General features: G+C 52.4%; 2 protein-coding genes and 1 long non-coding RNA gene across 6 annotated transcripts; 2 read left to right on the top strand and 1 right to left on the bottom strand.

Annotated features, from left to right (window-relative positions):
• The first annotated feature begins 8,668 nt into the window (after positions 1 to 8,668).
• Positions 8,669 to 19,432, top strand: NME4 (NME/NM23 nucleoside diphosphate kinase 4). Of its 2 annotated transcripts, XM_044981049.1 has the most exons (5): positions 8,669 to 8,885; positions 15,660 to 15,790; positions 16,726 to 16,827; positions 18,476 to 18,588; positions 18,999 to 19,432. In XM_044981049.1, the coding sequence occupies exons 1-5, from the start codon at positions 8,732 to 8,734 to the stop codon at positions 19,117 to 19,119; spliced, it is 621 nt and encodes a 206-aa protein (XP_044836984.1). In that variant the 5' UTR covers positions 8,669 to 8,731; the 3' UTR covers positions 19,120 to 19,432. The 2 variants fall into 2 exon arrangements, with proteins under 2 accessions (XP_044836984.1, XP_044836985.1); XM_044981050.1 differs by lacking the exon at positions 16,726 to 16,827 and having other exon boundaries at positions 8,673 to 8,885.
• Positions 9,683 to 36,771, bottom strand: LOC123344627. The gene is made up of 3 exons (XR_006572607.1): positions 36,646 to 36,771; positions 22,985 to 23,071; positions 9,683 to 9,936 (listed from the first exon to the last, which is right to left on the bottom strand). It is a non-coding gene; the product is annotated as an uncharacterized LOC123344627 (long non-coding RNA).
• On the top strand, positions 36,036 to 56,068 carry DECR2 (2,4-dienoyl-CoA reductase 2). 3 transcript variants are annotated; one of them, XM_044981045.1, is made up of 10 exons: positions 36,040 to 36,226; positions 36,559 to 36,668; positions 38,094 to 38,162; positions 39,446 to 39,497; positions 48,306 to 48,441; positions 49,509 to 49,633; positions 51,120 to 51,213; positions 52,306 to 52,410; positions 53,247 to 53,435; positions 55,546 to 56,068. In XM_044981045.1, exons 2-10 carry the CDS (start codon positions 36,571 to 36,573, stop codon positions 55,578 to 55,580), a joined length of 903 nt encoding a protein of 300 aa, XP_044836980.1. In that variant the 5' UTR covers positions 36,040 to 36,226; positions 36,559 to 36,570; the 3' UTR covers positions 55,581 to 56,068. The 3 variants fall into 3 exon arrangements, with proteins under 3 accessions (XP_044836982.1, XP_044836980.1, XP_044836981.1); XM_044981046.1 differs by having other exon boundaries at positions 36,046 to 36,226; positions 53,247 to 53,464; XM_044981047.1 differs by lacking the exon at positions 38,094 to 38,162 and having other exon boundaries at positions 36,036 to 36,226.
• Positions 56,069 to 56,884: the final 816 nt, after the last annotated feature.

The raw sequence follows: 56,884 nt of genomic DNA, 5'->3' as shown, positions 1-56,884 counted from the left end.
TGTATACCCCTGCCGACCCAACGGCCCCTCAGTTCCCCCCTTACTGCCCGTGTTGGTCGTTGGAACAGTGGAGCGCGGCTTAGCTGACCTCCACTTCCCTAGCTACTCATAGTTCTCTCGTTAATTCTTGTATATATAGTTCAGATTTATATAGTTGTAGTTAACTTTATTCGTTTATAGTATAGTTAGTGTATATAATTCAGAGGGGTTCGGGGATTATCCCCTTCCCCACACCTGGTGCCAGGGCCTATGCCCGGTTCACCGGGTTTCAAACCGTGCTTGGCCTGCCACAAGCCGATGCCGACAGGAGATCCCCACGACTCCTGTCTTAAGTGCCTCGGGGAATCTCACCTAACAGATAAGTGCCGCATTTGTAAGGCCTTTAAGCCGAGAACTAAAAAGGAGCGGGACTTTTGTCTCAAGCAGCTCCTGATGGAGGCAACTCTTACTCCTCCGCCCTTGGCACCGAGTGCTGGACAGTCTTCAAGAAGCGCTCCCTCGGCACCGGATCACGTCGGTACTGCCAAGGCCTCACGGCACCAACGTCCGCTCGGCACCGATCCCTCTCCCCGAGGGCGAAGAGGCACAAGACTCCTGCTGCATCCGCGCCGCCTGCTCCACAGCCCGAGCGCTCTACTAAGTCAGACCACCCGGCACCGATACCTGCCGTGGCACCGACAACATTGGCACCGTCGATTCCGGCCACGCAAGAGCCGTCAAGTCCAGTGCCTGAAAGCTCCCCGGTGTGAGCCGTGGTTGAGCTCACTATTCCCTCCACGCTGGAGACATTTTCCATGGCGAGGGAGTTGATTGCAATGACGGAGTCTGCACTGCCTCAACCGCCGGCACCGCCGGTGCGGGTTATACAGTGGATCGGCAAGCCTGCCTTGACCAGACCACCCTCCATTGGCACCGCAGAGCGGCACCGTTCACGATCGCGGTCCCACAGATGTTCTCGGTCCCGTCGCTGATCCAGGTCCTGACGCCGTTCGCAGTCCCGGCACCGTTCTCCATTTCGGTACCAGTCGTACTCACGGCACCGGTCAGCATCCCGTTCGCCGGCCCGGTACACTCGGCACCAATCCAGCTCCCGGCACCGCTCCAGGCACCGTGACTCTCGTAGCCACTCCCGACGTCAAGCCTCGAGATCTCGGTCGACCTCCCAGCACCACTCCGGTCGCAGGTCCCGATCTCACTCCCGGTACCAGTATGCCTCCCGGTACCGATCCCCGGTGCCGCGTCGAGCGACGTCAGCTAGAGAGGGAGACTCTGCCCAGGGCTTTTCAGCTCCTCCATGGCCATCCAGACATGCATCAGTGTCGTCCCACGCAGGCAGTTCATACGCGCAGGACCGTGATTCGGATGTGCCCACCAGAGTCTTCCAGGAGCCCCAGGCCCAGGACCCTGGCCCCCATCAGTGGTCATTCTGGACACCTTGGGCGTACCACCAGGCCCAAGGCGTACCTGTGATCCCATCTCGCTCTGTTCCGTCAGAGCACCGGGTGCCAGAGGCGACAGTTAGCCGTCCCCCTCCGACCGGTACGGAGAAAGCCCAGGTTCAGCCACCGGACTCCCAGATCCCACTGGAACAGGAGGTCGTCCAGGAGCACGAGCCCACGCAGGACCCACTTGTCCCTGGCCTTTCTTCTTCCTCCTCCCAAGATGAGGCGGTGGCAGGAACATCCTCCTCGGGCCCTCCTCCAATCGACTTGAGGGCCCATCAGGACCTCCTGAGACGGGTGGCACTCAATATGAACCTCCAAGTGGAGGAAGTCTCAGAGATAGAGGATCCGGTCATAGACATTCTGTCGGCTGACGCCTCCACTAGAGTGGCCCTACCGTTCATTCGGACTCTCCAAGCCAATGCGGATACCATCTGGCAGTCTCCAGCCTCTATCCCGCCCGCGGCCAGGGGAGTCGAACGCAAGTACATGGTACCCTCCAGGGGGTACGAGTACCTATATGTACATCCTCCCCCTTGCTCCCTTGTCGTCCAGTCCGTCAATGAGAGGGAACGCTATGGCCAGCAGGCACCAGCCCCTAAATTGAAGGAGGCTAGGCGAATGGACTTACTGGCCCGTAAGGTGTACTCAGCAGGGGCCCTGCAACTCCGCGTAGCAAACAAGCAAGCCCTGCTTAGCCGCTACAATTACAACACCTGGGCGGTGGTGGGCAAATTTACGGAGTTGCTTCCTCAGGACTCCCATCAAGAGTTTGCTGCCCTCCTGGAAGAAGGGAAGAAAGTGGTGAGAACTTCCCTCCAGGCCTCGTTGGATGCAGCTGACTCCGCTGCCAGGACTCTGGCCTCGGGTGTTGCCATGAGGCGCATTTCATGGCTCCAGGTGTCGGGCCTTCCCCCGGAGCTGCAACATACTATACAGGACTTGCCCTTCGATGGCAAAGGCCTGTTCTCTGAAAAAACTGACCTTAGGCTGCAAAGCCTAAAGGACAGCAGGGTCACTATGCGCTCTCTCGGCATGCACCCGCCAGTGACTCAGCGCCGGCCTTTCCGTCCCCAGCCTCATCGCCCTTACCCTGCGCCTAGACAAAGACAGGACTTTGGCAGAAGGCGTGGCTGAGGCGGTTGTAGGCGTCAGTCAGGGCCCCAAGGGGGCCAAAATCAGGGTCCCTCTAAACCACCAGCGGGGCCAAAGCCAAACTTTTGAAGGCACGCCCGAGGATGGTGTACCAGTTATGACCCAGGATCCGTTCCCTCCCTTTAACAACCGCCTCTCCTTTTTCCTCCCTGCGTGGTCCCATCTAACCTCAGATCGTTGGGTCCTACGCACGGTGGAACTTGGGTACCGCCTCCAGTTTATTTCGCCCCCACCTCCCACCCTCCATCCTCGTCCCTCTTCAGGGACCACTCTCACGAGCAATTCCTCCTGCAAGAGGTGCGGACGCTCCTCGCCATTGGAGCTATAGAGGAGGTACCAAAGGACAAAAGGGGCAAGGGGTTCTACTCCCGCTATTTCCTAATCCCCAAGGTGAAGGGAGGTCTCAGACCTATCCTAGACCTGTGGGACCATCATCCCATCCTTGGATCCCGGAGACTGGTATGCCGCCCTCGATATGAAGGACGCGTATTTTCACATCGCCATTTATCCTCCACACAGAAGGTACCTCCAGTTTGTGGCCAACCATCAACATTTCCAGTTTACGGTCCCTCCGTTTGGCCTCTCTACAGCCCCAAGAGTATTCACAAAGTGCATGGCTGTAGTCGCCGCCTCCCTCCGCCACCGTCGGATACACGTTTTTCCATATCTAGACGATTGGCTCATTCGAGAGACCTCTGAGACCCAAGTTACCCATCATGTGGGCATCGTCAAGGACCTATTCCTGTGTCTAGGCCCGCTGATCAATATAGAGAAATCCACTCTGATTCCCACACAGAGAATAGAATTCATTGGGGCCATCCTGGACTCCAATCTCGCCAGAGCCTGCTTACCTCAGCCTCGGTTTCAGTCGATGGTAACAATTATACAAGGTCTACGGAACTTCCCGACAACTTCAGCTCGCACTTGTCTCGGTCTCCTGGGTCACATGGCTGCCTGCACGTTCATAACCAAACATGCCAGGCTTCGCCTCCGTCCACTCCAATCGTGGCTCACCTCGGTGTACCACCTGGGCAGAGACAGCATAGACATGATCGTCATGATCCCCCCCCCCGAGCATCCTAGGCTCCCTCGACTGATGGTCGACGCCCTCCCTGGTGTGTGCAGGGATGCCGTTCCATCCACCTCACCCCTCGGTGTCCCTGACGACAGATGCCTCATCTCTCGGCTGGGGTGCTCACCTTGGTCAGTTTCGCAATCAGGGCCTTTGGTCAGCTCAAGAGCTGGCCTTGCACTTCAATGTCCGAGAGCTGAGAGCAGTCCGCCTTGCGTGCCAGGCGTTTCAGCAGCACCTACAAGGTCGTTGTGTCTCAGTGTTCACAGACAACACAACGGCCATGTATTACATAAACAAGCAGGGAGGAGCACGGTCCTCCCCTCTTTGCCAGGAAGCCATCCAGCTCTGGGACTTCTGCATAGCCCAATCGATAGACCTGGTAGCGTCCTTTCTCCCAGGCATCCGGAACACTCTGGCGGATCGCCTCAGCAGATCCTTCCTGTCTCACGAGTGGTCGATTCATCCGGACGTTATCCATTCCGTTTTCCGGAAGTGGGGCTTTCCCCGCATAGACATCTTCGCTTCTCGCGAGGACAGGAATTGCCAGATGTTCTGCTCATTCCAAGGCCTCTCCCCGGGCTCGATCTCGGACACTTTTCTGATGCCGTGGACGAGCCATCTGCTGTACGCTTTTCCACCGTTCCCGCTGGTTCACAGGCTCCTGCTAAAACTCTGCAGGGCCAGAGCACACCTGATCATGATTGCTCCAGCGTGGCCCAGGCAGCACTGGTACACCATGTTGCTAGACCTGTCGATAGCCAACCCGATTCCCCTGCCTCTTCACCCAGACCTCATAATGCAGGATCATGGCAGACTTCACCACCCAGACCTGCAATACCTGCACCTCACAGCATGGCTGCTGCGTGGTTAAACCAATCCGAGTTACGTTGCTCTGCCTCGGTACAACAGGTACTCCTGGGTAGTAGGAAACCTTCCACTCGGTTAACATATCTGGCCAAGTGGAAGCGTTTCTCCTGCTGGTGCAAAACGCACAATGTTATTCCCACCGAGGTCCAGATCCATTCCATCTTGGACTACCTCTGTTCTCTCGAACAGCAGGGCCTGGCGGTGTCATCATTGAGGGTACACTTGGCAGCCATCTCTACCTTCCACCCAGAGGAGAGTGGCCGCTCCGTATTCTCGCACCCTATGGTTTCTAGGTTCGTCAAGGGCTTGGAGCACTTATTCCCCCAAGTTCGCCGCCCCGCCCCAACCTGGGACCTCAACCTGGTTCTAACCAGACTTATGACTGCCCCATTCGAGCCACTGGCAACTTGCTCGCTGCTATACCTGTCCTGGAAGACAGTTTTCCTCGTAGCCATTACATCGGCCAGATGAGTCTCTGAGCTTCGGGCTCTCACGGTGGAGCCACCGTATACTGTGTTTCACAAGGACAAGGTGCAGTTGCGACCACATCTGGCCTTCCTCCCTAAGGTGGTGTCGGCCTTTCATATCAACCAGGATATCTTCCTTCCGGTCTTCTTTCCGAAGCCACACTCATCGCGAAGGGAGCAACAATTGCACTCCCTAGTCGTCCGTAGGGCGCTCGCATTTTATATCGAGTGGACAAAGCCCTTTCGTAAAACACCCCAACTCTTCATCGCAGTGGCAGACTGAATGAAGGGCCTACCTGTCTCCTCCCAGAGGATTTCATCTTGGGTGACGTTGTGCATCCGCACCTGCTATGACTTGGCCCATGTTCCATCGAGCCACCTCAATGCACATTCTACCAGGGCTCAGGCTTCTTCTGCTGCCTTCCTGGCCCACGTACCCATCCAGGAGATCTGTCATGCAGCTACCTGGTCCTCGGTCCCATCTTTGCTTCACATTATGCACTGGTCCAACAGTCCATAGATGATGCAGCCATTGGCTCAGCAGTTTTGCATTCTGCAACATCTCACTCCGACCCCACTGCCTAGGTAAGGCTTGGGAATCACCTAATTGGAATCGATATGAGCAAGCACTCGAAGAAGAAAAGATGTAACTGTTTGTAACCTTTGTAACTGTTCTTCGAGATGTATTGCTCATATCCATTCCAAACCCGCCCTCCTTCCCCTCTGTCGGAGTAGCCGGCAAGAAGGAACTGAGGGGCCGTTGGGTCGGCAGGGTTATATATTCAGCGCTATAGCGGCGCCACTCCAGGGGGTGACCCAGCCGACCCACCGAGTGTTGCTAGGGTAAAAATCTTCTGACGAACGTGCACGCGGCACGCACACACCTAATTGGAATGGATATGAGCAACACATCTCGAAGAACAACAGTTACAAAGGTGAGTAACCATCTTTTCCTGCCCCAATGACAGAGAAACTGGGGATCCCACAGCAGCCAAAGTGACCATTTGGGCTCATGATAGGCGGGGTGGGTGTGCCTATGCAAACAAGATCAGCCCCTAAAGTTCTTTTCCACAACTCACCACAATTCACTACCAGATATCAGAGTAGAGCTCATCCTGCCTCTGCTTACAGATCCATGAGACACTTTTGTGGTGACTGCAGCTTACAGATCCATGAGACACTTTTGTGGTGATATGCTATAGAATATCAATTTTGTGGTGACCACTAGCTGCCATCCAATGCCTGTTGGTGGACTGCGAAATGGGTTGGGTGGCAGGAGGACCTAACTTCTGTTCCCAGCTGTGCCCTGACTTTGTGTAACCCTAGGCAAGTTGCTTTAGCTTCTGTGTCTCTGTTTCCCTGTTTGTAACAGGGAGATGATGCAAAGTGCTAAGTGTCCTCCATTCCCTGTTCTCCTTCAGATTCACCTGCTTAGACTAAACTCTGAACGTTATTTGAAACATTCTTTGGAACATCAGTTTTTAAATGCGTTACCCCACTCCCCCCTTTTCATATTCTAATGCAAACTTTTAGTTTTGCTGCCTTTCTCCTCATTAGTGAGACTTCCCAGGAGTGTGAACCTGTCCCTGACATTGTTACAGAGAGAGCTATTTTCCAGATTCTTGTTCAATTAAATATTTCTATTAATTGGGAAAGGCCTCCAACTGGGCTTCTAGCTAGCTTGGGTCTCTTTCTTTTGTTCCCCCAGGGATGAAGGAATCACACTGATATCTGTATTTCCAGCAGCATGCATGGGAAGTTGATACTCCCACAGGATGTCTGCTCACATCCCTGAATCCCCACACACCTTGGCACAGTTGGCACTCTGTAGGGGGAGGCTGGCAGAGAAACACCAGGTCAGGCCTGAGCTGCAGCACTAACACTGTGTTCTCGTCTATTCATATGCTGTGCTCATCACTGGAGTACGAGTGCCTTCCAACAGCGAGTTCAGTGACGTGACTAATAGCTGTCACGTGTGTGAATGGGGTGCATGGGCACTGCCGGGAGAGAGGAGCTTGCACTGCAGCTGCCTAAAATTTAAAATCTCTTTCCAAACATGCACAACAACGGTTAGATCCAGACCAAGAGTCAAAGTAACCCAATCCAGCCTATGTGGGGTGATGCAAATTCTGACTCAAAGGGGGGTCAGATAATGGAAAATATCTTCCCAGAGTTAGGTGGGAAGGCTGCTCCAGATGCCAGAGGAAGCTGCAATGAAGGCTCTCCTATCACCGGGGGCAGGACAGTGTGGCAGGACAGACATACCTCAAGTGGTGAGTAAGCAGGGACAGCAGGAGTCTCGTGGAACAATCCAGGGAGGGTTTTAAAACCAGCAGAGGTACTTCTGCTTTGAGGGGTGGGGGATGTGGCTGCACTTCCTTGTCCACAGGACCAAATCATAGAATATCAGAGTTGGAAGGGACCTCAGGAGGTCATCTAGTCCCACCCCTGCTCAAAGCAGGACCAATCCCCAACTAAATCATCCTAGCCAGGGCTTTGTCAAGCCTGACCTTAAAAACCTCTAAGGAGATTCCACCACCTCTCTAGGTAACCCATTCCAGTGCTTCACCACCCTCCTAGTGAAAAAGTTGTTCCTAATATCCAACCTAAACCTCCCTCACTGCAACTTGAGACTACTACTCCTTGTTCTGTCAGATGCACAGCTGCTATTGTAAGTGGGCTCCAGGGAGGGAGGGGCCACACTCCCAGAGGTGTGACTGGGAAAGTCAGAGGTGACAGGGTGTATGTGTGCATGTGCATGCAGGCAAGAATTTTAGTCAAGGCCCCTGCCTTTGCAGGCATCATGGTGGATAGTCCCCACCTCTCCTCTGGCTCGGCCCACAAAACCAAATAACTTACCTGCTGTCCCTCCTGGCAGTGTTTCCTAGGTGCTGTGCTGTGCTGTATCAACTCCCTCCTGGAAGCACAGCTCACACCTTGCTGCTCTAGCTACATGCCCAGGCAGCCTGAGCCACCTACTGCCCCAGCCCCACTTTGGCTTGTAAATTGCGGGGAGGTCATAGCTTCTGGCCCAGGGGAGAGCCTAGGAGGGAGGTTGGGCTGGGTGGATGAGCCATAAATGGCACAGGGTCTACCAGGGGGTTTGCAAGGTCTGAGGATTTTAGGGCTCTCTAACCTTACGGTAACCTGCATGCAGACTGGATTTGCTGTGCTGGGCCTCCACATGCGTTTGCGAAGGGGAAGTGAGGCTCAGTGGGATCCTAAACCCTTCATGGAGATTCCGGGGCTGTGCCTATCACCTTGGTCTCTGGCTGCAGGGGTCAGCGGGAGGACAGGCCCCTGGCAGCTGGGGGGGACCAGGCTGAGCAGGATTCCAGGGGAGGGAGCCCCCGGGGGGTGATTGCGTGGAGAGGGGCGGGCTCTGCTCTGGACTTGCTGCACTCCAAGGGCAGGAGCTGTGCGCCCTGGGGCGGCTGGTATCCTCCATGCAATGGGCGGGGGGGGGGAGCGGCTTGGTCCCCCCCTGAGGCCGGTGCAGGAGGGGCGGGGGGAGGGAGCAGCCAGCGCAGCGGCCTGTGGGGCTGGCGTCCGTTGTAAGGGGTGGGACGGAAACCTGACACGTCCCTTGTTCCTCGCCGGGGGCGGGGGCCTTCCCCGGCCCCGAACCAGCCTGGGCCGGGCTATAAAGTCCGGCCTGAGGAAGCCGAGCCCAGCGGCCGGGCTGTGCCCTGCTGTCCCGGTCCGCTGGGCGGGGGCCGAGCACCATGGGCTTCTTCCAGCGCTGCGTGGCCAGGAGCCTCCTGCAGGGCCAGCGGAGTCTGTGCGGCCCCGCGCCGGGCTCGGAGCGCCTCAAGCCGGAGGCGGTGGCGCCAGCAACCCGCTCCCTGGGGCCTGGCTCCAGGCGCCCCTACAGCGCCGGTGAGTCCGAGCTGTGCGGAGCTGGGGGCCACCCCCCCCCCCCCGCAGCGCCGGGGGCTTCCCGGCCTCCCTTCCCCCCATGCAGCGCCGGGGGCTCCCCTAGTCCCCCATCCCCGGCTCCCATCTCCCCCCGCCCCCCGCCGGGTGTTTCTCCGCTCGGGGTTACTCGGCAAGGCACAAATCGCAGCCCCCGCCCCGCTCCGCTCCCCATCCCAGCGCCGAGCAGCATCAAAGCTCGGCGGAGACCTGGTGTGTGAATGGGACCAGCTGCTCCGAGCCCGGCCGCCCGGCGGGACTTGCCCTCTGCACCCGATGGGCCCTGAGGAATGTGCGGGGATGTCCGCTGCTCTGATCGCTGCCGGCCGGGGCCGGGGGGAGCCCCCTCCTAGCCTTTGTCTCGTAAGCACAATATCTCCACGTGCATGGGGAACCCCTCCCCCCTTTCCAGTTTGTTTGTTGTGGTTTCCAGGCCCTCCGTGGATGTGCCTCCTCTGCTGCTTCCCAGCTGGGTCATCAGCTGGCTGGGTCTGTGATCTCAGTGCCTGCAATTGCTCCCTCCCCGCTAGCCCCTTGCCCAGAGCTGCAAGCCTCCAGGCATCTGCTGGCCTAGAGCCCGTTCGGGGGGAGGGGGCTGGCTAAAGTTCCAGGGACTGAGGCTGCCAGATCGTGCTGCTGCTTTGCACTGGGGGACCCTCTTCCACAACCAGTTCTCGGGGCGGGCCTCCTTGCTTATAAATAGGGTATGAAATCCTCTAGAATGAAAAATGCACACACCATCCTGGTGAAATTCTTCTCCCATGCTGCTTTATTGGGGGGTTAAACTGTAACCTGAAACAAAGAAGGCAGGTTGGTTTACTTCTATTCTGTTCCTCAGAATGGTGCTTCGGGGTGGGGGGGTTCGATGCTGAGCGCTGGTCCCTTTGTCACTGCGGAGAAAGTTGTTGGGTCTCCCTCTGTTGCCTGGGCCAAGAACACTCAGATGCCTCCCCTCCAGCGAGCATGATCCCCGTTTGCCATGTTCTGGGCAGAGTCCAGAATGTTTTCCAAGTTTCTGGGAGGAAAGAGGAAGTATTTAAGACAGTGGCGCTCAAATGCAATCAGCCCTTCCCAAGTTGATGAGGGGGGCGGTGCTGGCCAAAAGATGAAAGCTACCCCCCCATCCTTGGACTCCCCTCTGCATTTGGCACGTGTCCAGCAGTGCCTGCTCTAGAAAATTCACATCCTTTCTTTCAGCAGCGCAAGTGCTAGGATAGACTGGGTCCAGCATCTTCAGCAGTGTCACAGCCCCCTAAGTGCTGCCTGCACTGGCGCCTGCACCATGGCTAGGGATGCATCTGACACTGGAGCCTTTTCCATGGCTGAGGGGCAACTGTGGGTGACAGGCTCTGTGGGTCCTACATCCCCCACTCTCTTCCTACTCTTCTTTTCCCTGTATTCTCTCCTCCTGCTGCAAAGGCCCCTGCTTGAGAGAAGTGAGAACTTTAGTTCCTTCCAGTTAAACTGGGATTTAAAGCTTTTGGGTCTTTCAGAAATCCCCTGTAATTTAGCAAAAGAGGGATAGATTCAAGCTGGCCAGGTATTTCATTTGGAAGCGGGTTCTCCTTTCTGGTCCGTCTTTCTGGTCTAAGTCCACTGCCCTGGGGCTGAGCATAGGCCAGGCCTGGGTTACTGAAAGCATGCTGTGCTGCACTAGGCTGGAACCTCTGCTTACAGCAGGGGTCGGCAGCCTTTCAGAAGTGGTGTGCCGAGTCTTCATTTATTCACTCTAATTTAAGATTTCGCATGCCAGTAATACATTTTAACATTTTTAGAAGGTCTCTTTCTATAAGTCTGTAATATATATAGCCAAACTATTGTTGTATGTAAAGTAAATAAGGTTTTTAAAATGTTTAAGAAGCTTCATTTAAAATTAAATTAAAATGCAGAGCCCCCTGGCCAGGACCTGGGTAGTGTGAGTGCCACTGAAAATCAGCTTGCGTACCGCCTTCGGCACACATGCCATAGGTTGCCTACCCCTGGCTTACAGTCACCAGCTGGCTGCAGTTCAAGCCTGGCTCCAAGCGGTTTCAGTCCAACACCCAGCAATGGCTGCAGCTCGGAAAAAAATTGGGCATCAAATAATGCACAAGTGCGAGGCCCCAAGTCAAGGTGCAGCTATGACGTGGGCCTTGCTGCACCATAGAACTGACCGTGTGTTAGCCCTGATTACTGGGACTCATTTGTCCTGTGTGCATGGATGGGATCCAGCTGAGACTCAGAGACTAACGCCAGAAGGGACCATGTAGTCTGACCCAACCCTGTGGCACTGGAGTCCCTGAGGACTGTCCACACCATGAATCTGACAGGGTTTAAGCCTGCACTCAAGTTTAGCTCTGCCTGTGTGGGTTATAGCCACATGTGGGGCAAACAAAGGGGGCTGAGGGGGAGATATGTCCAAGTCTCCTGGGGCCCCGTTCCATGATCAAACCACAGAACCATACTGCTGCCTCCATCAATTCTCCCTCTACTTTCCAGTGGCTTGGTCTGCCTTTAAAAGTGATATTGACATAGGTATAACGGTCAGAGATGTGAATAAACCATGTTGCTATGCTGACCTACCACCAGTGTAGATGCAGCTGTGTCGAGGGCAGAGTGTCCATTGCCAGAGCTAACTTCCTCTGGGGAGGGGGTGTTCCTACACCCATGGAAAAACCCCTTCCAGGGGTGCAGGTTGTGTCTGCACGATGGGATTGTGCTGGCAGAGCTATGCGGCTATGTCCATGTGGGGTCTTCCTGTCCTGGACCATTGTTTAGCGTTGCCGGTTCAGAGGAGCGGCTGCAGCCTGCCCCGGTGTGGCTAACCTGATCCTTTGTTGGCATACAACCTGTGAAGTGTGTTGGGACCCCACACCTTAATGCAAATCACGTACGTTTTGTGTAGCCCCTCGCACGTGGCTGGAGAGAACACCCAGCCGAGTCCAAGCCCACCCAAAAGGCTCCTGAGTCCTGTCTCCCCCTGCTAAGGCCGGGGGCTGCTCATCCTTCAGCATCTAGGAAGAGATTGCAGGCTGGAGCGAGATCTAAAGAGCTGTGTCCCTTCGCCATGGAGCTGGCTGAGCCCAGGCCTGGCCTGTGGGAGTCGCTGGTTAACACCAAGGGGCTGAGCTTGGAAACAGATGAGTCCCCTGAGGCCTCCAGCTTGGTTCTTTCCAATTAGCAGATAGCTAAGCCTCAGCTGTGGGAAAGGGGACAGATGGGATCCCCTTTGCTTGCTAATTGGGGGGCGGGAATCCTGCAGGAAAATGTCTTCCCATATCCTGGGGAATGGCTAGTGCGGCCCGTGTGCTCCCTGCGGTACAATACACACAAATCCAGCCAGGCCCTGTCCCAACACTCGGGGCCAGGAGGTCTCAGGCAGCTGGGATGGAAATCACTCATACACTCCCCTCCCCCTGACCATGGTAGGATTTAAGGAAGAGAGGGAAGGTTCTGCCTTGGTGAGCTGGGGTGGTCAGGTCACCCCATGCAGCAGTGGCAGCAGGGAGTGAAAGGCTCCCCCTATGAGACAGGAGTGGGAGAAGGAAATAATTGGGCTGCCCAGACTGGCAGAGTCGGGGCAAGGCAATGGGCCAGATGGCAGAGCTGAAAGTGAAGAATTCAGACTGGAGGGTGGGGGGCGGGCTATGGGCAGGCAGTGGAGGGCAGCGATCTGAGTGGGAAGGAGACTGGAGTGCAGGGCCGGCTCCAGGCACCAGCTTATCAAGCAGGTGCTTGGGGCGGCAACTCGGGAGTGGGACGGCACTTTCAGGGATTCGGCGGCAATTCGGCGGAGGGTCCCTCACTCCCGCTCGGAGCGAAGGACCTCCCGCTGAATTGCCGCAGATTGCGATCGCGGCTTTTTTTTTTTTTTTTTTGGTTGCTTGGGGTGGCAAAATCCCTGGAGCCGGCCCTGCTGGAGTGGTGTCTGCAGCTGTGTGTTGGAGGCTGGCACCGTGGCTCCTGCTTAGTAGCTCTTCCCACAGAGATGCGGCAGGCTGCGATGCTTCGTGCTCCTCTCCACTCGGGAGCACTTAGCACAGTGGCTTGTTTCTCCCTGCGGCCTTGACACGGCTCCAGCCCCAAGCCCAGCCCACTGCTAGTTCAGCCAAAGCAGCTAAGAGCTGCCATCCTCTCCAGCAGCAGCCCTGCGGGGTAGGGGCTGAGCTGAGATGGGAAGGGGGGGCACAGACACCATTCCTCAGGCTGAAGACCCTGCAAACTCCTGGTAGGCCCAGGGGCTTCCTGCACATGTTGTCTCTCCCCACCTGGCTCTTGCATGGGGAGCTCCAATTGTAAGCTCCTATTGGATCCAGAAATCTTCCCTCCTGCCTGGTCTGTGCTCCCTCACTGCAGAGAGTCACCAGCAAAGGGGAACTGAGCACCAGCTGCCTCCCCCTCACCACCACCCCCCGTGTCCCCTGGCTGAGCCAGGCCCTTCCAGCTGGTCCAGTGGCTGCAGGATACAAGGCACCGCAGCCTTCAATAGTTCCAGCGGGTGACTAGAGATTTGGCTTAGGGATATGTTGTAATTCCAAAAGGTGAGGTGTGTGAATAGGTGAAGATGATCCAGCTGGGGTGGTGTCCCTCGCTGCTAGCAGAGAGCAAGAGGGACACTCTTCTCTGCACGTCCCATGCCCCTAGGGCTTGCTCTGCAGGAGCCTGGGGCTGGCACTTAGCAGAAGTGTGGGCTGAGGAAGGGAGGCTGCTAGTGCTGCTGCTGCTGCCTGTGCCTCTGGCTGCAGGCTCCAGCCTGAGCAGTCCAGCCCCAATTGCACCTTGTGTAGTCACAGGCTTGTGACTACTCTGGGAGGGGAATGTTGCATTTAAGGCAGTGTGGCCTAGTGGGTGGAGCACTGGACAGGGACTCAGGAGACCTGGTTCTATTCTTGGCTGTGTGGTTGGGTGATCTTGGGCAAGTTACTTCTCCTCCCTGTGCCTTTCCCCCTCTCTAAAATGGTGGTGAGGATACTGCCCTGCTTTGAGAGCTGAGGCTCCTGAGACCACAGTAATTGTCTCTGCCCACGTTCAACCACCATAAGCCTCCCTGCTTTCTGGACAGGCATACCCTTGGGCAGACCAGCAAAGGGCACAAGGGGGTACCTCTTGGCCAGGCAGTGCCCTCCCCTGGCACCTACCATCCAAGGACCTAAAAGCCCTTTGCAGACACTAACGAAGTCAGTCTCTCAGCCTGGTGGGTTAGTGTCATTCTCCTTATTGTGCTGATGAGGAAACTGAGACACAGAGCAGTGATATAGAATCATAGAATATTAGGGTTGGAAGGGACCTCAGGAGGTCATCTAGTCCAACCCCCTGCTCAAAGCAGGAACAATCCCCAGATTTTTACCCCAGTTCCCCAAATGGCCCCTTCAAGGATTGAACTCACAACCCTGGGTTTAGCTGGCCAATGCTCAAACCACTGAGCTATCCCTCCCCCCAAAACTTCCTATACAAGGGCAATCTTGAAGCAGGGAATTAGTAAGGACCAGGAAACCACTAGTGAAATACGACTTCCTGCAGGTCAGTGACAGAGCTGGGCATAGGGCCCAGGGATTCTGACTCCCAGGTCTGTGCTCTATCTGCTGTACATCACTTCTGCAGGTCAGCCCCAAAGCACTGCCTGCCTTTCCTATCAACCAGCACCCAAGGCTCTGACCCCTGTGCCTTTGCACTGACTGTGGGAGAGTCCCGCCCTCTGGCTCTTGGGGGACTGAGCCCAGCTCCCAGGGCTGTGACTCCTCACTGAGCAGGAACGATGTTTGCATCCTGTGCTCTGGTTGGGCTGCTGCGATTGGCTTGTCCTGGCAGGGTATTGACTGCAGAGCAATGCCGGCAAGTCTCCACGCTGGCAGGGCCCCCAGGGAGAGGGCATTCCTGATCTGCTGATGCCCATGGGCAATGTGCACCGTGCTGCCCTTATCCCAGAGGATTTTCCATCCTGCATCTACCCATTGGTCCCGCTGGTCCGGCATCCTGCCAGTAGCTGCAGCTAGTGCCCAGTTCCTTCAGAAGGAGGTGGGAACCTTGCAATGCACTTGAACAATTGGACGGTTACAGACAGGTGGGGAGTGGGGTTAATTCCCTTGAGCCTGCTGCTTGGCTTGGTCAGTCCTTTCATTAACACCCATGAGATCCATGCTGGCGATTACTGAGTGCACTGTCCCCAACACCGTGTCTGCCTTGAGAGAGGGTTTGCTGGGCGGCTCTAGGAACAGGTATTGATCTTCCAGATCCTGTATTCTGAGCCCTTGCTCCAGGAGTTTCTGATCTTTGGCCCCGCACACCCACTCTCTTCATGCGCCAGCGGGGTACTGATGTGCCCATCACCATGGTATCTGAGCGCCTGGGCTTGTCCATCTGCTGCTGCCCCAGGGGGATTTTTGAAGGGCTCAGATTCCTTAAATTGTTCCCAATCCTCAGTCGTGAGAGATGCCAAGCACCCACAGCCCCCATTGCAGGACCAGTGGGTGCTCAGCACCTTGTGGGAGCCAACCCTGTGAGAGAAACCTACCCACCCTGCAGTGCCCAGGTGGGGCCAGGCAGCAAAACCCAGGCAGTGCTGGAATCCTCCCCCAACTTCTGGCTCCTCCTGCCGACACCATGGGTCTGAGCAGCATAACCAGCTGCAGAGTGAAACCAGTAACTCCTGTTCCCTGCTCAGGTCGGGTCCTTGCAGGGCTCCCTGCCCAGTCTTGCTGTGTTTATGGACGGGTGACCTGGGCTGTAACCTGCCCTTCTCCCTTTCTTGCTGCCCGTTAGGGATCCCTGGGATCCAGGAGCGGACGCTGGTGGCGGTGAAGCCGGATGGAGTGCAGAGAAGGCTGGTCGGTGACGTGATCAAGCGCTTTGAGAGGCGCGGATTCAAGCTAGTTGGCATGAAGCTGCTCCAGGTACCTGCCTGCCACATCCCAGAGGACAGCCTGGTTTTCTGTTCCGGGGCCAGGTGACTAGAGACCTGGACAGACCAGCTAGATGGCGGGGGGACATTTAAACATGACCTGGATTTCTGTGCTGATGGAAGTGAGGCACTATCAATGCTGGCCTGAGCCAGGCCATGATGGCAGGAGCTGTCTAACCTTCCCCAAGAGTCACAGCTTGAACATGGCCCTCAGCACCCCCTGCTGGTCCAGTCCAGAGCGTAAGTGTGTCTCCCAATGCATCCTGCAGCTCTGGCCCTCCCTTCCCTGCCGGCTCTGGCCTTCTACACTCCACTATTGCAGGCTTGAGCCTCGCCCCCACATCTCCCGCAACCTCTCCCACTGCATCCATTATTGCAATCCTGCAAGCTCCAACTCTGTCCTTGCCCCTAAATCCTGGCCAGCTGCCCCCTGCTATTCCAATTTCAGGCTTTCTGAGCCAGAGGCAATTGCCACTAGTGTGCTGTTTCATGGTATGAATACAGGCCCGCTAGGGATTAGACAGAGTTCTCCAGGCTCAGCTCCTTGGTGATTTAAACCAGAATCTGCTGGGGTGTGAGTCCAGTCCATTAACCCTTTGTCCACTGACCTCTAGGTCCCCACTCCACCCCCTGGGATCCACAAATTGTGGCCAGGGGCAATGTAAATGGGGAGACACCCCCTTCGTTGGTGCCATGGGACAAGCAAGAACTGAATTTGTTTGATCAGCGGCTCCTGCCTCTGCAGCTCCCTCAGAAATCTGGGTAGAGCCACGCTCTGCACAGGGAAGGTGCAGAGGAGACACTGAGTACTGGGAGTTGCTGGATGAACTCTCTCTTCTGGCCATAGGGAGGGGGTATTGATTTCCCATTGGGTCCTGTCCTGGGCTCAGGACTTGCTTCTCACTTTGGGGTCCCCCCTTCTTCCAGGCCAATGAGGGGCTCTTGGCAGAACATTACCATGAGCTGCGGAGGAAGCCCTTCTACCCAGCACTGATCCATTACATGACCTCAGGCCCAGTGGTTGCCATGGTAAGGCTGCGAGCCCAGTTGACATGTGTGTGCGTGTGTTTAGGGGCAAAGGGTGTGGGGGAAGGGCACAGGGGAAGGGTGGGGTTGGTTAACGGTGATGGGTAGGAGTGGGGATGTAGATGTAGGACATTATTTTAGTTTCATTGTTGATTTCTCTCAATGAAAGGGAATCTTCCCACACGTTCTGTCCTGGAATCCACATTCTCTGGGGCTTTGGTTTCTAAAGTCGGTTTGTTCTGCCCCAGATCCAGTGCTTAATTTGTGCCAGGGCTGAGCCCCGGCACCTCTGGGGCTGGCTGTTCAGAGCCCCAGCACCTCTGGGCATAGGCACCGACTCCGTGGGTGCTCCAGGGCTGGAGCACCCACGGAAAAAAATTGGTGGGTGCTCAGCACCCACTGGCAGCTCCCTCTGGTACCACCGCGCCCTCCTTGCTCTAGCTCACCTCCGCCTCCTCCGTGAGCGCGCCGCCACGTCCTGCTTCTCCCCCCTCCCACCCAGCGCTTGTGCTGTGAAACAGCTGATTTGCAGGGTAGGGAGGGAGGGGGGAGGAGGGGGAACTCAGCACACTGGGGGAAGAGGCGGGACCGGGGCAGGGATTTGGGGAAGGGATCCAATAGGGGCAGGGAGGGGGCGGAGTTAGGGCGGGGACTTTGGGGATGGGGTAGGAATGGGGGCAGGGGCAGGGAATGGGGTGGAGTTGGGGGAGGGGCAGGGGCACTCACTGGTGCCAGAGAAAGTTGGCGCCTGTGCCTCTGGGCCTGGCAGTTCAGAGCCCCGGCACCTGTGGGCTTTCTGTGTCACTTATGGATATAAAACAATTGCTTGAGCCCCAGGTCCTCTTTCATTACAAATTAAGCTCTGCCCAGGTCCAAGTGGAGAATGTTCCCTGTCCAGTGCAATACAGGGGACCATATACTGGGTGGAACTGGGACCTTCCCTTGCTGTGCTGGGAACCAGCACCTGTCCCCCGTGAGCACGGGTATTGGAAAGTGAGGACGACCAGCCTCGTGTGCCTGCCCCAGCCAGGTGAAGCTTCAGTGTAAACACCATGAAAGCCCCTTGCTCCAGTGACCTGCGGAGGGGCTTAGGATCATGATGGGTGGGGAAGCCTGTGGTGACATCAGTCCCAGGTGCAGCCCCTCCCCCAGGCCCAGATCTTGCTGCTTTGACACTCGCTCAGCCCTTTTGGCTTTGGCCTTGGTTTCCGTTCGTTTTTCCTCCCCGCACCTCACACCACTGTCTCTGTCCTCTGCTCCGCTCCCCACCCCCACAGAATCAGCACTCACAGTGCCAATGCTGCCAGTGTAGGCCCAGGACTCTGCGCTGTGGCTCAGCTTGGCATGGCCCTCCCCTGCCTTGTGCCTGGCTGGCTGCCCCACTCTGCTTCTTTCACACTGGGTAGGAGGAGTCTGATGGGCCTGAGGAGCTCAACATGATCCCAGGCACCCCGGCCTTCCCCAGTACTCACCCCTCTTCTGCAGGGCCCAGACACCCTGCATACACCGGTTCATGGCCCTGAGATCGGCCCTGAAGGGGGCACCCAGTTTGGTTGCTGGAGCAGAGTTCTGTCTCCCCAGGGTGGTTGTGCAATGGGAATTCCTGTGCAGCTTGCCCTTTCTCAGCTCACACAGCCTGTGTGTATTGCAGGTATGGGAAGGTTACAACGTGGTCAGGACTTCCAGGGCCATGGTAGGAGATACCGACTCCGCTGAAGCCAAGCCTGGGACGATCCGAGGAGATTTCAGCATCCACGTGAGCAGGTACAAACCGCACCAAGCCAGCCAGCCAACTAACTCCGGCATGCTGGGCAGTCCCACAGACCTGAACCTCCTTGGCAGCGCCCTGGCATCTGAGACAATCTGTGTCTTGAGCCTCCTGTAGACCCATTTGTAGACAGCATTACTGTAGAGGGCCAGTTGCCTCATCCCAGTGGCATGGAGTGAGGGGAGCGTACTCACAGCAGGGTAGCTAATGAAACTGGGGAGATGCTGGGGAGGAATGAAGTAACACTTAAGTGACCAAGGCTATGATATGAGCATATCGTCCATCTGTGGTGGCCAGAGGCAAGGGGAAGGGTCTCGGCTGCAGGACCATGTCCCCAGCGACACCCAGGTTCTGCCCTTGAGGCTGCATGTCTGCCATCCTTATCGCGGGTTTCTCTTGGCTGCAGGAACGTCGTTCACGCCAGTGACTCAGTGGAGACGGCCCAGAGGGAGATCAGTTTGTGGTTTCACAGCAACGAGTTGGTGGAATGGGACTGCTGTGACTACAGTAACACTTATCAGCTCTGAAGGCCTCTCCTGTCCACGTTGCCTGGCCCAGGATCTACTACCTCTGACAGCGTTGCCTTTCCGTAGCTCCTCAGGGCCCAGCGAGCATGCCACAGGTCCTGACACTGCAGAGTGGAGGCCACGCTTCCTTTGCGTTGACTCTACTAGAGGTCCGTACCTCCCTTCACCCTGCTAGCTACCAGATGTGGCAGACTTGCTTCTCTTGTCACCCTAGTGCCAATAAGCCCTTGGGGATCTGATGTGCATGAAGGAAGAACAATGAGGTTAAGTTCTTGAAGGATTCATATTAAAACCTAATTTGTTACAAATGTGACTCTGGTTTCCCTTCCTCTTTTGTTTTCTTGCCCTTCTTGTGGGGTGAGGATGGGAGTGTCTTGTGGGGCCAGCAACCACCTCTGTTGTAACATGCCACATAAATGGAGTAGACAAGAGGCAACCCAGTCCAAACCCCTGATTTTTCCCAGATCCATTATTGTGGAACAATCTGAGGTAGCTGGTTGGATGGCACTGTCCCCCATATCTAGCAGCATATTGGCAGCTGATTTGAGCTTGGCAATGCGCCCTAGTGGTTGGACAGAGACGCAGAGCAGGAGAGTGGATAGGGCTGAGCCTGGTGGGATTCTGCAGGTGGGCTGTGGAAGAGGAGGAGCAGCTGCCTGTCCTGACACTCTGGGAATCTGTCTGGCAGTGAGCAGAACCTTTGGGGGACAGCTCCATCAACTGGATCCAATAGAGTCCACCTGGGTAACGCGTCCTGCTCCAGAGCTATGAGACCACCCGTGTGTGCATCTGTGCCACACCCAAATGGATACTGGCCAAAGTTAGATGCTACTGGTGGTAGTTTGCCACAACCTTCTCAGTGACCTAGTCCAGCAAGCAAAGCTAGCTAAAGAGATGGTTTGGGGTCTGTGGATCTTCTCATTCTGAGTGTTGGCTGGACTGACACATGCTCTAGGCCCCCTGGGCAGTTGCTTTCCTTGAGTGATACACTGACCACACCAGTGCAGAATGGGCCCAGGTGTTTGTCACTTGATTTTGCAATCCACAAGGGGCACAGACATCCCATAGTACTTCCAGGGCCTCTACCACTCTGAGTCAGGAAATGCTAACGGGGGGTGGCATGGCGCTTGTCTGTCCTGTTGTGGTTTCTGCTGCTTGTGCGCTCAGAGACCTTTGCTGATTTTTCCCCCCAAGTTCACTATGATAGCAAATCTTTGCATTGGGTGATGCTGAGCTCAGAGGTGTAGCAGTGTGGCCTGGTGGTTTTACTGTTGGTACAGTTCGGCTACTCAGGATTTTGCTGTGGCTGTGGTCAAGTGATAATAAGCTGTCTTGTCTTCTCATGAACTCCTTGTGTCATAGAGGATCTGATGCTGATGGAGATTTCTGCCATCCACATATAGGCTGGACACCCCTTTGTCTTGCCCACAGTACCCTATGTTCACATTTACTATGGGCCACAGGCCCACATTTTGAAGAGTGCAGCAGCCACCCACTCCATAGTAAGCGAAGATTTGATCATCCATTTGTCCCACCATCCCACTGTGACTACAAAAACTACAGTATCTCATATCGCAGGAGCTCGAAAGCTGCCAGCAGCCTGGGACCTTCCTGCTGGAGAAGTCCCCTTTCCCCCTGAATCATGCTGCCATGACTGAGATGATCAGGGGAGCTCTTGATGTAACCTACTTGCTGATATTGTTTAAATTGATGATAGTGCCCAGAGACTCCACCTGAAATCAAAGCCCCTTTGTGCTGGGCACTGCCCAGACCCATAGCGTGGGACAGTTCCTGTCACTGAGTGCTCACAATCTAAAGTGTACAACACAGAGGCAGCAGCTGGCAAGCACGCTCTGTGTTGTTTCCTTTTCCTTCAGACAGAAAGGAGTCATCCCCCAACCAACGTCCAGAACAGCCTAAACGCGGTGACCCTCCAGACCTGTTGAGGGGGCAGTGCAGGGGAGCTGAGTCTGTCCAGGTGGGAGGGGAGTTCTGATCCATGCTGCTGATTAGAACAAGATGTACCTGGGGTGGGGAAGGGAAAATGCTGCTGATTTCACGGGCTGTGGTTTGTAACACCTCTTATAAATCTATGGCACAGGCACTGCCTGGAAGGGCCTTCTTTGGGGTGGAGGGTTTCAATCCAAATAAATAAAATATCTTATCTGTTGTATGCAGTCCTGACGCCCTCCTTCATCCACCATCCCACGATGGGCTGGAGAGCCAAACTTCCTCCTCCTTGCATGGCCTGGAAACCCCACTGTATGTCCCGCTTTCACTCTCCCTCGAGCAACTGTGACTTCCCACCACACACGCTCCAGAGAACTCCTCCATGCCACAAATACTGGCCACAGACCCATGAGACAGCAGGCTGTGTAGAAGTCTTGCTACCTTCTGAGTCCACAGCCAGCATCTGTCACTGCCAGAGTGCAGGCCCATTCAGGTCAATCAACAAGTCATGTGATATAGCCTGAAGAGGTTGGATGCACCCAGTGTGTCTCTTATTCCGCTATCTAGTCCCTCTGGTCCTGTGTATTGCTCCAGCAATCAGTTGTGTTCTGCCAGCTTGCAATTACATTCTGTTTCCCAGTAGAGGTTGGAAGGGTGGGAGCCTGGTCTACGCAGTGATTATCAAGCTTTTGTACTGGTGACCCCTTTCACATCGCAAGCCTCTGTGTGCAACCCCCTTATAAATTAAAAACACTTTTTATATATTTAACACCATTATAAATGCTGGAGGCAAAGTGGGCTTTGGGGTGGAGGCTGACCGCTCGTGACCCCCCACATCATAACCTCACGACCCCCTGAGGGGCCCCAACCTCCAGTTTGAGAACCCCTGGTCTACAGCTAAATACTATACTAATGGAGATCATACACCTAGCAGAACAGAGGGATGGCTTTCTCTGGGGATCAGTGTGGGGCTCCAGCCCACAGGTGAGAGAGGGAAGGAGGTGGGTGCAGAGGCAGGGCTCATGCTGGAACTGCAAATTTCCCATCTTCAACCATTTAGGCTTTTACTTGAACATCTATTAGAGGGTCTCAACTGTAACTTTCTCACCTGGGGATTGAGCTGCGTCCCCAATCCTATAAAACACTCCAAATCCTTAGGAATCAGATTGCAGTGTTCCTTGCCGTTTGCTGCAACTCAGACTTCAGTAGCATCAGCAAATACTCTTTTCAAAACCCATCCACCACCTTTTGAAAGTCTAAGTATTCTCCAGCCTCTGAATATCCCTTATTCACCCTGGCAGCATTACGTTCCCAGAACTGCAGCAGTTAGTTAAGCATGACCTCCTATGACATTACCCAGGGTACAATCTGGACTGATGGACAGCTGTGTCACCTCAATTCTCCAGTCTGGGGTGCTTTTTACACTGCTTTGCTGTGAGAGCAACCACTCCTGGCCTGCTCTCTCACACCCTCCAGCATTCAAAATCATTCCCAGCTGAATTATAAGAGTGCTTCTAGCCAGCCATTCCTAAATTATATTGCAGAATGACAGCAGCGAACTCCCAGTCCCAGACTTGTGCCCAGAAATATGCATTGTGTAGTGCCCAGCTCTCTCCTTCTGGACAATACAAGCTCATAGAAAGTCCATCATTTCATTAACAGATAATGATATGCACAAACCCTTTCAAGGATAGGTCATTTCAAGTGGAGGTTCCCCAACACTTCAATCCAAACACATTGGTTTAGACAAAACAATAAAATAAAGTTTATTAACTCTCAATAGATAGATTTTAATGAGACAGAAAAGTAACAAGACATAAAAGTCAGAATTGGTTACAAAGAAAATAAAAAATAAAACGCAAACTAATATCTAACTTAAAAAGCTAAATGAGTTAAAAGGAAAGGTTTTTCTCACCACCTGCTTTTTGCAGTCTTTAGTGGAGGGAAGCTTCCCTGCCAGGATCCCTCCCCCAGTTCAGTGTTCTTTCAGGTGCTGTTGATGCTGTGAGCGGAAAGAAAGGGAGGAGAGATGTCATTTGTGTTGTGTGTTGTCTATTCTTATATCTTTCTCTCCTCTTTGAGGATCCTCTCTTACTGGGCTTCAGGCGACAGTTGGTCTGGGGGACGGAACCCCCCAGCTGTTTCTTTGCCAATATGTACATTTCTCACCCACACCCGTCTTCCTGCCAAATAATGGCTATCTGACTAGGTGATAGTCCATTTGATTATGTTGACACCTGGCTGAGGTGGTGGCTAGCCTTTTTTCTCTGGGGAAATGGTCTGAAGCTGTTTTTCTAAACTTGGAACATATTCAGCAATGTCATACAGCAGAATCTTAAAACTTTACATACAATGTTGACACACATTTTACCAGGACAATAATGTTCAGCAGATTGAGTTTTCAAACGATACCTTACAAGGCATATGTTACGCAAAATGTATCATAGTCTTGGGAAAAAGGTGAAAATAAGAGTATAGCCTGCCACACCTACCATGCCTGAATCCACACTGACTACCCTCTAGCAAAATACTTTTCCAGGGGTTCTCCCTCCAGCCCTTGCCACAGGCTTCCAAGCTTTCCCCAGTACTACACAGTAAACTCACTGCTCTGTAGTTTCTTATTTTGACTCTTGCCTTTGGAGTTATCGGTCTGCTCCCTCCAAGACCCCTCTAATGCGGTTTTACTAGTGTCTGTTGCTGTGAAGGTTTGCTGGTTTCCCCTCTTGGCTCCTTTACAGCTCATGTGGCATGCAACCCAGAACTGCTGCTTTAAGAACAGCTAAACTTTGTACAACCCATTCTCTTATCAGTACCTTGCCTGACTCCCCTCTGAGAACCTGATCCCTGGCTTTGTTATATTTCTTCCCATCTCCTCAGAAAAGACAAAAGCAAAGTAACTGTTTAACAACGTTCTTTCTTTATCCCCACCATACGGTATCCATTTTCATTTGTAACTGGCTTAATGGTTCCTTTTATTCTTTGAAGAAAGATCCTTCTGGGCTTATTTGTGTGTGTTCTGTTGTTTGCTTTTCATTATTTCTTTTTCTACTCTAATTTTCATCCCTTCCTCTCTTACTCTCGTTTCTACAGTGGCTGCTAAGCAAGGGGCCAGGCTAGTACCAGTTGGTTGTGTCTTTGTGGTGGGAATACCTGTCCCCCGTGAACTAGACCTAGGCCCTCCACTTACCCTGCACACACTTCCTAACAGCCATCAGATGGTAAATAACCTTCCGGCACTGCTAGGCTGGGCTGGATTAGAACCAACACCCGCAGGTGAGGGAGAGTAGCTCTTATCTAATAGTTAGAGCACAGGAGGTTCATAGAGTTTAATGCCAGAAGCAATCATTAGTCCAGGGGTTCTCAAACTACATTGCACCGCGGCCCCCTTCTGACAACAAAAATTACTACATGACCCCAGGCATTGGCTTCGGCCCTGGGCTCCAGCAAGTCTAACAGCAGCCCTGGCAATCCCATTAAAACTGGGTCCTGACCCACTTCGGGGTCCTGACCTAAGTTCCCTGTAAACTGCGAGGCCACGCAGCAGCCTACTTAGTGCCGCACAGGCGTTCAAAGAACCCGCCCAGGGACCTGCTGGGGAAGGGGCGCTCCTCTCCTTGTCCCCACCTAGCCTGACCCCCAACGTGCTGTGGCCAGGACATGGGGTGCCACTCCCCCTGCACCAACTCTGCTGTGATGCAGGCCAGGCCGGCCTCAGGCACAGCCAGAGCAGCCTGGACCCAGTTGTGGACGGGTTGCCCGGACCTGCTGGGGTGGTGCGGCTGGATCAGGCCCAGCCATGGTTGGGGAGGGGTGGCCCAGCCCCAGCTGCAGCCAGGGCAGCGCAGCCCAGGAGTGGCCCAGACCTGCTGGGGCGGCATGGCTGGAGCGACCCAGCCCCAGTTGGAGCGGCCCGGATCCAGGCATGCCTGGGGTGGCCCTCCCCCAACCCAGACCTGCTGGGGCCTGGGGTAGGGCACCTATCCTGCAGCCTCAACCCCAGAGCTGCTGCAGCAGGGAGAGGTGCCTCTCCCTCCCAGCCCAGGTGCTGCTGCTGCGGGGAGAGAGAGCTGGGGGGAGTCCTCTCTCCACACATAGCCCCTGAGCACTCTTCTGAACCCCAAACCGCTCATTCCCAGCCCCACCTGAGAGCCCTCACCCCCAGCTGGAGCCCTCACATCTCTGCACCCCAAACCTCTGCCCCAGCCCTGAGCCCCCGCCCATACTTTCAACCCCTCGGCCCCACTCCCACCACATGAATTTTGTTATGTGCATCAGTATGAAGGTGATATGTCACACATCACCTCCATATTGGTGCACATAACAAAATTCATTCCGCACATGGGTGGGAAAAATTAGAGGGAACCCTGGTCCTGACCCACAGTTTGAGAACTACTGATCTAGTCTGAAATTCAGCACCACACACGCCAGAGAACCTTATCTAGTAATTCCTCCATTGAGCCCATAATGTTATGTACTACTCATATCTCTTGGGCGCTAGAGCAGAAAGGCCCCCATCCTGTGCTGTAGGATGGACAACTTACAGTGCATAGCTCAACACAACTAAGCTCCACAAAGCCTTCTTTAGTGCTATCTTTACAACCTCAAAGAAATGAGCTTAGGTTAAGAGCTGCTTAAATGTACTGTAAGTCATAAAAACATTTATCACCCTTTTGCCAAGAGCGGCATAGTTAGTTTTTATTAGGAACTGTGGACTCCCTCCGGCATTGTCTTTGCATCTGTGCGTAGCTAGTCATTTCAGACCTGATCTGGGGCCTAGTTTTGCGATCAATTCGCTGTGTAACTTTGGCAAGCCACATCACTTCCCAGTGCCTCAATTTCCCTGAGAGGGATATGATATAGTCTTCCTTTTGTAAAGCCCACCAGTAAACCTTAAACACATTTCCTCATTTGATTTAAAATTCTCTCTTTGACTTTATAGGTTTTTTTTAAACTTTAAAGCTCAAAGCATCTAAGGTTAATAAGACAGTAAAAGTGACAAAGGCTGGAATGGATCAGTTCTGAAGCAATACAGCCTATGCAATTTCAATGGCAAACATGCAGATTATTTCAAAATTTTCAACAATAAAAGCTCAGTTTAGTGCAGTTAGATGCATCCTAAAGAAAATAGAACTGGGTGAAAATGCTTAAGCCACTCAAATGGTACCTTATTCAAGCACCGTGTGGTTTCCTTTGGGAATTAGCATGTAAACTGGAGGGAGGAACCGAGGGGACATGTGAAGAGAGAAGACAGATATATTAGAATAAATGTTTGATTTGGGCCAGAGTAGAAACATCCAAATCCAAATCCATATCTTCCCTAAATTTTAAGCTGTTTGGATCTGGGGTTCTCATCTGGCTACTGCCAGAGAAGAGACAGTTGTGAAGGTGAAATTACTTCCCTGAATCCTGGAATTGTTTAGATCTGGGCCCTTCTTTGGATTACGAATCAGTTTTGTTCAGTGTCATACTAGAACAGGGGTGGGCAAACTACAGCCTGCGGGCCACATCCGCCACACCAGCCGATTTAATCCAGCCCTCGAGTTCCCGCTGGGGAGTGGGGTCTGGGGCTTGCCCCGCTCCCGTGCTCCAGCTGGGGAGCGGGGTTGGGGGCCGCTCTGCATGCCACTGCTCCTGGAAGCAGCAGCATGTCCCCTCTCTGGCTCCTACATTTAGGGGCAGCCAGGGGGCACCGCATGTTGCCCCATCCACAGGTGCCACTCCCACAGCTCCCATTGGCTAGGAACTGTGGCCAATGGGAGCTGCAGGGGTGGCACCTGCAGATGGGGCAGTGTGCAGAGCTGCCTGGCCATGTCTCCGTGTAAGAGCCGGAGAGTGAACATGCCGCTGCTTCTGGGAGCTGCTTGAGGTAAGCACCACCCAGAGCCTGCACCCCTGACCCCCTCCCGTGCTCCCACCCCCTACACCAGCCCTGATCCCCCTCCGTCTGAACCCCTCAGTCCCAGCCCCAGCCCGGAGCACCCTCCTGCACCCCAAACCCCTCATTCCCAGCCCCACCCCAGAACCTACGCCCCCCAGCCGAAGCCTTCCCCCATCCCCCCACATCCCAACCCCCTGCTCCAGCCTGGAGCCCCCTCCCACACTCAGAACTTCTCATTTCTGGCCCCACTCCAGAGCCTGCACCCCCAACCATAGCCCTCAGCCCACACACACCCCATGCCTCTGCCCCAGCCCTGATCCCACTCCTACCCTCCGAACCCCTCAGTCCCAGCCTGGGACTACACCCCAAATCCATCATCCCCACCCCAGAGCCTGCACCTCCAGTCAGAGCCCTCACACCCCCCTGCACTCTAACTCTCTGCCCCAGCCCAGAGCCCCCTCCTGCACCCTGAACTCCTCTTTTCTGGCTCCACCCCAGAGCCCTCACCGCCAGCCAGAGCCCTCACCCCCTCCTGAACCCCAACCCCAATTCTGTGAGCATTCATGGCTCACCATACAATTTCCATACCCAGATGTGGCCCTCAGGCCAAAAAGTTTGCCCACCCCTGTACTAGACTGTATTGTACAGTCATAGGCGGCAGGTTTGTATAATTTTTGGTGGGGCCCAAAATGGTGGTGCCCCCCCGCTCCTGCCCTGTAAGCCGATATAAAATGAAGCTACAACGCGTCAAGATTACCACAAGATTACAAGGGTCAATTAAAAGTGGAAAGTCAGAAGCAGCACTTGCCTACTTCAATATACAGTATTATATTTTGTTGCACCTGTTGTGATGAAGTGGGAATGTTCTTAATATTTTCTCTGAATACTGTGTGGGTGCCTCAGTTTCCCCTGCAAGATGCCAACTGAAGGTGTTGGGGACAAAGAGATCAGGTGGCCTCCTTGTCCGGAAGAGACACAGAGGCCAGAGGAGGGAGTGTCAGTTTGGAGCTGGCTGGGGAAATGGGGAGAGACCCAGAACTTGGTTCTGGGCTCCCCACCCTCCAAGATGGACCTGACAGAGGGGTTCTGTTTTCTGTACCAACAAGCTCTGTTTAAACTGTGTTCCCGTCATCTAATAAACCTTCTGTTTTACTGTCTGGCTGAGAGTCACATCTGACTGCAGAGTTGGGGTGCAGGGACCTCTGGCTGCCCCAGGACCTGCCTGGGCACACTTGCTGCGGAAAGTGCATGATGTGGAAGGGCATGCTGAATGTGCCGAGGTCAGACCCAGGAAGGTGTAAGCTTCTTGCCCTGGAGACAGTATGCTCCGAGAGAGGAGGCTCCCCCAGAGTCCTGACTGGCTTTGTATAGAGTTGTTCCAAAGCATCACAGCATCCCCTTCCACACCATGCACTTCCCAGAAGTCCGCACAGGCACTGACACTCCCTCCTCTGGCCTTTCTCTCTTTTCCGGGCATTAGGAGGCCACCCGATCTCTCTGTTCTCCAACACCTTCAGTTGGCACCTTGCAGGAGAGTGGCCCAGGTCATCAGTTACCAGGAGACAGGGTTTCAGCCATTCTCTGTGCAGACAGCTCACACTGTCCCTCTAGGGTTCTACAACAGTCACACCCCCTTATCCCACCATCTAGTTCCTTGAGAAATGCAGAGAGGAAACTGAGGCACCCACACAGTATTCAGAGAAAACATTAAGAACATTCCCACTTTGTAACACCTGTATATGACTAGTTATATACTTTAAAGGGGTGTAAAATAGTCAAGTATCGTGCTAAACAAAATGATACTCCAAACTGACCACCAAATTTAAGTTGCACGTTTTTCCCCTCAGGTGAGGGCTCTGGGGTTGGGCTGGGGATGAGGGGTTCACAGTGCAGGAGGGTGCTCAGGGCTGGGGTGCTGGGGGCGCAGGGACTGGGGTGGGGCAGGGCTGGGGATAAGGAACTTGGGGTGCAGACAGGCTGCCCCAGGGCTATGGCCAGAGAGGACTCCCCCACCCCATTACCGGCAGCCGCAAGCTCCGGGGAGGGACCCCTCCTCCCCCTGCCCCCCGCAGCACACTCACTCTGCACCACAGTCACTGCACATGCTCCTAGGGACTCTCTCAGGTCCAGAAAGCCCACTCGCCTCCCCTATGGTGGGTACCAGGTGTCTCGGAGTCCCTGGGCGCTGCTCTGGAACTGCTCCTCACAAAGCCAGTCAGGACTTTGGGGAGCCTCCTCTCCCTTGGAGCAGACTTTTTCAGGGCAAGAAGCTCACACGGCTTCACCTCCTGGGTCTCTCCTTGGAGCATTCAGCATCCTCTGCCCCTCCGTGCCCTTCCCACAGTGAGCCCGCCCCGGCGGGGTCCTGGGGAAGCCACAGGGTCCTGCCCCCCCCCCACTTTGCAGTCAGACGTGACTCTCAACCAGCCAGTAACGCAGAGGTTTATTCGATGACAGGAACAGGGTCTAAAACAGAGCTTGTAGGTACAGAGAACTGGACCCCTCGGCCGGGTCCATTCTGGGGGCAGTGAGCCAGACCCCCACGTCTGCACTTTACGCCTGGTCCCCAGCCAGCTCCAGACTCCCAACCCCCCTCCAGCCCCCACTCCTCTCTGCTCAGTTCCTTTCCCGGGCCAGGAGGTCACCTGATCTCTTTGTCTCCAACACCTTCAGCTGGCACCTTTGCAGGGGAGGGGCCCAGGCCATCAGTTGCCTGGAGACAGGGTTTCAGCCATTCTCTGTGCAGACAGCATCACACTGGCCCTCTAGGGCTTTACAACAATCACACCCCCTTATCCCACCATCTAGAGCCTTGAGAAATGCATTGGGGAAACTGAGGCACACAGACAGTATTCAGAGAAAACATTAAGCACATTCCCACTTCGTAACACCTGTATACAACCAGTTACACACTTTGAAGGATGTAAAATAATCAAATATTGTGCTAAATACAATGAAACTCCAAACTGACCACCAAATTTAAGTTGCATGTTTTTCCCCTCAGGTGAGGGTTCTGGGGTGGGGCTGGGGATGAGGGGTTCACAGTGCAGGAGTGTGCTCGGTGCTGGGGGTGCAGGCTTTGGGGTGGGGCAGGGCTGAGGATGAGGAACTTGGGGTGCAGACAGGCTGCCCCAGGGCTAGGGCCAGAGAGGACTCCCCCCACCGCGTTACCGGCAGCCGCAAGCTCCAGGGGAGGGACCCCTCCAGTCCTCTCCCCCCCTGCCCCCCACAGCACACTCACTCTGCACCACAGTCACTGCACATGCTCCTAGGGCCCCTCTCAGGTCCAGAAAGCTCACTCACCTCCCCTATGATGGGTACTGGGTTGGGGGGGGTTGCCATCACAGGTGGCCTTCCATGTTGCTGCCCCTCACCATAACTTCACTGTGGATGCGGGATGGGGCTGCCCCTTGACCAGCATGGGGCAGGAGTGGGGGCTGGGGCTGGGGCAGGGGGGGAATCATAGGGTCAAACACTCACAGAAGCCCCAGCAGCTGCTAAGGTGAGTGATGTCCGTCTCCTGGCCGGAAGTCCCCTTCGCGTCTCCTCCAGGTAGAGGGGAGGGGAGGGCTGCCAAGCATGGCACGGCCCCCTCCACTCCCCTCCCCCTCCTGAGGTGCTACAGCACCAGCAGCTTGCACTGCTGTTATGCTGTAGCCCTTAGGCGGCGGCAGCAGCAGCAGCAAGGGAGAGAGACGCGCGCTGCGCGCTCTTTACGTTCAGGCAGGGAAGCTCCAGGGCAGGGAAGCGGGGAAAGCTCCAGCTCTGGCGGCGGCGGCGGCGGGGGGGGTGCTCCAAGCAGGGGAGAAACCTAGCTCCAAATATTGGTGGAGCAGAGCCCCAACTGTGAATATTCCTGGGGCTTTAGCCCCAGGAGCCCATATAAGTTGGCGCCCATGTGTACAGTCTCTCCCCTAGCACAAGCGAAAGGGGAAAAAGAAAACCATTGTTGAGAGTTACATCCCATGATCCCTACACATGGAGATGGGGACCACGTGAAGATCAGCAATGCGGATGTTCCCACTGGAAACGAAGCAAAGGGATATTTGAATGACAGCTACTAACCTTAAATCAACAAGTATCAGGAGGTAGCTGTGTTAGTCTGTTTCCACAAAAACAATAAGGAATCTGGTGGTGTTATATCCTTGAGGGCAGCCGGTGTAGGAAGAAATCACTGGAGGCCAGAGAACAGACAGCTAACAAAGCTACCATTTATTTACAGACCTGGAGCTCACCTGACCGGCCGAAGCTGGCTGGGCTATCCCCTAATAATCTAATTCAGTTGCCATAGGAACAAAAACCATGACAACCAATACATAACATATTCCTCTCCCCCTAATAAGAACATCCCCTAACTAAAACACACACTAGACTAGAGAAGAAGGGTAGACTGCCTCCATTCCCGGCTAAACCCTGGGGATTATTTTGCCCCATAACCGTGGGTTCGCCCTAGCTAAAGATCCAGCCGATGAGGAGGCCTTCTGTCTCTAGGTGGATTAAGGCGAACTTCTGGTGTTGTTGCACCCGAAAGTACCACGGGCTCAGGGTCCGCAGCACGAACGGGTGAGGAGGTGGTATCAGCTAGTGCTGGGCAAAGGGGTATTTCAGCCGCCGGCAGTAATGGAGGAGAACAGTCAGGAACAGGTGATTCGGGATTCGGTGTCTCACCAGAAGAGGTGAAGTCAGACCACTCAACTGCAGATGTGTCCTGAGGACTGGCGTGACCTGGCAACAGCTGATCTACATGTCGCCGCCAGGTAAGATTCTCTGCAGTCCGGACTGTGTAGGAAACAGGTCCTGTTTGAGTGATGATTGTGGCAGGGACCCATTTAGCTCCGGAAGTATAATTCCGAGCCAAATCTGGCTGTCCCGAGCTAAAGGTTCGGTCTTTTGCTCTGGGTGCCCGTCTGATGACTTGATATTGCTGCTGACATTGCACAATTTGTCGGGGTTCAGAAGGTTTCAGCAGATCAAAGCAAGTGCGCAGCTGTCGTCCCATCATTAGAAAGGCCGGGGATGCCTTGGTCGTAGCATGAGGTGTGTTTCTGTAGGAAAGTAAGAAGGTATCCAGACGCTTTTGAATGGAGTGTTGTCCCCTTGCTGATTTCAAAGCGTGTTTCATTGTCTGCACAAATCTTTCAGCTAATCCATTGGTGGATGGATGATATGGTGCTGAAGTGATGTGGTGTATCCCATTTGCCTTCATAAAATTTTGAAACTCCTGAGAGACAAACTGCGGTCCGTTGTCGCTCACAAGTTGTTCTGGCAGACTGAAACGACTAAAGAGTCCCCGTAGTTTTTGGATAGTACTCTCTGCAGTAGTGGACTGCATTATAGAGACTTCTGGCCATTTAGAATGGGCATCTACTGCCACCAAGAACATGCTTCCTTCAAGGGGGCCAGCGAAGTCAACGTGAATACGTTGCCACGGGTTTTCAGGCCAGTCCCATGGATGTAGGGGTGCCCACTGGGGTGCATTCCTCACACCCTGACATGACATACAAGCTTTTGCCTTCTCTTCAATAGCATTGTCCAATCCAGGCCACCAAAAATAGCTTCGTGCAATTTCCTTCATGCGCACTATTCCACAGTGACCGGAATGTAGCTGTTCTAACATCTGTGATCTCAGTGGTGGTGGAATAATGACACGTCTCCCCCACAACAAACAACCAGATTGGACCGATAACGCCGTCCTCCTGGACATGAGGTAACAAGGTCGGGTGAGACCGGAGAGGTTTGTCGAGATTTTCCATGCATCACTAGGTCCATAACTTGGGACAATACTGGGTCAATGCGAGTTGCCGTCCTTATCTGAGTAGCAGTGATGGGTGTATTCTCTACCTGTTCAAAGTAGAAGATTTCCTTTTGGGCACTATCTTGATGTTTGACCGGCAAAGGCAACCTTGAGAGGCCATCTGCATTGCCGTGCAGAGTGGATTTCCGATATTTGATTTCATATGTGTGTGCTGAAAGTAACAATGCCCAATGTTGCATACGACTAGCAGCTAATGGGGGAATGCCTGTGTAGGGTCCAAAAATTGACGTCAGAGGTCGATGGTCTGTGAGAAGAGTAAACTTCCGCCCAAACAGGTACTGATGAAACTTCCGAATTCCAAAAACAATTCCTAATGCCTCACGTTCAATTTGGGCGTAGTTAGTTTCTGCTTTGCTTAGAGTGCGTGAAGCAAAAGCAATAGGTCTCTCTTCCCCCGAAGGCATAATGTGTGACACGACTGCTCCCACTCCATAAGGGGAGGCATCGCAGACCAATTGTAGGGGTAAGGATGGATCAAAGTGCGTTAGAACTTCATAATTTAGCAATGCATCCTTAGCTTTGTTAAATGCAACATCACAGGCTTCAGTCCGCTTCCAGGCCTTGTTCTGCCCAAGGAGCTCGTGAAGTGGTTTTAGTAGTGTGAGATGAACTTTCCATAATAGTTCAGTAGTCCTAGAAACGAGCACAGCTGGCTTACATTTCGAGGTTGGGGAGCCTCCACAATAGCCTTAACTTTTGCAGGGGCCTTATGAAGACCCGCAGCATCAATGATGTGTCCCAAATATTCAACAGAGGGCTGGAAGAATTCACAAGTGTCTTTGCGAACTCGTAGGCCATACTCTTCCAGTCTTTGTAGGGTAGCCATGATTTTTAGTTTCACTTTCACAGTCAGTGCAAACAAGCAGTTTTTGTTTGTTTATTTGTTCTTTACCTTGACTTCTACTTCCTTCTGTTGCTGGGGCAGCACCGGAATCCGATCCTCGTCGCCACTTGTTATATCCTTGGGGGCAGCCGGTTTAGGAAGAAATCACTGGAGGCCAGAGAACAGACAGCTAACAAAGCTACTATTTATTTACAGACATGGAGCTCACTTGACCCGCCGAAGCTGGCTGGGCTATCCCCTAATAATCTAACTCAGTTGCCATAGGAACAAAAACCATGACAACCAAATACACAACAGGTGGCACCTTAAACACTTCACAGATTTATTTGGGCATAAGCTTTTGTGGCTAAAAACCCACTTCATCAGATGCAAGACCTTAAATCGGACTCTCTGGTAGGACAACAAAGAATCCTGTGGCACCTTATAGACTAACAGACGTTTTGGAGCATGAGCTTTCGTGGGTGAATACCCACTTCGTTGGATGCAAGTAGTGGAAATTTTCAGGGGCAGGTATATATATGCAAGCAAGAAGCAAGCTAGAGATAACGAGGTTAGTTCAATCAGGGAGGATGAGGCCCTGTTCTAGCAGTTGAGGTGTGAAAACCAAGGGAGGAGAAACTGGTTCTGTAGTTGGCAAGCCATTCACAATCTTTGTTTAATCCTGAGCTGATGGTGTCAAATTTGCAGATGAACTGAAGCTCAGCAGTTTCCCTTTGAAGTCTGGTCCTGAAGTTTTTTTGCTGCAGGATGGCCACCTTAAGATCTGTTATTGTGTGGCCAGGGAGGTTGAAGTGTACTCCTACAGGTTTTTGTATATTGCCATTCCTAATATCTGATTTGTGTCCATTAATCCTTTTCCGTAGAGACTGTCCAGTTTGGACGATGTACATAGCAGAGGGGCATTGCTGGCATATATTACATTGGTGGACGCGCAGGTGAATGAACCGGTGATGGTGTGGCTGATCTGGATAGGTCCTGTGATGGTGTCGCTGGTGTAGATATGTGGGCAGAGTTGGCATCGAGGTTTGTTGCATGGATTGGTTCCTGAGCTAGAGTTACTATGGTGTGGTGTGAAGTTACTGGTGAGAATATGCTTCAGGTTGGCAGGTTGTCTGTGAGCGAGGACTGGCCTGCCACCCAAGGCCTGTGAAAGTGTGGGATCATTGTCCAGGATGGGTTGTAGATCCCTGATGATGCGTTGGAGGGGTTTTAGCTGGTGACTGTATGTGATGGCCAGTGGAGTCCTGTTGGTTTCTTTCTTGGGTTTGTCTTGCAGTAGGAGGCTTCTGGGTACACGTCTGGCTCTGTTGATCTGTTTCCTTATTTCCTCATGCGGGTACTGTAGTTTTGAGAATGCTTGGTGGAGATCTTGTAGGTGTTGGTCTCTGTCTGAGGGGTTAGAGCAGATGTGGTTGTACCTCAGTGCTTGGCTGTAGACAATGAATCTTGTGGTGTGCCCGGGATGGAAGCTGGAAGCATGAAGGTAGGCATAGCGGTCGGTAGGTTTTCGGTATAGGGTGGTGTTAATGTGACCATCACTTATTTGCACCGTGGTGTCTAGGAAGTGAACCTCTCGTGTAGATTGGTCCAGGCTGAGGTTGATGGTGGGGTGGAAGCTGTTGAAATCATGGACCCATGGGAAGGAGATTCTGGAAAAATTCCACTATGATAGGGTGGAAGGGATAGTTCAGTGGTTTGAGCATTGGCCTGCTCAATCCAGGGTTGTCAGTTCAATCCCTGAGGGAGCTATTTAGGAAACTGGGGTAAAAATCTGGGGATTGGTCCTGCTTTGAGCAGGGGGTTGGACTAGATGACCTCCTAAGGTCCCTTCCAACCCCAATATTCTATGATTCTAACACAGGATTCTTTGCTGCTTTTACAGATCCAGACTAACACGGCTACCCCTCTGATATCTGGTAGGACAGGGATTTTATCAATCTCTTTTCTGCATGGACTTTCTTAAATCAGCTCCTAGAGGTTCTTGTGTGGGAGAGAGAAGACCCAAGTGATCAACTCATCTCAAGTTGGACATGTTACTGAGTGTGAGAACTACATATAACGTTAGCTGGCGAGACAGTGTTGCCTAGTGATAGAGCAGGGGGGCTGTTCCTGGGTCTGCTGCAGGTTTCCTGCTGATGGCCCCGCCTTGGTGCCAGTTATTGCCAGTGATGGACTCAGAGCCGCGCCTCCGCCGCTGGGACGGGGCAGGCTCCCTGCTCCGCCTCCACTGGAGGGTGGGGGGGTGTCTGTGCCCCGCTGGGGGCGGGAGGGGACATCAGCCTGGCCTGGAAACCGGGCTGTGGGTGTGTTCGTGGCTAGCTCCTTCCGCCACGCTCTGAGCAGGCCCGGGGACGCTTCCCCGCACGACTCCCGCACACAACACAGCCGCCGCCACCCCACAGCAAGACGAGCAGCGCGCATGCGCCTCCAGAAAGAAACACACACACACACCCCCCCGCCCCGGGGAAGGAGGCCCGAGCGGTAATACAAGCCCCAGAACGCTCTGTATGGACTACAAATCCCGGCGTGCCCCGCGCGGAGCCAGCCGGTGCGCAGGCGCGGTGCACTTGAGGCGCGAGAGAGACCTGGCTCCAGCGAACCAGCTAACGGCGGGTGCGAGGTGTGTCCCGACCCGAGCAGGCTTCCCCCGTGCCCCAGGCCAGGGAGCCCCCCGGGTGGGGGTGCGCCGTGCGGCTCCCCGGCCCCTGCGAGAGCCCCTCGCCGTGTCGCTGGGCTGTACCCGCCGGGCGGGCGGGTGGCCGGCCAGAGTGGCGGGCTGGGGCAGGCTGGCGTGGGCCGTCCCGGGTGGGAGCGGGTCCCTGCGGGCGGCGCACGGGAGAGCAGCTTGGGCATGTAGGCGGGCAGCACTGGCTCGGGGCGCTCTCCCCGGGGGCTGCCCCTTGCCCCTGTCGAGCTCGTGGCTTGTGCCTGATCCTGTCTCGCTCCGTGCAGTGCAGGGAAGCCATGTCCCAGCCCGGCTCTGCTTGCCAGCCGCCGCCTGACGTTGACACAGATGACTGTCTCCAGGACTATTCCTACCTCTTCAGCCAGGATATCCTCAAGTGAGTGCAGGGAGAAGCGGCTATTTCTGGGCCCCAAACATTCTAGCTGTTAGCTGGCCCATGACCTGTTCTAGTCAATGGTTATCTGCACTTTGCTCCTGTCCTGTGTACCAGAACAACCCTGCCTCACGCCCTTCAGCCTGAAAAGTGGGGGAGGGCGTTTTCTGGGAGGGCCTCCCAGGAATTGTCTTTTTATTTAGGAATATAGGATTTGTTATATCACAGCTGGCCACTGGTCCATCAGATCCAGTATTGTGCTTCTGGCCATGGCCAGTATGATTCTCTTTATTTGCACAGCACATGAGTGTGTGTGGTCCTTCACATGTAATGATAAATTAATATATAGTTCTATTCATCAATATATCTCAAAGCTCTTTGCAAAGGTGATCAATATCATTATCCCCGATGGGGAGACGGAGGCACTGTAGGGTGAAGTGACTTTTGCAAAGTGACTCAGCTGGCTAGTGGCAAAGTCAGGATAGAATCCAGGTCTCCAGAGTCCCTGTCCAGTGCTCTATCCATTAGGCCATTATTTCTGCCCTATATACATAGGGTAGCTTATACTCTACAGGCAGGATTGCCCCTAGGGGGGTGCAGGGCCTGGGGTGGAAGTGATGGATTTGTCTCTTCCAGGACCGACCGCAACGGCCAGTTGCACTGGTTGGAACCCCCCCTTCAAAGCCTGGGGCCCGAAGCGGTCGCCCTGATTCGCTCTACCCAAGGGACAGCTCTTTCTATAGGTTTCTGCTGCAAAGATATTATGATCTAAATTTATGCTTCAGAGAAAGTTGACCCCTCCACTCATATAGCTAAAGACATCTAGCCTACTGTGCAGTGCTGCATATGTGGGAAGGGATGTTCCTTCCGCCACCTCTGGTGGTCAGCTCATATCTTGAAGCATGAGATTTAATTACTCTTCTCTTAGCACGTATAGATTCAGATTCCTAATGTTATTCAGACCCTTGGATTTGGATTAACCTTCCATTTATAGATTTAAAAGTACTGTGTCATCAGTGAAGGTGCTTGAGAACTGCCCTCTCTATGGAAGGGTTTCTGCAGACAGACAGATTGCTATAGCAAATGAACATCGCTGCCTCAGTAGATTCAACCTCAGGAGTCTCTCTAAACCGACCCCCTACATTCAGAGTCTGGGACTAAGTATCCTGAGCATGCTATTTAACATGGTGAGTTCTAGTATCTGATCTGCTTCCTAAAGCAGCCCCCATGCCAGCAGCCCAGTGTCTAACTCCAGGAGGTAGGGTATTTGTTGCTTCCGTGAGATTGCTGTGCATGCACTTCCTGTCACTGCTGTGTCTTTCGCTTTGATCAGAATTGTTGCCCTCCATGACCGAGGCAGGGAAACATCTAGATGAATTCCATGTGTGAGAGTTTGGCTTTGAATGGCTTTACTTCCTCTGCCAACAGGGGCAAAGTTGCGTTCATCACTGGAGGCGGCTCTGGGATTGGATTCCGTGTAGCGGAGGTTTTCATGAGGTATGGATCTCTGATCTTCCATGACAGTTTTGTTCCCAGGCCTCCCCATCTGCTTCCTCTTCTTTCATATTCCCCAGCTTCCTCCATTTGTCGTTTAGCTGAACCAGCCTAGAGTATTTCCCTCAGTATAGTGTCTGATTCCTGAACTCGCCCTTTGGAAAACCCTAACTTTTATTTTTGTGACTTTTCATTTTGCTGCTGGATCCCAGCTAGCTTTGTACATACCAAAATCTATTGCGAGAGGCCATTCTCTTGTGATTTCCAGCACAGTTTTTCATGTTCAAACAGCTAGTGCTCATACATTTTCATAGCAAATATTATCTTAAAAACATAAAGTAAAATCACTCCATGGCATCTGAGCTGTATCCTTTGTATGTTCTGATATGTGTAGCTTGTCCAGACAGGATCCATCACATTAGCCAGATGGATGATTGGAGGAATGCTTGTGTTCCATTCCCGTCTTTCAGATCCTGCCAGTTAGATTGTATCAAATGCAGAGAGAGACTTCCCTGGTCATGTTAACCATCTAACTTGTTTAAATCTCTTTACTTTTGTGCACTGAACGTATTGTTGGTGCTAAATTAAATATTAATGAATGTCTGTGATGGCCATTCCTCTCTGCGCTTTCTGGACAATTTACTCTGTAATCTGGTTGCTCTCCAAAATAAGTGCGTAATAGTATCTTTACTTTTGATAACATTTGTAATAGCCTTCTAACTCGGATTGAATTTAACCTGAGCACGCTATGGATTGAACACTCTGAATTCAGTCCCATGCTGAGCCCTGTCGGGCTCTCTTTGCTACAATTTCCTGTTGTACTTTTCTTCGGATGATGAATCCCCTATGCACTGTTACTGATGCATAGATTTTAGGGCCAGAAGGAAGCATTCTCATCATATAGTCTGACCTGCATAACACAGGCCAGAAGACCTCACCCGGCAATTCCTGCATCCTGCCTTTAACTTCTGTCTGAGCTAGACTAGATCTTTCAGAAAGAAAGAGGGAGCCAACTTACCTTTGCCAGATGCCCATTGTGGAGAGTGGAAGGCACATCATGAATACCACCTGCTCTCAAACTCTATAGAAAAGAGAAGTAGGCTCAACCTGTCTCCTTCCCCTGAAAGCACTGTGGTGAGAAATTCCTAGGCATTCCTGTGGCAGAGCTCAGTTTCAGGTTTATTAAGCCACTGTGGGTGTGACAATCTCTGTAAAGATTTTGAGGTAGATGAGCTGTGTGCGGTCCATACGAGGCATTCAGTGTCGCCATTGGGGTTTCTTTGCAGGCATGGCTGCCGTACAATCATTGCCAGCAGGAACTTGCAGAGAGTAGCTGAGGTGAGTAGATGGCAGTCTGGTGGGAGAGGAGCTGGGAAATCCAAGACCATTTTTGCATATTTCCAAAGAGACCAGAATACGATAGGGGCAGTAAGGCATGATGAACCTAATAAACACCACCCTCTTTTGTCTCCATGCACATCTTGAGGAGTATGGTCTGTTCCAGGCACATTGGTATCCGAAAGATACCCCCTCGGCTCATTGGTTATGACAAGGAGTATTAGGATAAGGCTGAGCTAAGAACTCCTCTTGATGAGATCTGTTGCATTTTGGATTAGTCTTCCAAAGGTAGTGGTGGAAGTTTCAGTGCTTGAGTTATTTGCAGCAGGACTGGATGGAGCACTGGAAACAGAACAAGGAATAATGGTCTCAAGTTGCAGTGGGGGAGGTTTAGGTTGGATACTAGGAAAAACTTTTTCACTAGAAGGGTGGTGAAGCCCTGGAATGGGTTACCTAGGGAGGTGATGGAATCTCCTGCCTTAGAGGTTTTTAAAATCACACTTGACAAAGCCCTGGCTGGGATGATTTAGTTGGGGATTGATCCTGCTTTGAGCAGGGGGTTGGACTAGATGACCTCCTGAGGTCCCTTCCAATGCTGATATTCTATGATTCTAAAAATCAATTGGAATAACACCACCACCCAGCTCTTATCTAGTGATTTTCATCCATAGATCTCAAAAGGGAGGGGGGGTGTTCCAGTATCATTATCCCCATTTTACAGATGAAGAAACTGAGGTATAGAAAGGAAGTGACTTGCCCAGGGTTACCCAGTTAAACCAGTGGCAGAGCTGGAAATGAGTCCCAGTTCAGAGTAGGGTCTAATCCTGTATTGGCTCCAGAGGATGGACTACCTGGGACCTAGCAGGGTTTTTCCAGTCACTACATGTTGTTTTTTGCATGATTAAAAGATAGGTAAAAAGAATGAAATTCTAGAAAGTAGAGGAAGAAAAAGGCCTCTTACACCGGTAAGTTTCTGCGCAGTAAAGCAGCTTTCTGTGCTATAACTCCTGAGGTGTGTACAGTGCCAAGCCACTTAGTACGCAGGAACTGTGCAGTTGCAGCACTGTAAAAAAGGCGTACAGCTTTCTGCGCTGGGAGTACAGTGCCATGGTAGACACCCTAGTCGATTACAGTGCTGCAATTGGCCTCCGGGAGGTGTCCCACAATGCCCGTCCTTGCCTCTCTGGTCATCGGTTTGAACTCTACTGCCCTGCCCTCAGGTGACCAAACATCATCCTCACCCTGTAAAATCCTTTGGAATTTTGAAAGTCTCCTTCCTGTTTGCTCGGTGATGTGTTTAGTGGTCTCAGCGCATCTTTCTAGGTGGCCATGCCTGCTCCATGCACCAGGCGATCCCCCACTTGGAGCAATGCCGAGCTGCTGGACCTCATCAGCATTTGGGGAGAGGAGGCTGTCTAGTAATCTTTATTCTATTCATTGAAAGTAAACAGAGCCATGCAGAGCAACAGACAGTTATCTTAAACCTTCATATTGCATCGTCTGCACCAATCACAATCACCTCCTAGCATTACAAGCACTGCAATCCCGAGCATAACAACAAATATTAGTGGCTTTCAGCTTCAGATCACTGCCTTAAGGCATCCCTCATGCCCCTCTGCCTTGCCACAGCTCTTAATGGCAGAAGAGGAAGAGATGTTCTGTGGGATAGCTGCCCAAAGTGCACCTCTCCAAATACCGCTGCAAGTGCCACAAGTGTGAACATGCTATTCTGCAGGCAACTGACAGTGTGAACACACAACAGCGATTTCCCTTCAGTGCTCTCTGAGTGGCACTGTAACTTTGCCAGTGTAGACATACGCTTAGACTTGACTACGCATGAGGAAGGTGACCTAAACTGAATGACTTTGTTAAATTGAGCTTTATTTGTTTTATTTCAATTGACTCAAAGCCTCCAGTTGCGAGTTGCTGATTTCCAGGCAGATTCAGAAAGTAACAGCAGAACATCTGATATAAACCAGCATCCCCTTCACCCTGTGTAGAATTCACTCAAATGAAACAAAGATCCAGATAGAAACTGGAGAGTGAATCGGTGTGACTGATGGGCTGCTTAAGATGCAGGATTGCAAACCCCGAGCACTTGAAAAATCATGAGTTGGGCTAAAAAAAAAGAAACCCTACACAATTCAAAAATATGTATATTTTTTTTGGTTCTTTTTTGTATTTGCCTTTTGGGGTCTGAGTCTTTAGGGGCCACTAGGTTACATTTTCAAACTTTTCTCTTCAATTATGAGGGCTAGAAATTTCCTTGTAATTTATTTATGGAATTAAAGCTGAGTGTCTCATGAAATCACCTGACTCCAGGAGCTGGGGCTTGAAGAGAAACACCAAATGTTGTGGAACTTGTGCTAAAATTGCAAGAGTTGGCAACGTGGCAAGTCATGGGCATGCATCAGCCTATTCTGATGTGCACTTAATTGTTTGAAGTTGTGTGGGAGAGTGGAAGGGCCAACAAATAAAAAAGAACATCCTGAAAGTTACAAACCCTACCTCTCCAGGCCAGGGGGCATTGGCCATTCTCACCCTGCTCATGTGGGGGTGGGGGGAGGGGCACTGTGATGCTGCTGCAGCTGATAAGCACACAGGCTCTGCCCCCCCATCCTTTCCCTGCCTGCCCAACGCTCACTGGCTCCAGGTCCCTGGTACTCCTCCATGGGGAAGGGGTTGGGAATCACCGCCTGGGTTTTCCCACAGCAGTAGCAGCACGTGGGGCTCTGACAAAGCTGCGGTTCCTCCAGGGAAGGTGGTGTGTAGGTCAAGAGCAGCCTGGCTATCTGTGGTCCACCACCACATTGCTGGCCTTCCAGCAGTCATGTGCTGTACGTGCTGTGGGATCTGTCCCCCAGTGGGGGGCTGGAGTAGGGAGAGGCTGGGGCTGCAGGACCTGGCTTGAGCATCAGGAACATGAGTCATAAATGTGGGGGCCCCAAACTGTGCTTTAGGGATTTCCTCCATCACTCCTGGGCCCCATCCCCAGGAGTGGGGGAGAGCGAAGACTGGTCGACTCCAGCCCTGGGCAGTCTTCCAACCCAGCCCTGCCATGTGTCCTGGGGGGCAGAAAAGAGAGAAATGGTGTTGGGGGGAGAGAGAGCGAGAGAAAGAGACATGGGTGGGGAGAGAGATCAACAGGCTCAGGAGCTGCTGCAGGAAACCTGGAAATGGCTGGACAAAGAGCCTTCAGGGTTGAATGAGGCATGAGAGAGGGGTGTCACGCAGGGGATGGGGTGAGACAGTGATGACCTCATAAGTCTGTAGTGAGGGGAGGGGGCAGAGTCACTCTGGATGTGAAGGGAGACACTGACCTAAGAGTTAAGGGCCTCTCAGCCAAGTACCACATTCCCCCCACCACACACACCAGCTCAGGCCCCCTCTCATCCAGACCTTTTACACTACCAAACTGGGCCCTTGACCCTCCCACTCTGCTCAGAACCTTATTGATTATGGTGAAAAGCAGAAAGCAAGAGTATCCTTAATTGTAGGGGAAACCAGTCTTTCCCATCTGCCCATGCCCAGGAAATAGTTCTGCCCTGTCTCATCTCTCCATCTCCTGGGTTCCTCACCACCTCTCCCAGGCCCTGGGGGACTGCAGCTGGGTCCCCTGCCCATTCCCAGGCAGGTGCTGGGGGTGGGCAGAGGAGCCTAGTCCTGCTGCTCATAGGGGAGTGGCTCTTACCACTCCCCAGCCAGCTCATGGTGGGAGGGAAAGCTTCACTGGCCTTCTGCAGCAGCAGCCCTGATTGGCTGCCCCTCTCCTGGAGGCAGCTCAGTGGGGCAGGCAGCCAATCAAACAGGGGCTTCTGCCCCTCTCCCCTCCCCCCCAGGAAAGGTGGAAATTGGGGCTGGGCAGGAGCATGTCACGTCATACCCAGATGGCTCCACCCCAGCACATCACTGACTTGGGGCAATGGGGAGGAGGGGGAGAGGCTCCCTGCTGTCAGAGTGGGGCTGCCCAGCCTCCAAAGGCCCTGCCTTCCTTCTCGTCATTGGCTGTAGCTCGGGCGGGGCGGGGCGGGACACAGGCTTCACCTCCCCTGGGCCATCACACAGCTCCTTGGGGTCTCCCAGCCTTGCTGCTCTCTTGGTTTCCTGCTCTCCCTGGCTGTGCCCATAGATCATTTGTTCTTTCCCCTTCTTCCTCTGTTCTTACTGGCGCATTAGCTATGTATGGGGTGATGGAGTCCGATCGTGTGAGTGGTGTGACAGAATGTGGCCTCGTATTCACACCCTGTAATGATCTTTGTACAAGGCACGCCCTGGGAGGTATCTGAAAACTCATAACTTGCTGATCAGTAACATGCATAAACTTTATGAACATAAGCTGACATCATTGCTGTCCTGTTTCTGAACCAATTTCTCTGAGACAAAGGGCAAGCTGATGCCCCAGTCAGGTGTCAACAAAGCTGATGGGCCATCACCAATGAAGTGGCCATTGCTTGGCAAGAAAGGGATGGCAGGGACAAAGAGATCTGGATCTTAGCAAAGAAACAGCATGAGGTTTCCTTCCTCTACCAGCCCCTGTCTCTTGGTTCTCAGCTGGAAATGCTTTTCAGAGAGGGACTGAAACTATAAAAAAGAGGGACAAACACTCCAAGAGACCCCTCCTCTCTCTCCCTGTCCATCTCACTCTTTGCATCTGAGAAGACAAAAGAAGCAGCTGTTGGACTCTGTGGGAGGGGTCCTGACCTGAAAGTTTGGCCAGCAATGCTGTTGTGGCATTGCCAACCCCAACAGTTCAGAAATCATGAGTCAGACCCACAAAATCATAAGATTGGCCTAAAAATCATGAGATTCTTATAAAAGATTAAATCATGGGTTTTTTTAGTCCACCTTTGGGTTTTTGATCTCCCCCTGCCTACTCTTAGAGGATCTGTGACTAGCACAGTACTGCCTGTTCTTGCATATTTCTTGAAAGGAAGAGTATTTTGGCTCCTGCTGGAGGAGCTCTCTCAATAGTACAAAGAGCTCTTACCTTTATGCAATTATGGAGCAGGACCTGCAGGGTCCACGCTCTATCTCTTGCCCGCCCAGGCCATGGCAGTCACCTGTTCCCATAGCTATCAAAGTGTTTGCAGCTCCATGCCAGACATTTTGCACCAGTGGGAAAAAGCCATTAGTCTCCCCTAAATGGTCCCCTGCCACTGTTTGTGGAGAGACAGCTACATGAGGGACATTAAAGACACGCTCACTGATGAGGAACATCACAAATGGAGCTTCACAAAACGTTACTTCCCTGCAATAGTCTATGAATGCTCCATACCTTTTGTGGCTCTATTATTGCCTCATATCCTGCTGCTGTCCTGCAGGAAGCCCTCACTCAGGACTGGGGGAAGCAGAGGAAGATGATGGAATTTTAACTCTGCCTTGCTCCTGGTCAGAAGCAGCAGCAGTGCCCAGAGCAGAAAGGAAAACCCTGGGGAAATGAGAAGGAGGTGCTGGTGGAAGCTGAGCTCCAAGCAGCTGCCCGGAGAGGCATTATACAGCCCTGGCAGAAGAGGTGTATTGAAGTGGCTCCCCAAAACAATGTGCATCCCAGGGCAGTGGGAAGAGGTGGAGAATGAAGGGCTGAGCCAGGGCAGTGGGATGAGGTGGGAAGGGGCAGAGAAGTTTATTTGACAGCAGGAGCCCTGGCCGCCTGGGGTGGGCTGATAGCAATTTCTAAGTAAAATTAAGCCTGACTCTGAGAGTTCTTAGGTGAGCTCATGAGTCAGGCTTAATTTTACTTAAAAATTGCATCTTTCACAACTAATTGGCAAGCATTGGCATGTCTGCTGTTGGAAGCATGTGGTGAGAAACTTTTGCTTTGAATCTAATATAGTTTGTTAAGCTTGGCACTAGAAATGTGTGGGCAGTGCTAGGTCAGCAGAAGAATTCTCTTGACTTAGGCCTCAGTCCTGCAACTGGGTCCTCATAGTGACTCTTTATGCTTGCATGGAACCTTATTGTGCCTGTGCAGATGGCAGGATTGGGGCTTCATATTGTAATTCTGTCAATAATGAGATGAACCTCTTTAGATCTGTGAGATTCTTGGAGGGTCTTAGATATGCTGCAGTATAACAAGACTTCATAGAAAAGGCAGAATGTTTTGTTCTGTAAACCATTTTAAACGCCAGCCCTCTTTTCATTCAGTTTCCAGGGGCGATCCTGGCAATTACAGGCCAGTAAGCCTAACTCCAGGCAAATTGGTTGAAACTATAGTAAAGAACAGAATTGTCAGAAACAGAGATGAACACGATATGTTGGGGAAGAGTCAACATGGTTTTTGTAAAGAGAAATCATGCCTCACTAGTCTATTAAAATTCTTTGAGGGGATCAACAAGCATGCGGACAAGAGTGGATATAATGTACTTAGATTTTCAGAAAGCCTTTGACAACGTTCCTCACCAAACGCTCTTAAGTAAAGTAAGCAGTCATGGGATAAGAGGGAATGTCTTCTTGTGGATCAGTAACTGGTTAAAAGATAGGAAACAAAGGGTAGAAATAAATGTTCAGTTTTCAGAATGGAGAGTGGTAAATCGTGGTGTCCCCCAGGGGTCTGTACTGGGACCAGTGCTGTTGAACATATTCATAAATGATCTGGAAAAAGGGGTAAACGGTGAGGTGACAAAATTTGAAGATGATACAAAACTACTCAAGATAGTTAAGTCCAAAGCAGGCTGCGAAGAGCTACAAAAGGATCTCTCAAAACTAGGTGACTGGGCAACAAAACGGGAGATGTAATTTAATGTTGATAAATGCAAAGTAATGCACATTGAACAACATAATCCCAACTATACATATAAATTGATGGGGTCTAAATTAGCTGTTACCATTCAAGAAGGAGATCTTGGAGTCATTGTGGATAGTTCTCTGAAAACATCCACTCAATGTGCAGCAGCAGTCAAAAAAGCTAACAGAATGTTGGGAATCATTAGGGAAGGGATAGATAATAAGACAGAAAATATCCTATTGCTTCTATATAAATCCATGGTACCCCTCACATCTTGAATATTGTGTGCAGATCTGGTCATCTCATCTCAAAAACAATCTATTGGAATTGGAAAAGGTACAGAAAAGGACAACAAAAATGATTAGGGGTATGGAACAGCTTCCATATGAGGAGAGATTAATAAGACTGGGACTTTTCATCTTGGGAAAGAGATGACTAAGGGAGGATATGATAGAGGTCTATAAAATCATGATTGGTGTGGAGAAAGTAAATAAGGAAGTATTTACTAATTACACAAGAAGTAGGTGTCATCTGATGAAATTAATATGCAGCAGGTTTAAAACAAGCAAAAGGAAGTATTTCTTCAAACAACGCACAGTCAGCCTGTGGAACTCATTGCCAGGGGATGTTGTGAAGGCCAAGACTATAACAGGGTTCAAAAAGAACTAGATAAGTTCATAGAGGACAGGTCCATCAATGGCTATTAGCCAGGATGGGCAGGGATGCAAAACTTCCCTGAAGTGTCCCTAGCCTCTGTTTGCCTGAAGCTGAGAATGGGCAACAGAGGATGGATCACTTGATGATTACCTGTTCTGTTCATTCCCTCTGAAGCACTGGCATTGGCCACTATCAGAAGACAGGATACTGGGCTAGATGGACCATTGGTCTGACCCAGTATGGCCATTCGTATGTTCCAGGTTGTTGGCCTGTACTCAATTAGATGCTACTATGTGGTCCTGCTAACCCGTATGATAATGATGTCTACTGAAAGCATTTTTTAATGGGTGCCAGTTCTGTGTTTTCTGCTGGAGCTTTGAGTCTGCCTTGTAGCAAATGGCTTATGAGAGATGCTCTGTGAGATTTCTCTGGAGACTTATCTGTGGGAGGAGGATGGAAAGAACACAGAAAGAACATACCATAGTCAGTGTGGCTCAAGAGGCACTTGGCAATGAAACAGAGGAATTAGAGATGAAAAGATCTAGCAGCCCAGCCCTAAGGGCCCGAGCGGGATGGTATCCTGCAGTATCATCTTCTGTGTTTTGCCTGTTCCAGTTCAAATGACACAGGCAATGACTCTTTCCACAGTCTGGTAGATCTCACGGTTAGGAAGCTTTTACTGATCCTACATTTTACTTTTCTTAGTTTCATTCTGTTGCTTCTAATTACATCCCCAGCCTAAGCAATTCCTCTCCATTACACCCATCAGATACTGCTGACTGTTACCACATCCTCATTAGCCATCGCCTAACCAAGTTTAAATGTTAGCTCTCTCAGTCCTCCAGTGTAAACCAGTGCCTGCAGCCTCTATTATTTTTTGTTGTTCTCTCTTGGATCCCTCTAATGTGTCAATATCTCTCTGGTAATACAGTGCCCAGAAGTGAACACATTCCTGCTGTGATCTTTCCAACAGAGCCTTGATGTAAACATCCCACGCACTCGACAGAGTAATGTATAGGTTATAGCGACATACAAGAATCACTTCACTCACCACCAAAATGCAGCTGCCTCTGGGGTGGGACATGGCAGCTGTTTAACAGCATAGTCATAGATTATTAAGGTTGGAAGGGACCTCAAGAGATCATCTAGTCCAACCCCCTGCTCAAAGCAGGACCAATCCCCAAATGGCCCCCTCAAGGATTGAACTCACAACCCTGGGTTTAGCAGGCCAATGCTCAAACCACTGAGCTATCCCTCCTCCCCCTATGACAGAAGACACAAACAGCTTCCCCAGGTCACGACAGGGACAGAAGGTCCTTCTGCCTGATATGTCCTTTCGCTGATGCCAGAGTATGAGTCTCCCCTCTGGTTTCTAACAGCAGGAGGTAGGATTGGGATCCCTAATACAAAATCTTTCTCTTTTCCAGGCTGCCAAGAAGCTGGAGGCTGCCACTGGTCAGCGATGCCTGCCTCTTTCTCTAGACGTCCGGCAGCCCCAAACCATCATGGCAGCGGTGGACGAGGCTGTGAAAGAGTTTGAACGAATTGACATCCTCGTTAACAGTGAGTTGCTTGCAAAGTGGGGGAATTGACAGGATTTTACAAACCCGTGTGTGTCAGGGAACAAACTCATCACCAACTGAGGGTCAGGAAGAAATTCCCCCCCCCCATTGAGGCAGTGTTCTGTTAACGTCTGGGTGCATTGCTGGCATGGGTACCATCATCTGAATGCTGGTCATGCTGGAAACAGGATCCTGGACTAGGAGGAATATTTCTCTATTCTGGGTGAAGCTTCCTATGCTCTCACTGCCCTGTGGGAGCCTGCAGAGCCAAGTGACATGAGAGGCTGGGAATACTGGTCCCCTGGAGGTGGTAGACTGACAACTGACTGCCAGAAAAAGAAGCGAGGAAGGGGGCAGTCAAGCCTCATTCCCAACCCAGCAGGGTTCCCCACTCATCTCTGTTTGACTCTACCCTGTTCTGTATCGCCCACTTAAACAGCAATTCAAGCAGCCCCTGCTTGGCTGATCTGGAAATTGATTGTAGCCAACTCTTTGATACCCAATTGTCCCAGTAGCGTTCTTCCTCAAGAGCCAGGGGTGGCGATGCTAGGGGGGCACCCAGGCACTGCTCTCTGAACAGTCAGCCCTTCACCCAGTTCTGGGACATGCTCAGCTACTGGATATAAAAGTGTATCCCTGCCTGAAAGGTCTGTGTGCAGCTGGCTGCTCTGCTGCTCCAGCGAGCTGGGGACTCCAAAGCAGGAGCTGTAAGTCTTTGGGGATTTTCCTGACTAGCACAGCAGAGGCCTGAGGGGCATTCTTAAAAATGTCCTTTGCTAACTAAAGTTGGGGCGGCTAAGGCAAGTTACAGTGCCCCACCTAAACCGAGGAGCCAGAAACCATTAGAAGTTGCACTGGGCAGCCTGTGTCAGTGTGGCTCTGGGTTAGTAGCCTCGAGGCAGATCACATGTTCTCTATATAGTGAGGATTGTACATGTGCGCACACACCCCGTCCCTGCTGCGGAGGAAGGGAGGGAGCAGCACCCTATGCCCACCTGGTAATAGATCATAGCAGTCTCACTCCCCCGCTGCCCACTGACTGTGCCTCTGGATGCTCTCCCTCTCCAGATGCTGCTGGTAACTTCCTGTGCCCGGCCAGTGCTCTGTCCTTCAATGCTTATAAGACAGTGATCGACATTGACACCCTCGGCACCTTCAATGTCTCCAAAGTACTCTATGAGAAATGCTTGCGGGTAAGTTCATCTTAGACCAGAGGACGCGCTGCTGGGGAGTCCGTCGTGTTGATAAGAGGGCGGGGGTTCCATGGATAAACTGTTAATAAAATCCTTGCTTGTTATTACAGCGATAAACAGTTACGTGTGGTCTGGGGTTCAAGGGCATGTTATCACCAGTGACTCCCTTTGTACCAATCACCATTGAAAAATCTCTTTAACCTTTTATTAAAGCACAGCGAAAGCATTTGAAATGTAAAGTATTAATTGTAACACTGTTCCTTAGTCCCTTTCCATTCAACTGCAGAGAGTCTTTTTGGGGGAACCCTCTGTTTTCCAGGTGTTTAGATTGGGGGGTGGAGGACAGGAGGAGAGAGAAAGGGTTAGCTTTGGATAGTCTATTGAAGTCCAATCCTGTTTCCTTTGGACAGAACAAGATGAACACGTGCTTGTATCCATCCTTTCAGAAAGCAACTGCAAAGATCCTTTTCCTAGCCCATTGCTCTGACCACATCACCTCTCTCTCTTTCCATCACTCCCCTGGCTCCCTCTTTTCTAGCGTATCAAACATATGCACTTGCCTTCACTTCCAAGGCCCTGCTCAGCCCAGCCCCGCCCCACCTATCGTCTCTCAACCAGTATCAAAAGGCTGATTCCAGCCGCAGTGGACCCACGATGGCAACCTCCATCACCCACTTGTTAAACTTTCCAACAAGCCCCTTTGTGCTTTCTGCCAGGCTGCCCCTCCTGCTTGAGAGGAGCTCCCCTTAAACACCCCCAAAACGGCCTCCTCCTCCTCCACCAAACCCCTCCTTAGAACTCTCCTTTGCTGTGATGCATACAAAACACTTGACAATGATTAGGCTGCTGGTGTGCTAAGACCATAGCCGATCATGCTGATTAATCTTGTCTCATTGGCAGCCCCATCTTATATCACCTCTCTGTCTCCTCGTGTCTTTCCTGTACCTTCCATCCTCGCAGCAGAACCTTCCCCGACACAGCCATTCACCTGTGACAGTGAATGTGGTTCAGGCTGCCTCTAGAAAGTGGCTGCCTGCAAAATGTGGGTTATGCTGGGGAGAGGGTGACCTTGACTTAGGAGAAGTAGATGGAGGGTGACGTGAGCCAGTGAAACACTGATTCCTTTCCCATCCCAAATCCTTCCATCTCCTTCACTCTTCCTTGAGGCCTCTAATCCTCTGCCATCTCCTGCCTTCTCAGGGTGCTTATATCTTTCTAGAAACAGGCTGCAGATTGTGCTGGAATGTTCTAGCACAGCCCGGAAGGAGAGCCGTCCTATGCAGGTCCCAAGCAGGGAGGTGTTCAGAGAGCCAGGCAGAGATGGCAGAACCAGAAGAGTTGGGCAGACAATCCCCATTCCTTACCAGACCAGTTTCGCCTTCAGGGTATTTCTGTGGTCAGTCTGTTGCATCGCACGCCCAGGTCCTGCAGCCCCAACAAACGATATCTCTGCTCTGTTCCCTAACTCCCTGTCTTGTTTATCCAGGACCATGGCGGGGTTATAGTTAACATCACAGCGACCTTGAGCTACAGAGGGCAGGCTCTCCAGGTGCATGCTGGGACGGCCAAGGCGGCTGTAGGTACAGTAAACACACCTGACCCATTTGGTTCCTTTCTGTGTCTTTTCAAGCTGCCAAAGCCCAGCCAACTTACTGGTTCTTTCAGAGCCTCTGATGGAGAGACTTGGAAGAACAAGGGGATCTTGCATAGTAGTCCCCTTAGTACAGATAGGCTGAGTCAAGCCCAGATCTCTGCAGCACCCTCCCTGACCAGGTTAAGAGGGGTCACTCGGCCTGGCTTAACAAGTTATTCCCCCCTTGTGCAATCTCTACTTACCACTTTCCAGAATGTGACATTGCAGAAAAATTGTGATGACACAGGATGATGCATTCTGGGATACCACCAGCAAACCGTGATTGTACAGAAAGGAATAATAACTGAAAGGAGCCTTCCGCAGATCGGTGCCTAAGCACCAATCCAAAACCCACTGGAGTCAGTGGGAGCATTTTCACAGACTTCAGTGGTCTTTGGATCTGGCACTAAGTGACTTGCCTGGATCACACTGAGCTGGTGACAGAGTTATGTTTAGAACCCAGGCCTGAGCTGGGCTCAGTCCAGCAGACCACGCTATGCTGCCGGTCTCCACGGCTTGTTAATGCCAGATGACGTTAGTTACATGGCCTGTAGGACATATGCACAAACTCACACGTAGTCAGGGCGACTGCTGGGACCAGATGGCAGTGATAAAAGGCCCTCTGTCAGCAGGCAAGCACAGCTCCTTGGAGAGGGTATCTGCAGGAGGCCAGCTGCTTCCCCAGTCCTGTGAATTCTGACTCCTCTGCTTCATTCAGACGCTCAGCACCCGTCATATCCCTGATCTGCCCTCTCCGGCCCTGCCACTAGTGCTCCATGCTGACTTGCAGCAGCCCTGCTATTCCAGCCTGTCCCCTCAGCCCTTTGCCATTCCAGATCTGGACACACCATCCCCTCCACAGCTCTGCCTAAGCCCCTCAGTCCTGACCACAGGACCCTCTACTAGTCAGTCCCGACCACTTTCACCCCTTTGCTTTTCAGACTTACACCCCCCGCCTGGCCCCGCCTCTGTTCGCTCTGCAATCCCTTCACTGTCGTTGCTCTGGTTTTCATTCTGCTTTGAATGTCCTTCCTCCCAGATGCAATGACCAGGCACCTGGCAGTGGAGTGGGGGCCCAACAACATCCGGGTCAACAGCCTGGCACCAGGCCCCATTGCGGGCACCGAGGGATACCGGCGGCTCGGTAAGGGGCTCCCAGAGAAGTCCCCCGGTGGAGGCTTCTCCTGAGAACGGGGGCTCTCTCTGATTAGTGCAACTATATGTGTGTTAGGGGGGAGTTTAGATGGTGTACCAGCCCCCAGAGCTCAGAATGCTGCCTCTGCCATACCCTGACCAGTGTCTTGCTACAGCGGCTAGTGTGTGCCCTGATGCTCACAGGCCCTCTCTTGTGGTGAAGCTGGGCAGGGACTTTGCACCACCTTGTTACTTTACCCTGTGACCACAGGAGTTTAGCCGCTAAGATTCTTGCCCTGGATGCTGTACAAAGACTTGTTTCTTGCACTCAGTGTTGTCCTGCAATGTCACACAGGTGATCTAGCACTGCCTGTGCTGCCCCAGTCAGCCCCAGCCTGCTGTCTTGATTATGAAAACATTGGATATATTTCCATGATAATTTAAGAGACCGTAAAGGTGATGAGGTCACTTAATCCACCCTTCCTGCTGCAGGATTGTTTCCTCCTCTGTATTCTTCAGGTATCTGTCCTGTCCTAAGCAAGGGGCTTCCACCATCTGCCAGGGGAGGCTGCTCCCCAGGCTAAGAGAGCTCCTTGGTAGAACTCTGTCTTGCTCTTCAGTCTAGATCTTCCCTTCTCCACTCTCCTCTCTTTGCCCTTGGGCAGATCCTCATGTATGTTTCTGCATCTGCTCAAGTTTCTTAGTGTGGCTCCCATCACTAGTATCTGGACTCCTTGTAACCCCCAAACAGTGCCAGCCAGTTTCAGCCTTTTGCCCTGGGTAGGGGAACAGCGTCCTGCTGGATAAAGAGTCCAAAGACCTTTGTTTGTTCTGTTGTCTCTATAGGTGGCGCTCGTGCAGAAACGGACAGCTACCTCGATACACTGCCCCTCCATAGGGCAGGGAATAAGACGGAGATTGCCCACAGTGTGCTGTACTTGGCGAGCCCCTTGGCATCCTATGTGACTGGCACAACCCTGGTGGTTGATGGGGGGAGCTGGCTGACCTCTCCCAACAATTTCTCCGCACTGTTGGGTATTGCATCACACTCTGCTAAGCTCTAGGTGACGTGAATTTCCCCCTCTGTGGGACTAGATATGCTGTCCGGGCTTAATGTCTGAACACCTCGTTATGCTGGAAGCAAACCAGCGACATTGGCACAAGGGGATTGTCCCAGGCATGATGCATTCACAGTGAGTGCGTTCTGGGTCACAGGCCCTCGGGGTCATCATGCACTCGTCAGCAGTTGGCATGGTAGCCCTGGACTTTCCCTGCCAGGCAGGGGTTGGGGCTGTGTTGCACCGGTCAGTGGTTGGTGTGGACCCCATGCTTCCTGTTGGTCACACTGCTGTTCCTGTCAGTGCCTCCCCACTGCACATCAGGTTAATAGCGGTTACCATTTTCCTGGTGCAGGGTGAGGGTGGCGTCACATCCCAGAGGAGCCTCTACCCTTCCCATGTAGACTTTCCAAGATCAGCAGTATGAAATACCTTGTGCTGTGGTGATTCATGTGCAGATTCTTCGTAGCCTAGGGCCACAGGTCATGGGTGTGTTTGGCTCCCAGGTGTGTGGGGCCTCTCCAGAGGTCCTGAAGGCTTGCAAAAACTCATCTGGGATACCTCCCCTGCCCAAAGAGTCCCAGCTGCTGGCCCTTGCTGAGGAAGATCGACAGCACCAAGTGTGGAGGTTCCAAGCTAGGCTTCTTGAGAGAAGGCTGGGCAAATAGTTAGGAAGCGCAAATGTGTGGTTATTAAATCTGCAGTCTCCCAAACACCTCGCCCCATTTCCGAGTGTGAGAGGGTGCACGATGGAGCTTTGGCCAGTTCTACCAGCGCAGGATCTGCCCCCAGGTGTTCAAAGAAGGCCAAGCCATGTAATACAAAGTGGTGTAAAGGACAGTGGCACCAATCTGCCAAGAGGGGCTGGTGCATGCTTGCCCATTGAATTGGGTGCATCATTGGCGGTGGGAATTAATCCTTGGGCCTCTGGATCTTAAAGCAGGAGCCGCACTGACTGCGCTAAAAGGCCAAGCTCTGTTAGCCAAGGCTGAAGAAGGCTCATCATCCACTATATGTGGCCCAGCTACACTAGGGGGGATGGAGCCCCACACCGAGTGAACTGCCCACATTCACAGAATGCCCAAGGAACTATTAGTTACAGCTGGAGGTGGCAGACCCAGGCTCACCCGACTCAGAGCTGGGATTTGGACCTGGGTCTCCCATGTCCCGGGTGATGGGCCCTGATCACCAGGTGCAGAGTCAGTCTCCCTTTGGATCAATGAATATTTTGTTATTTGTACAAAGTGGAATAGCTCCAAGCAGAGAGATTAACTGACTCTTAGTGGTTATGAGCTGTGCTGGTGGGTGGTATCTCTCCCTCTGTCCCCCGCAGGCCGCCCCCCCATTTCATAAATCATTTTGGGAAGGCTTGGTCGAAACAAAAATACATTTTGAAAGCTTTCAGTGTTTGGTGAAAGAGAGCTGTGGTTTTCCAGCCAGCCCAAGGCTGTTCGTCTGGCACCTGTAACTAGCACCATTGGCCCCTGGAGAAGGCGAAGTAACGAGGTGCCTTTTCCCTGTGCTCCAACTGCAGGCTCACTGTGCAGAGACACGTGCAGGTGTCAGCCTGCCTTGCCCCCGTGCTCTGTCCTGGCCCTCTCTCACCTTGCCAAACCCACGGACTGTACAACCCAGATCAGCTCTGAGGCACACAGGACTAATCAGAGACCCACCCAGAAGTGTTCCCTGTTTAATTCATAATGTTGTTTAACCAAACAACACACCAACAGGTGGAAGGGATGGGCTTGTCCTGTCTCCAAGGGCCCACGTTATGTTAATCAGAACCCACGTTAATTAACAGGCTTGCCTGAACATTTACTCTGTATTCAGAGTATGGGGAAGGTGCACTCTGTTATTCATCCCAAAGAGGTTTAAGCTGTGCTTTAAGCACAAGTCTTAAAGCAGCCTTAACTGTGGAGCTGCCATGGCACCTTCGCAATAAGCTACTGATGTTGTTTGAATAAGGGGGCTCCCTTCCCCCCTGGTCCCCATCCCCCAATGCTCTTTTTGAGCCCTGCCTCAGTCTAGGCCAGTCCATGATGGATTTCACTTCCATTTCATTCCCTGACTTCTATTCTGTCTTACAGATCATTGGGCCATGGAAGTGAAGAAAGACAAATGATGGATGACCAGGGACTGACAGACAGGACACTGAGCAAACACTATGGCTTTGGACATCCCTATGACACAGGGTCAGGGGCCAGCCGTGACCTTTGTCCATCAGCCGTTGGGATGACCTCACTGGGGCAAAAGTGAAAATGGCAAAGTTGAAGATTCAATGTATGTCTTGGAGGGGGTGGGTTTAGCAGGGGCGGGGGAGCTACTGGAGTCCTGTCCAGAGGGGAGCTGGGCCCAAGTTTGCTCCTGATTTTATATTTTGAAGCTGGTCTAGCAATAGGTGCAGTGCTGGTGATGGGTCTGTGAGGTGCAAGGCGGGTTGCTGGAACCTTGCTCTCCTTCACTATGCTTTTTTCATTTCTGTTACATCAAACTCCCTGTTTCTCTATTGAGTTACTTTGGTAATGCCAGAGAGCAGTCCTGCCACCCCTCTGTCTTGATTCCCAGCTGATTTTTCCCAGCTTTAACCTATAAACTGCTGATACCTTTCCACATCACTGTTTGATACCTTCATCTGGGCAGATGTTCTCTGCAGACGGGTGTTCCAGGCAGTGCGTTGCCCTTCCCCGTTGCAGACTCAGTTCACTCCCATTCGAGAGCTGAAGGCAGCAGTGATCTGCTCCCAAAACTTGCACCCAGCTTGCAAACTGCTCTCTGTGGTGCATGCCCCCTGAGGCCAGCCCTGAATCTCCATTCCCTTCCTGCACTTGGATGGGCTGGTGACCATCCAGAGTGTGCACTGTGAACAGGCAAGAGTCCATATTCCCACCATTAAAAATTGCCCTCAGCAAGCTGCAAATGGCCACCTCCCACTGATAGCAGCATGTGCCCTTCTAGCATTCATCCTGCTGTGGATGTTAGCCAGATCACTAGCCCTGCTGTACTGCCACGGCCTTCTGTACGCTCCAGCGCTCGGGAGCGGAATTCAGCAGCCCCGACCCTTGCATTCTGTGGCACCCCAGCACAGCAGGGGAGAGACTCTGCAGCAGCTTCACATACACTGTGGGGTGGAGTTACTGAGTTATGAGAACAACCAGTACAATGTCTACCACACTCCTTATGCGATTCACTAATGGGTCTTCAGTCTCTGGGTGCTAACGTACCCAAAACTCCCATTCATCTCCACTAGAGTCATAGGTGCTCAGCACCTTGGAAAATCAGAGCCTGTGAATTTTTATTTTTATTGTACTGCAGGTCCATGTCTCACCAGTGCATCATTGTACTACAGATGTTGGGGACAGCCAGAGGTTCTGGCAGTTGGGGAATGTGCAGCAGGCAGTTTGGGCTATAGGATAAGTGCCCAAGCCA

Source organism: Mauremys mutica, chromosome 11, assembly GCF_020497125.1.
Source record: "Mauremys mutica isolate MM-2020 ecotype Southern chromosome 11, ASM2049712v1, whole genome shotgun sequence".
Classification (NCBI taxonomy): Eukaryota; Metazoa; Chordata; order Testudines; family Geoemydidae; genus Mauremys; species Mauremys mutica.
This window is presented reverse-complemented; position numbering and strand designations above follow the sequence as displayed.

Coding starts and splice junctions, on each gene's coding strand:
- DECR2 (XM_044981045.1), top strand. CDS start 36,571: ATGTCCCAGCCCGGCTCTGCTTGCCAGCCGCCGCCTGACGTTGACACA. Junction 36,669..38,093: donor TTCAGCCAGGATATCCTCAA/GTGAGTGCAGGG, acceptor CTCTGCCAACAG/GGGCAAAGTTGCGTTCATCA. Junction 51,214..52,305: donor GACGGCCAAGGCGGCTGTAG/GTACAGTAAACA, acceptor CCTTCCTCCCAG/ATGCAATGACCAGGCACCTG.
- NME4 (XM_044981049.1), top strand. CDS start 8,732: ATGGGCTTCTTCCAGCGCTGCGTGGCCAGGAGCCTCCTGCAGGGCCAG. Junction 8,886..15,659: donor CAGGCGCCCCTACAGCGCCG/GTGAGTCCGAGC, acceptor GCTGCCCGTTAG/GGATCCCTGGGATCCAGGAG. Junction 18,589..18,998: donor TTCAGCATCCACGTGAGCAG/GTACAAACCGCA, acceptor TCTTGGCTGCAG/GAACGTCGTTCACGCCAGTG.